At 27.6% G+C, this 61,938-nt stretch overlaps 3 protein-coding genes and 2 long non-coding RNA genes across 9 annotated transcripts in view; 2 read left to right on the top strand and 3 right to left on the bottom strand.

The window, feature by feature from the left end:
• The first annotated feature begins 2,952 nt into the window (after window positions 1-2,952).
• LOC136080960 (uncharacterized) lies at window positions 2,953-5,453 on the top strand. The gene is made up of 4 exons (XM_065798316.1): window positions 2,953-3,112; window positions 4,140-4,437; window positions 4,799-4,887; window positions 5,291-5,453. Exons 2-3 carry the CDS (start codon window positions 4,140-4,142, stop codon window positions 4,801-4,803), a joined length of 303 nt encoding a protein of 100 aa, XP_065654388.1. The 5' UTR covers window positions 2,953-3,112; the 3' UTR covers window positions 4,804-4,887; window positions 5,291-5,453.
• Window positions 5,454-28,897: 23,444 nt separating this feature from the next.
• On the bottom strand, window positions 28,898-31,623 carry LOC136080959 (uncharacterized). The gene is made up of 3 exons (XR_010638762.1): window positions 31,500-31,623; window positions 29,109-29,143; window positions 28,898-28,975 (listed from the first exon to the last, which is right to left on the bottom strand). It is a non-coding gene; the product is annotated as an uncharacterized LOC136080959 (long non-coding RNA).
• A 3,303-nt stretch (window positions 31,624-34,926) lies between these two features.
• LOC136080958 (uncharacterized) lies at window positions 34,927-35,466 on the bottom strand. The gene is made up of 3 exons (XR_010638761.1): window positions 35,398-35,466; window positions 35,239-35,295; window positions 34,927-35,103 (listed from the first exon to the last, which is right to left on the bottom strand). It is a non-coding gene; the product is annotated as an uncharacterized LOC136080958 (long non-coding RNA).
• Window positions 35,467-37,205: 1,739 nt separating this feature from the next.
• LOC136081210 (uncharacterized) lies at window positions 37,206-37,640 on the top strand. The gene has a single exon (XM_065798508.1). It carries the CDS (start codon window positions 37,206-37,208, stop codon window positions 37,638-37,640), a length of 435 nt encoding a protein of 144 aa, XP_065654580.1.
• Window positions 37,641-47,277: 9,637 nt separating this feature from the next.
• The window catches only part of LOC100213274 (rap1 GTPase-activating protein 1), a 22,491-nt gene continuing 7,830 nt past the window's right edge, over window positions 47,278-61,938 (bottom strand). For 3 of the 5 annotated variants that reach the window (XM_065799255.1, XM_065799253.1, XM_065799254.1), the window contains exons 3-17: window positions 60,881-60,978; window positions 56,334-56,366; window positions 55,491-55,541; window positions 53,061-53,129; window positions 52,510-52,701; window positions 50,829-51,023; window positions 50,439-50,579; window positions 50,183-50,355; window positions 49,598-49,970; window positions 49,225-49,509; window positions 48,934-48,986; window positions 48,540-48,774; window positions 47,960-48,005; window positions 47,700-47,785; window positions 47,278-47,627 (exon numbers count right to left, since the gene is read on the bottom strand). In XM_065799255.1, the coding sequence (XP_065655327.1) occupies window positions 47,508-47,627; window positions 47,700-47,785; window positions 47,960-48,005; window positions 48,540-48,774; window positions 48,934-48,986; window positions 49,225-49,509; window positions 49,598-49,970; window positions 50,183-50,355; window positions 50,439-50,579; window positions 50,829-51,023; window positions 52,510-52,701; window positions 53,061-53,129; window positions 55,491-55,541; window positions 56,334-56,366; window positions 60,881-60,978 (2,150 nt within the window). In that variant the 3' untranslated portion in view covers window positions 47,278-47,507. Of the gene's footprint in view, window positions 47,628-47,699; window positions 47,786-47,959; window positions 48,006-48,539; window positions 48,775-48,933; window positions 48,987-49,224; window positions 49,510-49,597; window positions 49,971-50,182; window positions 50,356-50,438; window positions 50,580-50,828; window positions 51,024-52,509; window positions 52,702-53,060; window positions 53,159-55,490; window positions 55,542-55,744; window positions 55,901-56,333; window positions 56,367-60,880; window positions 60,979-61,938 lie in introns of those variants that run through there. The other 2 variants (XM_065799257.1, XM_065799256.1) reach the window with 2 other exon arrangements.

The raw sequence follows: 61,938 nt of genomic DNA, 5'->3' as shown, positions 1-61,938 counted from the left end.
TAATATGATAGTTTCCATCTTGACCCCAAACTCGACAACAATATCTAAGATATGATGGGAACAATGTATGGTAAATATTCTTTAGTGTAACTTTATCGACATAATGACGAATTAACGAAAGCATACCGTTAGCTCGAGATTTATTAATATGAAAGTTCCATAAAAGATTGCAATCAATTAATACATCAAGATATTTAATAACTCTTGAAGGATATAGCCGTTTATTACTAATTTTGATTTTGGTTTCAACATTTTTAAAGAAATAGTTTTTTCTCGGAGATGAAAAAAAAGTTTGTTCATTTTTTTCGGTGTTGAAACATATTAGGTTAGCATTTGACCAGTGAACTTTTGACAAATACAAATTATGAAAAGAAACCGGGGAAGAATTCATTTTACATAAAAACATAAAACATAGTACATTATAAACATTAAGTTGATATATATTTAGTGCATTCATTTTTCTTAACAGAGGTTAATTAGAGGAACTATACTTTTTAGATCCGAATTAACATTTTTACATACAGAATGATACGATTTATTGATGTGCAAGAGATTTTTATCTTTAGCAAACAAATGAACCGAAGAGAAGTGAACAGAGTTGATTAGGTCGTTAACGTAGATTAAAAATAAAAGAAAACCTAGAACAGAACCTTGAGGAACACCACACAAAACTGATTAAAATTTTTTACATAATTAGAATGTTAATGCCTTTCCAAAGTTCGCGATCATTTTTTGTTGAAAAAAATTGCGCACTTAAATAGATTTTATAATTTCTTTTGTAATCCATGGTTTGAATCGACGTTTAAAGTTTTTGATACTCGTTTTTTAAGCGGGGCGTAGCGATCTAAAATCAATGTTGTTTCAGCAATAAACGTTTGGAAACATGTGTTAGTATCATTAGACTTTATAACATCGTCCCAGTCAATTTTTGATTTAAAATTTTCTTTATTAAAGTTTTTAAAACTCCTGCTATATAAATATTGTCTGCGTGGTAAAATAATTTATTGAAATTGAGACAAATACTAAATTGAGGTAAGTGATCAGAAACAGAAGTTGTGAAATTTCCTGAAACAATTTCATTAGCTATTAAACTAGAGAAAATATTATCAATAGTTGTAGCAGAGTGATCAGTAATTCTAGTCGGCAAAGTAATAAAAGGGCAAATATTATAAAAAGAAAAAAAGGTTAAAAAATTAGACGTCGCGATGTCATGATTTAATTGCATCAGATCAATATTATAATCACCAAGTAAAAAAAACAGATTTATTTTTTAGCAGATAATTTTTGAAGTAAGACAGACATGATATTATTTAAAATGTTAATATCCATGCAAAGGTAATATAATGCAACCAACAATAATATTAGACTTTTTAGAAAAATAACTTCAACAAATGTGGATTTAAAAACAATTAGGTGTGCAAATCATTAAATCATCTCTTCGTGTGTAAATTAGGGTTTCTCAAACGGGATCCCGGGATCCCGGGGATAAAAGTAGCAGCGGGATTTTCCGGGATATCACTCTTATATCCCGGAACATAATTTTTTTTAACTTTATGTATGATAACTGTTTGAACTAACTAGACCAAAAATAAGAAAAATATTATAGGATTTAGCTGTGTTTTATGTGTTCATATCTTTTATTAAAACCTAGCACAACAAGAAATGTTATTGAAACTATCTTAAACTATCTAATTCAAGGAATGCATTGCAATTTGTAATGTGATGTTTTCTTTTTTCTTATTATTATTAAATATGAGGGGAAAAAAAAAGATTTCCTGCAACAAAAACAGAAAGTTTGATTTTTAAACTTTTAAATTATTGAAAAGTTAAATGTTTTCTGTATTAAATTATTGAAACATTTAATAATTTTTGTATTTAAAAAACGGCAAAAAAAGACATATAAAGTCATACGTAAGATAACATATATACGTAAGAAATATTTGTAACTTTACCTTTAGTTGTTTCACGATTCAATTTAGTTATACCATGTCAATTGCAAGTGGATCAAAAGCATGGCAGTATTTTTGTAAAAAAAAATCTGGCGAATCTGCAGTTTGCAAAAAGTGCAATATAAAGATAATGTGCAAAGGATTTTGGATAAGTGGGCTCCTTCGTCATTTAAAAAACGCACATAAAGATTTGGATTTAAATATGAAGCGTCTACATGAAGATACTGCTTCGGAAATTAAAATTGTGCAAAAGAAAATCACATTGTTTGTTAAGCAGCAGAATATCGAGGAAATTGTGTCAAAGCTGGCAACGGTGGATGGCTTCTCAATAAATGCCATAACAAAAAGTGAATTCATTAAAAAAGCATTGTCTGAAAACGCATGTTATTACCAAAAAAATCCATCCTTGAGTATGATAAAAAAACAATATGATTTAGCCAAACAAACTATGGTTTTAGAGGTAACAAAAGAAATATCTAGCAAATTTCTTTATCGTTAGATGATTAAGTCTTTAAAAAATTGACATTATTTAAACGTAAATTTACACTTATTAACAAAGTTTTGGAACCTGGGGTTGACTCCAATAGCTCGATCACTTCCTGCAGAAGAAATTGTTGATCTGGTTGAAAAAAAAATGTCAGATTTCAATTTATCAATTAAAAAGTACATCATAGCTAGTGCCACTGACGGAGCATCCATAATGAAAAAATTTGGACGGCTAAGTGGTATTGAACATCAGCAGTGTTATGCCCACGGACTTTATTTGGCAGTATGTGATATTCTATACAAAAAGTCAGACTCTTTAGCAAAATATATTGACCCAGCTAGCACACATACATTGGGCCAACGTCGGCACAACGTCGGAAGCGTTGGTTTATTTTATCACTCAAGTCATAACGTCAAACCAAAGTCGGGCCAACGTCGGAATACGACTGAATTTTTGCTTTTTTGAATACGTTCAGTGTGTTATAGGTTTTAGTGCTGAAAAAAATTTCGGCCGTTCTTGAAAAAATCCCGTTTAATGTTAGCTGTGGTTTATGCAAAGAAGTTTGAATCACGAGAAGAAGTGGTATTAAAAGAATCAAAAAGGATTGAATCACGCGAAGAAGTGGTTGTGAAAAAAAATCCCCTTTGTTAGAATCCAGTTGGCTAAAGAGATACAGGTATTTATTTTCATTTTTGTGTTTATTTAACTTTATACTAGTAGTTTACTAGTTATGTAGCTACATAATTTGTAAATAAACTTGTCTATTTTACATTAAAGATAGTAGAATTTTTAATTTTATATCAAGAACTTGAGTACCCCATTTATTATCATGGCCTGAACGAAGTTTGTGCTGCTTCACCGAATTCTCCTCAGAGCAGCACTGATTGCAGGAGAATCTACAAAATTGTGCTATAACGTTTCTATTAGGCTACCATATCATGCATCAAGACTACATTTTATGCTCTTAGATATTTATTTTATTTAAAAGATATATGTTTCTTAATTAAAATTGAATTGATAAATCAATATTTGGACTAATCAATATTGATAGTAAATTTCTTAATGTTCTTAAAAAACTTTAAGTAATTTACTGTTTTTATATATTTATAATAGGATGTAAAATTGGTAAAAGATGTAAAATGCTAGAATGTTATAATAATAATAATAATGATAATAATAATAAACTTTTTTTTTGCTGTGCACATACAATGTGGTGAATCTAACATACAATGTAGATGTTAAACTTTGACAGCATTTGGAAAAGTGCTTATTTTTTATTTTCATTTTTTCATTATTTTTTTTAATTTTCTTTTGTTTGTTTTTGAAACAATCAAACTTGTTTTTGAAGACATTCACATTATTAGAATTGATTATCTCTCCTGTTTAATTATTCCAATTGTTACCTGTTCTGTTTGTGAAGAAGTTAAATCTTGTGGTAGTGAATTTATGTGTGAATTGCTTTTGCATTTTCTGAGTATGACCTCTTGTTATTGCATATTTAATTATTTTAGGAGGATCATTCCATTTAACTTTATCCATTTTTTTACTTATTTTATAAAATTAAATCAAATCACCTCTTGCTCTTCTAATTTTTAAAGTAGTCAAGTTAAATCTTTTTAAAATCTTGTTTTTTTGTATTAACAATGATTAATAATATTATGCTACTAATATTATACGTTATAATTTAACTGATAATTGTTTAGATGGCTGCTTCATATGCAACAAACAGAAGAAGAGTGAGAGAGCAAGTTGATAAAGATATGGAAGAAATTTATGGTGAAAGTTATTATCAGAAAAGTAATGTGTCTACCTGTAGCATTTCTAATGATTGTGAAAATGTTTATTATGATAACAATGCATATGAGGTTGATATTGACAATGATGAAGATAATTTTCCTTTTCAAATTCCTAATAATCAATATGACGATGATCAGGATAAACGGTATTTCACATCAGACTCAGAAAATGAAAGTGATCTGGATAGCAATCCTGATGAAAAAGGTATTACCACATCTTATAGTATGTTTCTTTCGTATGTTTTGATTTTTCATTGTTTCATTCTTATTTACTAACACGTGTCATTACTTACTGAATGAAACTTTAGTTTAATTTTTTTTTCAATAATGTCTAGTGAAGCATTTGTTTTGTAATTCGTCATTTGTTACTATATCCCTCTTTAACAGCTGTTAAAAAGGGATATGGTAATGTATTTTATATGCATTTGCAGCATTTTAATGGTGATTGGAATTCATATATTATTTGTATAAGAGAATTTTGAAGCATATTACTTCTAGTTTTTGCAGTAAAATACTGATACTATTTTAATAATTTTCAATAATTTTAATATTTCAATAATTTCTAGTTTAGATGTGGTATTAAAAAATGAAAGCGAAATATCAAGGAATGTAGTAATTATTAAAAAAAAAATATTTTGTCGCCATGTTAATGCAGGTAATATATCCAAAAAAAATTTGTTTTTATTTATGGACCATTTTATTTGTATATTGTGCTTATATTTAACATATGTTTGTTATTAACTATTTTATTACTTAAATATAGATTTTATATTCGATGTGTGTGTGTGTGTATGTGTGTGTGTGTGTGTGTTTATATATACATATATATATATATATATATATATATATATATATATATATATATATATATATATATATATATATATATATATATATATATATATATATATATATATATATATATATATATATATACTGCCCCTCCAGATTTCTGAACAGTCTTTATTGTCAAAACTTTGTGTAAAAAAATAGAAACTGATAAGTGTTTGCTAATAATATATATAAACACAAAAATATATGAATACCTATAATTTTAGCAGTAGTTATGGCAATGCCTAAAGCTCATCAAACGAAAGATGCAAATTCAAAGATTTCTACCAAATTGTATAACGAGGAGCATTCCAACGTTGTTGTTAGTCTCAAGTGAAGTAAAGATGCAAGATTCGTAAGGATGCTTATCAGTCGAGAAGAACATTTTGTTTGAACATTTGTACAAATATTATGATATAATTATATTGTTTATTACAACAAACATTGATTTTCTCTAAGTAATTGTTTAATTTAAGTTGGTTCATTAATCAATGTTTTATTTTCGTTCATCAGCGTCAAATTTTATTCAAACTTATTTGGACATTTCATTTTATTAAACATTACAAAGAAATAGTTGTGCTTTATTTAAAGAAATAGTTACCCTTTAGTTGAAAAAAGTTACACTTTAATCAAATAAATAGTTTTAATTTGATTGCAAAAGCTTTTTTTTAATTGAAAAGATGAGCACACCTTTTGAATCAAATTTTTGCAAACAAGTAAAACTAATATTATTTGAATTATACGTTGGACCAACGTCAGAATGCGACGCTCGCCCTACATCGAAATCCGACGTTGGACCAACGGTTGGTTGCGACGTCGCGCCGACTATCAAATCCACGTTGGCTCGATGTCGGTTGCCGACCATCGGCCATAGAATTTTTCGACGTTGATCCAACGTTGGGCCAACGTCTATGTGCTATCTGGGGAATTTGAATCGCAGTTTACGATTAATTTGATGATGTATTAAACTGTCATGATGAGTCATACAGCTCAACAGGCGTTACGTTCATTGATGATTTACAAAGTATTTACTTAAATATAGCCTTAACAATTCAGATGGTTCGAAAAGTAGTACGAATGTTCCGAAAATCACCTCTTAAAAATGACGTTTTACAAACCTACGTAAAATCTATGTTTCATAAAGTACTGAAGCTGATATTAGATGTCAAAGCAAGGTGGAATAGACTTGCAATGCTAGAAAGATTCCTTAAACTAAAAACATGTATACTAAAAGCAATGACCGATTTAAAAAAAGTTCTGAATATCTCCGAAGATGAATATGCAATTAAGAACGCCATAACAGTTTCTCGGCAACCGATAAAAGTTGGAATAGAAAGATTTGGTAGAATTAATGCTACTCTACTTGACGCAGAAGGTGTAATGATATTCATCTAAGACGATTTGGCAGAGAAAAAAAATTTGATAGCTAATAAACAGCTTCAACCTGTACAGCAGAGAATTGAAGAACGCAGAAATGCCAATTTAGTTGGACTAATAAAATTTTTAAACAACCCAATTAGTTATAATCAGGAATCAAATATCAACTTCAAACTACTCTTACCGTCAAACATGCAATAAAAGCAGTAAAAAAAATTTATACTTGGTTGTACATAGAGGATGCTTGGACTAGTTCATCAAATAATGAAATAGTTGAAGTAAGTCGTGATAAAAAAAACATGGTTTCTGACCCGTCAATATCTCAATCTGTTGCTCCAAATTTTTAGGCAAAAATATTTTGACATTTGATCGAAAATTGAATGCGACTAATTGTAATGCCAAACAAGTAGAAAAAGCAGCTCTAGAAGACATTAGCAATTTAAAAAACCTCACAAAAGAAAACAAACTTTTTGAGGCAACTTAAAAGCGTAGCGAAAGTTTAGAAAGAATATACTCCACATTAATGACCATTAAGCCGACATCAATTGAATCAGAAAGAGCTTTTTTTTCCGCGGGTCTATTTATGGGAAAAAATCGTTTACGATTAAGTGACAAATCAAACCGCTCGTTATTATATTAAAAATTATGCCGGGAAATAATAATTTACACACCGGGAATCCCGGGATGCTAAATTTACGGGAAATAAGAAACCCTAGTGTAAATTAGTTTTTTTTATAAATATAATAATGTACCACCACAAGAGGATTTTGTTGGTGTGCGCTCAATGTTATAATTATCAATGAGAGTTAGATGAAATAAGGATGTTGCTTTTTTTAACCTTGTTTTTGTTATACCAATAATGGAAAAATCAAAATTAATTAATGATTGTATTATGTTTAAATCCTCAAAGTGTTTTTTTAACGATGATATGTTTAAATGAAAAAAGTAGAAACCGCTTATTTTATTAAAATAACATTAATAACATAGCTATTTACTTCCTACTTATTGTTTCTAACATTCTCTCTAATATTGTGGTCCACTATGGCTTTAAACTGTCATTTGTGTAAAAAATTAATTAGCTCCCGCTCATCAAATAGTTTATTAAATTAAATCTATCAAAACCTATCCTTAAATCTATCAAAAAATACAATGCATTGACTTCTTAATAGAAAAAGAAAGTCAAAAAATTGCATTATTCGGGTAAAATTTGCCGAAAATCCACCATTTTTAAATATTTTTACTCCCAGAAAGGTTATAAGAGTTCTAAATTTGATCGTTTAGGTTCACTTTTCTTTTATTCATTATATAGAATAAGATAGACTAATAACTGTCATTAATAACATTTTACAGTAGTTAAAAAGCCTAATTTGGGCAAAATTGGCTAAAAATACACCATTTTTAATTATTTTTACCCTTTGAAAATAAATAATAGTATTAAATTTCATCTTTGAGGTTCAATTTTTTAAAATTATAACAAATCAGAAAAAGGTAGACAGATAATAGTCATTAATAACATTGTATAATCTATAAAAGGCCTAATTTAAACAAAATTGGTTGAAAACCCGCCATTTAAAATTTTTTTTGACTGCCCTGATATTATATTTTCAAAAAAAGTAACATTTTTTGTTGACTTACATTTATATTTGATAAATATAAACTTAAATGAGATCAAACTAGTAACTGACAAGTTCATATTTTGAATTTGAATTGTGGTGATGTTTTAGGATTTCCTAAGAAAACCATATGTTTTTGAAATTTATTGTATTAGGTACCTCACTTTGACATCAAATTGTGAAAAAAACTCAAGGGGTATGCAGGTTTTGTATTTTAACAATTCAAGGATACTAGAGACTATTAGGCTTCTGCACTACTTAATCTCCACTTGACCAGTTTTAAGGTCCCTATTTACTAGACTAAATTTTTAATTTCGAAAAAGATCTCTCTGCGCTAGCTACTTTTTAATGGTATGTGAGAAGAATTCTCAATGCAATAGATACATTTGCGTAGGTTTTATAGCATTTTCAGGACCCAAGTTTTCAGTAAAATGAAAAGAAAGAGACGTTAATACAAAGCTTAGTTTCTCGCCAGAAATATCATTTTTCCATTTTCAGATTTTTTCCAATGCAATGCAATGAAATTTTAAATCATCTTCCTTAACTGTTGAGAGCTTTTTAATATTAAATAAAAAGCTAAAAAGGTACAATTTTAGCATTAAAAGCATTAAATCTATCTTCTATTGCAATAGTAGTACATTCAAATATTTTTTTTAAAAACATCTTGTTTATACTTTTCTTTTGGACATTGTTTTTCAAAGTTTTGCTCAGGTTCATCAAAAAATCTCTTTCTTTTTCTTACTTTTAAAGCAGATTTTGCTGCAAAACTTTCGTCTACCTTTAAAGAAGCAAGCTCTTGTGCAATACACACAACAGAGTCAAATTTTTCCTGTTTGTGATTTTCCTTAAAAAAAGTTATTCGTCCTTTCTACTGCTTTTAAAGCCTCTGTAATATTCGTTGAAGCTGATTGAAGTTGTTTGCTAATTAAATTAATTTCGAATAAAACTTTATGCAAATTACAATCGAACACAAAAAATCGAAGCTTGTTATTTTTAAAGCTTTAGACTCTGCTGTGATTTTTCAATTGTTTCATTAGCGGTCTTGGCCGCATGCTTCATAAATTTTTAGCATTTTAAATCGAAGAGTTTTTACAGCATTGATGTGGCTTTTCCACATCAATGGTTTAACTGTTAAAGATGGACATTTTAATTGCAAAATTAACCATCTTTTTGTTGAAGCAGAAAAAAAAATTGTAAACTTGATCAATTATATTGAAAAACATGGCAATTTTAGGTCAACATTTGACTGTAGCATGGAATATAAACCCCTAGGCTGTTTTTTTTAAGAATAAAAGCCTGTACACCATTTCTTACGCCATTCATATTTGGACCATTGTCATAGCTCTAAACTCTTATGTTTTCTACTGGCAAACTATTTTTTAACAGAGAGTCAATAATCTCATTTAATAATTCAAGTCGTGTCGAAACTTCAATTAATTGAAATCCAAGAAAACTTTCATTAATGGACATTTCAGCAAATTTTGAATTTAATGGATTTTCCAATCAAGTCAATGATTTCATTTTGAATATCTTTTGCCAGATAGTGCACAGAATTTGGTTTTCTTTTTTTGCTCTCAACAAATGAAAAGTACACGGGAAAAAATGGCAGTCACATTTAAAAAATTTTTAAAGAATGTATATATTAATCATTTATAAAAGTTTTCATATAAAGCATAGAAGAAAATTTGAAAAAATTATTTCATGATTAATTTATCTGAAGTATACACTTTTAATAAAATATTTATAACTTTTATTAAAATTTTTTTTTTATACAAAGACTTTTATAAATGGTTCATAAATACTTTCTTAAAACTTCTTAAATGCGACTATGCCGTTTTTTTCCCGTGTACTCTTCAAATGTTTTTCCATTACAGGATCAAGTTCAGCCAAAAATTCTGAAATTTTTAGAAACTTTCCATTATTGTCTTGATAGACTTTGTCACATGAGCCTCTGAGTGGCAGGTTTTGCTTCGCCATCATAATAGTTAGGGAAATTATTCTTCTCATTACGTTGTACTAACGTTCTACTTCTTTAATTAAGTTTTTATCCAAAATTTTATCAATTAAATCCCTTTTGTAATCTATTTTTCAGATCCATCCACTTGCTGTAGCAGTCAAAATAATCAAGACTTTTTTCGTGTCTTTTTAAAATTCGTGAAATATGGCGCCAATCATTACCACCATTTTGAGACAACATAATGGGGTTTGAACATAAAAGTTTACAACAAAAACAAAAGCTTTGTTTTGTTTTTTTTGAATAAACTAACCACGCTCAATGATTTTTTCACCATTATCCAGGACGCAGTAGGAATAATGATTTGAAAAACTCAAACTATCAACATTTCTTATATAGTTATTAGAATCTTCTTTGATAACAGCCCTATCATAACAGCGTTTTGTATGAAATCATTTTTTAAATTTTCCAGCCAATCGTTAATACCGTCAAAGCATTCAGAAGTAGCAGACGTTTCAATCAACTTTTAATTGTTTGAATAGTTTCAATTGAATTACTAGATTCAGTTGATTTGCTTTCATTTCCAGAATCAACCAGATCTTGAAATATTAGATTTTCTTCGGCCATTTTATCATGATCGGTTTTTAATAGAAATTTTTCTAAAGATGTTTGATTTGATTTCAATTGTTCCTCTATTCGTAGGCGTTTTTTATTTAAACTCCCAACCTAAAAGTTTTCTTTTCTCCATTATTTCTTTTTAAAGAAATCAATAAATATTATATAATTTTATAGCAATAATTAGATGAATTTATACCAAAATAAAAAAATTATTGAAATTCGCAAATAAGAGCGCTAAAACACTTTGAAAACGAAAAATATTTAACGCTAAAGTAAGCTTTAATTTCTAAATTAATATATAAAGAAGCGCTTTTTTAATTTAAAACGCATTTCTAAAAATTTTTTGTTTAAAACACGAACTCTTCTATGAAGAAATGTTCGCCTTTCTTCAGAAATTAATTTCGACCAGTAATTCTTTTCCTTATTTAAATTGGTTCATTTTTGCGCCGTACTCATTGTAGTTAAGGCAATATGGTATTTTGTTGACTACGACATTTTAAATGATCAGGTCTGTGAATTATGAAAAGACAAAAAAAATTAAAATGAAAAATTTTGCGGTATCATAAAATGTAAATGTTTATAGCGAAAAAACCCAGACTGATGATTCTTTTTTTTTTTTTAAATCTTCTTGAAATCCCAACCGCTTGTCCAAATTTGAATAAAATTTTAAACAAATACTTTTTTAGATAAAATGAACATCATAGTTTAATAATATGATTTGTTCTGATCGTTTATTGGAAATTTTTCTTAATTATAAGCCCTTTCTTGGTCAGAATTCTAGTACTTTTTGTGAAAATTGATAGAAATATTGTATTTTGAAACTGCATATAGTTTATATTGGTCAGAACCAATTCCCGAGGGGAAGGGGGGAAGGGGGAAGGGGCAGGGGCATTTGCCCCCCTCCCAATAAATTTGCAAACAAATAATTTCGAAGTTAGTTTTTAGAAAAAAGCAAACAATTATAAATTAAGAAATAAAAGAAAGAAAAGGATAGAATGGACCAATTGACCTACTTAGTAGCATTGCCTCCTCTCCCCCCCCCCCTCCTAACATAATTTCTGTTGGTACAGGCCTAATTATTTGTATAAGTTTATTTATTTTCAAATTCTCAGGGAAAAAAAATTAATAAAAATTTGGCACCTTTGTCGCCTTGGCGCCTGTGTGAAAATCACCCGTTGTACCTGCCTTCCGCCGGGCTTGCATACGTCTGTTATTTATGCAATAGCGCAGTAATTAATTTATACAATAGCAGTTCAGTGGTAAATAACTCTATTGCATAAATAACATGGTAAGCATGATGCTTTCATTACAAATTGACAAAAATAAATTAAAAGTGAAACAACATTTGTAAATTCTTTTACAATAGCAAAGTTGTTTGTTAAACGAATACCTGAATATTGCTATCAAAATCGTCAGAAGCATGTGATCCGTTTAATAAATTTTATCCATACACTCATTCCAAACCATTTTTTATTGAAATGAAAGTTCTCAATATTTATGAGCTTAATGTTTTTAATGTTTTTTGCTTTATGTATATGTGGAAAAATGACATATGTTTACCCGTTTTCAAAGATCTCTTTTGTTTGAAACCAATAAATAAATATACACTTAGAAACGATAATTTTATATATGAGCCCTTTTGTCGAACCATGTTTAATCAGTTTTGTATTGCATATCGTGCGCCCAATCTTTGAAACAAAATTGTTTTGTCCAACTTCGACATGCATTTTACTTTTCCATTTTTAAATATAAACTGAAAAATTTAATTATATTAATGGATGATTCCATCAGGTTTTTTTAATTGTAATTTTATATTTTCTTTAAAACTTTTATTGTTAACTACGTTTTATTTTATTGATTATGTTTTGATGTAGTTTATATACACACGCTAGTAAATGGTTCTGATGATAAGATCAGTACGATCTTCTTTCAGAAACTTTGTTTGCGCTTATGAAAGTAATTTATTTACTCAACAACAAATGTAAACTAAAAAAAAAAAAAATAAAAAAAAAAAAATCTAAACATTTTTATTATAGATATATTTTAAAACAAACATATATGTTAAAATAAGATAAGGTGCTTATAGAAGTTGTTGGTCTTTGTTACTGTTGTTGTTTTTTTATTATTATTGTGGTTCTTATTTTCTAATGTTTATTACTACAAATATTATTTTTATTATCATAATTACTATTCTTATAATTATTACTAATTATATGTATAAAGATTTATATTTTTGGTGTTTACCTAAGATTAGTAGAATTACTATTTGTAAATATCCATGAAATTATTTTTTAGAACAATAAATTCCAGCTGGGACCCAGTTGCACTGGTTAGCTGGTGACCTCTATTTTGATTTTAAGAGTTATTGTTTCAGACTCAGATGAATAGCCTTTTGCTTGGATGCCATTATCAAAAAAAAAAGTGAAAAAATGAAAAGTGGAAATTCCTTTTATATTATTTGATTACTAAAATATCTTTTTAAGTTTCGATTTATTGCTCCTTTGGTGGATATTTTCAGTTAAATTTAAAGATAATTGAAAGTTTGGTTTAGTATTAACAGCAAAGTAGAGCAGCCGTGGCGCAGTGGTAGCATTAAAAAACAAAGGATCCGTGGTTCAAACTCCACCTAGGAGGCAAGTTTTGCGACATTGGTTTGGAAGGAGGCTTGATTCCGATTAAATGCTCATCCGCGGTGATCTGTGATAAGACCGTAAGGACTTCTTGAGGAACCTAAATAAAATTTAAAAAAAAGTTATAAAAATGGTCAGCACTTAGCTCTAAGCCAGAACTCTAATCTTTGCGTCACGATAACAGCCATTCCGGTTAAAACTTAACTAAAAGTAATTTTTTTTTAACAATTGTTTCTAAGACATCTATAGGTTCTTTATTATGAATAGTTGTGCAAAAGTTCTATTTGATGGCTGCGCTATTACTTTAATTCAAAATTCTTATGATGTCTTTTATAAGACTACGAGTAAAAAAGCTTGGCATCAATAACCACACTATTTGTTTCATCTTTTCATTATATTCTTTCCACTGTTTCTACTCAACAATAACTCTAAAGTTCCTCTATCACACTGCAATGAATCTTTTTTTTGAAACCACACTTTTCATGTTGACACCCACTAAAACAACATGCTGAGCTGCCTGGACACTGGAAACAATGCACTTTTTATTAGAAACCTTTTTCAACGCAGGAATTATATTTTGATGATATGTGCATAAATTAACTTGCATTTTTTTAATAAGGAGAGAATTTAATGGCTTTGAACTTGCGAAATGTACTAATCTTTTATTTAAATTTTCTTACATAAAAAAAGCATGCGTCTCCTTAATGCTCACATACATTGGTTGTTTTGAATTTAATCTTTTCTATAATTATATTTTATAACACCTTTTATTCTAGGAGACATGCGGTTAACATCATTAACTTCATAAAAATGAACAACTTTTTCTTAATTTTTTCATTTAAAGAAGCTGCTCCTCTAAATGCATTAGAAGTTTCTAAAAAGTTATAATCGAGTTCAACCTTTGACCATATAAACTGATAGACACGCCGTTTTCAAAAAAAATAAATCCAAAATATTTTCCGCGCTTGTCAGTTTGTGGCAAAAATGCAAAAAAGACAGGATTTTAGTTTAGATGTTTAGGAAAACTCCTCCTATTAAAAAATGGTTGAGTATATTTTTTGAGGATATTTTTTAATAAAGACTATAAAAACAAACGACTACGTTGTTTCTTTAAAACTATTTTGTAAAGCTAAATGCTTTTTACTGAAATTAATTTAAAAAAAATTGATTTTATTGGACTGTATATATGGACTTCTTAGACTGTTTATTGGATTTTATTGGAGTGTAAAAATAACAAAAAGTTTTATAAACATATATGCGTATATATTTATTGACCACAAAATAAAATGTTTTTAGTTAATTTACCTCGTAATTTTTTTGAATCTCCTAGGTGGTATAACCTTAGGTTACAATAATAAAATCCAATCATTTTTACTAAACTGACCAAATGATTAGATTGAACATCATTGTCAAACATATGATCTCTGTTATTAATAATAATAGAAGTACGAACACTATTTAGAAATTAATAATCAATTTTGTCATTATATTTTTTTGAAACAACCTCATTTCTTCCTGAAAAATTCCTATTTCGCTTTCTGCAAGTTTACATATGTGAATAACATCTTTGGCTGGTTGAACCAAACAGAGTTTAACACTACTGTAATTTTTTTGGTTATTAAAGTTGAAGTTGGGGTCTTTAATTAAATTTAGCTTAAATAAATGTCACAATCTAAAACCTTTTTAACTTTTTTTACAACAAATCCAGCAATATATTCAACAACATCAGACACATATAATGATAATTTTCTTGAATAACTTATGTTATTTAGGACATATGCATGGTCATAATTTGTTTTTATTTCAAAATCTTCAATGAGCTGATGATTAATTGTTTTCATTTTAATATTTTTAAATGTACTCACTGCTAAAATTATCGATGGTACTTGCCCAATGAAATTGGCCTGAGAAGAACCTGAAACACTTGTGTGCATTAATAATTTTTTGTAGACAGCTTGAAATTTTTTTGATGTGAGATTATTGTTATATCCTCCATTGCTCATTATGGCACTAAAAAAACTTCCTAATGGTCTTGGGATAATTTATAAGCAGAAAGATACTTTAAACTACAATCACCAGTTTGAACATAGTCGTTCCATATTCCCATAAAAGACTTTAGGCTTACAATCATCCCAATAAAGCCTGTTTTTCTCTGACTTAAATGTATAGGTCCTCCATTGTTTGCACATTTAAATGTTACTAAATATTCTATTGACTATCTTATTGTTTGAAAATAGTTTCTTTATTATATTGTTGTAAACTTGCTTTAAAATTCTTAGCTAAAAAATTTCTTCTATTTAAAATGTCAAAAATTTTATTAATATTAATGATAAATTTTTCTGTCCCTTGTCTTCAAAATCTTTAGAGTACTGAATTTCTCTTAAATATTCTATTGCTTTTGCAACTTTTCGACTAAATGTTTGTGCAGCCAACTTGACCTTTATTTTTTCTTAATATCAATTTATATGTCGTTTTGTAATTTTTGTTGCTAAATGAAGGCCTTCCTTTTCATGAATAGCTACTAATTTTTCAATATAATCTTATTTCATTGGTTCATTCCCACAATCAAATATTATTTTGTGCATTATAAGCTTTAACATGTGCGGAGGATCCATTATAATATAAACTGGCTTTTTTGTAACTAGATGTGGAAAGTATGTGCAAGTAGAGTTAACTGATAAATCTACTCCAAGATGATCAGCCATACTAATATTAGATGAAACACCATCAAAAGTTAAACTAGCTATAGTAATGTCAGCTTCGCTTAATATTTTTAAACACATTTTTACCAAATTACTTTTTTGAACTCCTGAGATTCCATAATTTAGAAAGTAGCTAACTGGTAACTTTCATGCATCATTTAAACTATTAATCAAAAACACGATTGCTTCTTTTGCTTCAACTTCAGAATCACCTTATAGTTCAACATCAACATAACTAAAATGTTTGTAAAATTTTTTATTTATATAAATAAAAATTTTAAATTTTGTGTAAAACAGTATATCTAAATATATTAAAACAACTTACCCTAAAAACTTTTCACCATCTTTTCATCAATGATTTCAGTTTCAAGACTGTAACTGATATTGATTGAAATCCATGTCCACATGTGATTACCTGATACCATTTCTGAAGGGTTCTTGGATGAGGAAGCATGTTAGTAAATGTTTTTCTGATATATAAATATGCTCTTGGAGAATAAAAATTTAGTGTAAGAGTAAAGTTTTTTAATTCCACTGGATACGCTTTAATGCATTTAGATTTAAGCAACTGTTTTTTTAATTTTTTTATTTTTTTTTAAACATCTTCGCCTTCAACAAGGCTGTTGATAGTTACTAAAAGAGAAAAGACGAAGATTGTAGAGCAAGATAACGATTGATGGACGACTTAAAAAATTGCAAATTATATGAATCAGGAAAGCAAGATGAAGGAAGCGAATTCCAAAGAGCTGATGTTCAAGGAAAAAAACTAGACGAATAAGCATTTTTGGAGCACTTAGGAACAGTCACAGAATAAGGATGAGACTTAATTGAATGACGAGTAACATAAGAATGAATTTTAGTAGATGGCACAATAGACACTAGCTCTTTAGAGCAGTGCCCATTATATTATTTGTAGAAAAGAGAAAGAGAAGCAACATTACGACGATGTGATAATGGTTGGAGGTTGACTGCAAGAGCAGATCCAACTGTGTTTACAATGCGTTTTTGCGCCTTGTCTAAAAAAGAAAAAGCATCATTAGAAGAACCGCCCCAGATATGGCAACAGTATTCCATACAAGGGCGGATTTGGGATTTATAGAGATAAAGAATAGAATCCGAAGTAAGAAAATGACAAGCTCTGTAGAGAGATGCAACCTTAGCAAATGCTAATTTTGCAACTGATTTGATATATGGTTTCCAAGAAAGATTGGAAGTAAGAGTTAATCCTAGAAGATGAAGAGTAGATGACTCATCGAGTACATCACCGTTCATAAATATAGGAAGATCTAAATTATTGCGATAACAATTTGCTGAAAAAAATTGAGTTTTATCTGTATTGAAGTTCACCAGCCACTACGAGCCCCATGCTGTAGCAGAAGTGAGATTCTTTTCAAGCTCAAATGCCCCCTTCAAGCAATCAGAGAGTGTTGGTTTCTTATCACGACAAGTATAAATGGTAGTATCATCAGCAAACAATGCCACCTTAGATGTGAGAATAAAAGTTTTCTCTACACATTGCAGCAATCCATTTATTCCGAATTAATAAATCTTCTGGAAATCTACAACATACAAAATAATTCATAAATAAAAACAACTTTTAACTTATATCAATAATAAAAATTTAGTATATGTTGATTATTAAATATATATGTCATAAAACAATTATAGTAAATATAATGAACATTATTCTAAAAAAATGCTCTATTCTATGTGGTATCTTTATTGGTTTGAGGAAAATAAATTCAATTTGTCATTAATCAAATTAATGTTTATTTATACTTTAGCTATAAATAAACAGCATTTTGAATAATGACAAATCGTATTTTTTTAAATTAAGTATTAACTTATTTTTACTTAACTTTTTATTAACTTAAATTAGAATTTATTTAAAAAAAAAAAATAAGTATAACTGTTGTTTATATATAATTAAAACATTTTAAACAAGCACCAACATATGTAAACAAGCACCAACAATTGAAAAATTAGGAACTATCACTAAATCTTGTTTTTGAATTTTTAATTACTGATTTTGCGATTAAAACAGTTATTAAAATAAATAATTATTACTGTTATGCATAAGAATGTAAGATTCTTGCTAGATATTAAATCATTCTTTATTTAATAAAACTCTTACCCATGAAATGATATATCTGTACCAGTTTTATATCTTTCTGTGCAGTTATATGCACTGCAAGAATGCACCATAGTTAAAATTGATAAAAAATATGAGGTAACTACAAGAGCCAAACTCTTCGTTAAAATATGTTTTTGCCACAAACTAACGTCACTTCGCAGAATTTATTTTGGCTTCACTTTTAGAAGAGTATTTATTTAACTTACGCCGTAGAAGAGTATTTATTTAACTTGCGCCGTACTTTTAGAAGAGTAATTGTTTAGCTTGCGTCGTGTCTATCTATATTAGGGTGACACAAATTAGGGTCAAAAAATGAAATTTTTAGAAAATCGAAAACCGCAGTTGCTTAACCTGTTCTACAACATTCAGTTAGTCTTAATACAAAATTTTATTTATTTTTCTTTGTTGGAAGTGCTATATGTAATTTTTCAAATATTGAGGATTAGATGAACTTTATGTTGTTTTAACGGGTTAAAATGTGTTTATAACTAAATTCTTCTTTGATCTTTGATCTAAGAAGAAAAAAAACACTGTTTGTAGTATCTTACAGTTAACTATTATTTTACATTAATTTTCCAACTCTCAGGGCCGGCCCTGAGAGTTGGAAAAATAATGTAAAATGTGATTTAATAATTTAAGGGGGAGGGGGGAGAAACGCCCCTACCCCCACTTTTAAAATGAAGACTTTTTTTTTAAGAAGATGACAATTTTTATAAGAAATTGAGGTTAAAATATGTTTATAACTATAGTTTTGTTTGATCTAAGAAAAAATAAAACACTGTTTATAGTATGTTTATAGATATTATTTAACATTATTTTTTCAACTCTAGGTTTCAGGTTTACCAGTTCCTTAAGCGACATACCTTTTGTAATTAGTTTTCTATGTTCCCTTACTACCAAAAGAATGTTCTGTCTAAGATCCTCATTGCGGGAAGAGTGAACAAAATTTTCAATTAAGCTAATATTTCTTTCTGCGCAGTCGTTAGTCACACTGAGATTGCGAACTAACTGAGTGAAATGTTTGTGTGAATCTAGCGCTAAGAAATCGCTTGAAGTATGCCACTCTCAAACAGATTTGGTGTGACCTGTGAGTATAAAAAAAAGCCAACTCTCCTTCGTAATTAAGTCCTCTAATCTACTATCACTGGTAACAATAACAACCGATGGAGCTTCTACAGAAATCTCTGGTATCTTAGGAACTGGAAATTTTAAAATCTTCTCAATGAATAAACGCTTAGCATCTGCTTTTATATGAGGATCACCAAGCAATAGTACGACAACTTTTAGGAGACAAATACAATGTGTGGTTACTCATGCTTTTATGAAGTGAGTTTCCAACTTCATAACCCCATTCTGTTTTAATTGTTTCAGCAATTTTAAATGCTTTTTAAATTCATTTAGAACGGCATGCTCTGCTTTGCCTGATTTAAGAAAGGCAGGTTTATAATAAATAGCAACAATAAATGCTACCCTTGTGACCATATGTTTCTTTTTAGGAGTCAGATATTTAACAACTGTGGATGTCATATCAAGCATTAAAAAGTATATTGCATAGGCCATAAACCTTGCATTGTGACAGGCGCCAGGCTGATAGATGTGAAAATTATTTAATTTCTCAGATTTAACGTTCATGTAATACGCCAAATATTCAACGAGATGCTTATAATCATTCCTAAAACATTGTTATTTTTATTTAATATCCTTTAAAAAAAAGCGTATGCATGGAAAAACTGTTACATTTAATATTATTGTTACATACCTGGGGAAAATTTTATGTTCTAGTGCTTTAGTTACAGAGTTTGCAGAGGTCACTGCCAACAATAAGGTCTTGCTCAGGAAATCGTTTGAAATTTTCTACAGTGCTACTGGCTAAAACTCTTGGATAAAACTCTGCTATCCATTTCTGCTGAAAATCTTTTAGCAAATTATTTGCAGGGGCTTTAGAAATTGCATTAAAAGCCTAAGTAATATTTATCTCGGCAAAATGGTATCTACACAATAACCAAAGAAATGGTTTACCAAGAAATCTTGCCATTATAGTTATTGCACCAGATTTCCATCCAGTATTATTTACTGCGGTGTCAGAACAGAATCCTATAATATAGTCACAAACTTCAAAATATTCTAGGAGATTCATAATACTTATAGTCATATCGATTCCCTTACCACTCTCAGTTGGCACAACACCAAGTAAAAGATCATCTTTGGTTTCAAACTATCTGTAGTCTATCTGTAGTAGTGGCCTGTCTAGTGTTCTCCTCAATATGCTTTAACATTTTACCATCAAAATGTAAAACTAACATCTTCTTAGCCATTAAATCAATATACTCATTACGTATCTGGCCTCCTTTCTCTTCTAAAAATCTGTAACGTCGCCTTCTGACAGATTCACTGCATAACTTTAATTGTTTAACATCTCCTCCTAAATAGTTTACTACACTTGCAATAAGAAGGGTTTAATCTCGAACGCTGAGACCGGCTCTTATACTGGTGGAAGTTGTTGCTGCAATGAGACCCTCACTGGTAATCTCCTTTTCTACTCTGAAGTATGCTGGTCTAAACTGATGCCTACTTTTTGAGCTTGCTTTGTGAAAGTTAACATTTTTATTTGGGACAAAAACTTCCGACTCAACACTTACACTTCCAGCATCTAAATTAATACAAAGATTTTTAACTCAGTTATACATTTACTTCAAAAACTGAATGATTTTACTTAAAATGTCCGTGCTTTATTAAAAAAAATTGTTTATATTCTCTCTTTTGATTTAATCAGAATTTGAAATGAATTTTTTTAAGTGTTAAGCAAAGTATACTTTGATATTATCTAATTGTGATTCAGCTCTTGTTTTTTTAGGTTCTGTAGATTCCTCATCTACTAAATTGAAATCTATATCATTGTTAGAAAAAAATTATGGTTCCATTGCCTTTTTTCACCAATTTCTTCTTTGTTATCACTTATTATTGAATCGTTGTTCTTCTGTACTCGATCTTTGTATTCTTCTTTTCTCTTGCATCTATCGATCTTTCTCGGAAACCTTGCTTCAAGCTCGTTGTCAATTTTAGAAGATGTGATCATATTTCTGTTAGTTCTGTGCAAAAAGTTGTTAAAACACTTAGCTTAAGATAAATTTAAATAAAAAAACCAAACTTTTCCAAACAATCATTCTTTATGTTTAGGAAAAAAAAGTAAATATGTTTTTTTTCAATTGATCTCAGTTGGTGAAATCTTTAAAATTTAGAAAAAAAATAATTTTGATCATCTAAGAAGGCCGAATCTTCTTTTATAGCAGAAATATCACGAGGAGTTGATTCGTCGTGTCTCAACTTCTTCTCAAAGTCTTTCGCACTAATGTCAAACAATTCCTCTATCATATTGTAAAATTCATTTATGTGGCTGTCGGAAATTCGCTCTTTGATTTGAAAACTTTTACTGCTGCACAAAATTTTGTATTTGCTATATAGAGATTTAAACTTTTCTACTATGCTTCTCTCAGAAATCAAATAATTTCTGAAACCTGCAGACTAATATTTACCGACCAAATATTTACAACTTGTCGGAGTAAACAGTGTTTTTTGGTATTTGAGTTACAAAGTTCGTCTTTCCCTTTGCATATAACATCCTCTCGTGCTCAAGAACATGAAAAGTTTGTTTTAATAGGTTCGAATCGCTTATCTCTAGCTGAAGTTAGAAACAAGTAATATCGAAAAACACTTCGATTCGATGGAGGTTGGTTTGTAGGTAAATAGATTAAAGGCGAGTTAAGCAGGTAAACAGACCTACTAGCGTTATAGCTAATTTCTTTTGTTTTTCTCTCTTTCATTTTAAACATTTTGTACAAATGTTGAAAATGAAAGAGAGAAAAACAACAAATGTGTTAGAAACATCTTAATTTTTTGACACATGTTTTCAAAACTTTCTGAATGATCTGAAAATAAAAAAATAAAGTGAAGAAATAAAAAATGCTTGGAACGTAAAATTTTCAAATTTATATGTAGCTTTTCCTGCTCATTTAGGAATCTGAAATTTGTTTTGTAGAGTCTCTAAGTTTGATAGAACCGGAAAATGTACTGTTGTTTTTTTGTTTTTTTTTGTGGACATTTTGTGTTACCCTAATCTATATGGTCTAAGAGTTCAACAGCTAATTTTAGAACAACTGCTTTTTGCTTTAAGGGGCTATTAGCATTACATTGCTATTACATTGTTTTTGTTTGGTTTAAGGGGCTATTAGCTAACATTGTTTTTGTTTGCTTTAAGGGGCTATTAGCTAACATTGTTTTTGTTTGCTTTAAGGGGCTATTAGCTAACATTGTTTTTGTTTGCTTTAAGGGGCTATTAGCTAACATTGTTTTTGTTTGCTTTAAGGGGCTATTAGCTAACATTGTTTTTGTTTGCTTTAAGGGGCTATTAGCTAACATTGTTTTTGTTTGGTTTAAGGGGCTATTAGCTAACATTGTTTTTGTTTGCTTTAAGGGGCTATTAGCTAACATTGTTTTTGTTTGGTTTACTTGTTTACAGCCTTTAATATTAGCTAACATTGTTTTTGTTTGGTTTACTTGTTTACAGCCTTTAATATTAGCTAACATTGTTTTTGTTTGGTTTACTTGTTTACAGCCTTTAATATTAGCTAACATTGTTTTTGTTTGGTTTACTTGTTTACAGCCTTTAATAGAGAAAAGTTGTATTATAAGGCTGCTTGTAGAAAATTATTTCATTAGTTTTGTTCAAAGTTGTTTTTTTCCACTTGCATAAATTTTCAAAATTGCTTCATAGTTTTATTCGAAAATGTAGTATACATATAAATAACTTTGATGACAACATTGAGCATTATGTATAAAAAATAGCTTCTGCCCTTAGCAAATTAATCTTTATTATAAATGTTGGAAGAAACAATAAATTACAGATTTAAATGCAATCTTATTGGATATTTCCAGTTTATGATCGCATTGATTGTAAATTTCACTATGTAGATATTTTAGGTTGGTCAGTTCCAGATGATTTTTTATGTAAAGTTAAATTTTTGATCAGAAAATTGTATCACATAAATGAAAGCTTTAACATCATTTACTTTGAATAAACATAAAATAGAGAACAATAATTAAATTTTTCTAAAAGAACCTGTTAAGTGTTCTAAATATTTAAAATTGGTCTTTTTGGCATGGTTTATTAGCAAAGAAATAAATCTGGATTTTGTTTTTCCTAACACTAATGTACGTGAGGTTTCAAGCAGTTCTGAAGTAAGTGATTCTGATTTTATCGCTAACGTATTACTCGTCTTTTATCTTTAAAATGTGTACTTTGCATTATCTCCTTCAACCAAAAACAAAAATTTTGCAACATCTCCTTTAACCAAAAAAAAACATGCAACGCCATATAAAAAATAAACACAAATCAATAAGCGAAGCACAAGAATATATTCACTCAGAAAATTCTTGTGAAAAATTTCTGCAATAAATTCAAATTGTGAATTTATTGCAGACAAGATAATAATTTAAGAAAACATTTGCTGTTCATTTTTATACTTTTTTTTTTAAGAAGGATGATCGGTTCCTAATTTTATAGCTATAATGCTATGCTTTTAAGACAATGCTTTGTTTTTAAATTAAATTATGTTTTATTTACTATTCTTTAAAATACATGTACTAATTATTTGGTTTCCAAATTTTTGTTTACATTTTTTGTTATCTTTTTAATTTGATTGTCATTTCGTTGTAAAAATGACTTTAAGCAATTGTAATAATTTTAAACAAAATTACTCACATTAGTAAAAATATTTATTAAACATAAGTTTTTTAGGCGCTCTTTTAACTCAAGTTTAGTTATTGTTGATATTATAAATTATTATTTTATTTAAAAAGAAATTTAACTATGATAATTGTTTTGACTTTCGATGTTTAATGTCAATTGCTTCATCTTGTAATGATTGTTTGGTTTTTTTTTTAATTTGACATGTGGGAATGAAATATTGAAAGTAATAATGCAACACAGTATGTTGAAACTTCTAGCGAAAAGGTTGAAAAAGATGGAAAGTATCATACTATCAATAAATTAGAAGTGGATATTATAAATGCAAAAAAAAAGAAAAGTTAAAAGTAGTGGTTTCAAGGAAGTAGTGATATTTAGAAAGATTCAAAAATATTTATATTTGCAACTTATTATAAGTTTTTAATACTATTTAGGTTATTACTAAATTTATAACGTCTAACTAAAATTATATACAAAAGTATCTTCATGACGTTATAATGATATGCTAATTATCTAAACTGAAGTTCTATTTGAGTTAACAAGGTTAATAAATTCACAACAGGAGATAATCCGTTGTTATATGGGATGGAAGCCCACTTAGCTATCAATTTTAAGTTCACGGCTGGAGAAATCTCTAATGAAGAGAGTAGACAAAATCATTTAATAAATTTAGATTTTCTTAAACAGGGCTATAGGCCAAAACTGAGTGCCGGTTCACACTCGCAAACAACTTAAGACATTTATAATTGGTGTAGCCAGCTTTCAAACGCTTTTCTTGAACCCGTTGAACAATTGATAAAACTAGAACTCAAAAATTTTCTAATTAAAAGCAAACAAAATTTAAGATACAAAAACTGCTCATGTAAATGGGAAAACCCAGAATTGAAGTTTAAACACACTATAATTAGCAAAAAAGTAGCCGACGAAATCAAATAAGTGTGACAAAAGTTTTAAGTTTAACCTGTTAAAAAGAACCTCCAAGAATCCAAAGCTCCTGTACAGCTACATGAACAATCAACAAGCAGTCAAAGATTCTATAAAAGCAATGAAAGCACTTGAAGTTCAAAATATATTTAAAACTTTTGTTTAAAATATCAGGCCTTAAACAAATATTTTAAATATGAATATGTCCTTTTAAGTTTAAAAAACTTGGGAAAAATTAAATTAAGTGGTGTTGATAATTTACATCCAGCTATTTTAAAAAGTGTGCATCAGCTTTTGCCATTCCACTTACGTATGTTTTCAAAGAGTGATTTGAAACTAGCAAACTGAAAGTGAAATTAAGATCAGCAAATATCACTCCTTTGGATTAAAAAGACAAAAAAACTTTAGCAGGAAACTACCGATATCACTCACCTTAACTGCATGTAAAAGAATGGAAGGGGTCAGGGTAACAACATCAGTTTTTGCCATGTCGAATAACATCTGTTCAACAACATCTGTAAAAATTAAAAATATAATAAGAAATATATATAAAAAAATAAAATAACATCTATGCAGAAATTAAATGAATATTACAGATGTAGTTCTATCTTTTAAATTATCAAAGTGTAATAACATCTGTGCAATTACATCTGTGGATTCTGCAGATGTAGTTACATCTTTTAAGTTATCGAAGTGTTAAAACATCTGTGCAACTACATCTTGTAGGTTTTAAGATGAAGTTATTATTAAGATAAAATAATTAATAATGCATTATTTTAACCAGGTGTAGTTACATATAGAAATTTTTTCACATTTAGCTACATCTAGAGAAAATTCTTCCAGATGTTACATCTTTCTAAAGATATTGTTAGGAGTCATTGAATTTTCAGATGGTATTGGATAGATTTTATTAGCGTAAAAGAAAAATACAGATGATCTAGGACAAAAGTGTACAGATGATCTTGGACTACTCCACAGATGTTGTTAGATAGATGTAGTAATCTTTTACCAATGAAAGGCATTTCAAGTCTGTATAAATGTACATTTGAAACTTTTCTGTATAAGTTCAAACTAATACTTAAATAACAACAGAGTGTTACTCAAGAAAAAAGCTGCATAAAATTATCAGAAAAAGTTAAAATCAAATTATAGTAAAAAACATCCGCAGCTTCATTACACTACTGCACATCTAGTAATGAGCATAGGATCCCTTCTCAACAGGTAAAATGAAATTGTCGAATTTATTTTTCAACAATGCTGTTTTGACCATGTTTGGAGTTACCCCGAGTTCGCCATTACCCCACTCTCCCCTACAGTTTTTTTGAAAATAAATCATGCTAAACAAATTTACTTAAAACAAAGGTTTCATTTTGAACACCTTAGAACTTAAAAATTTGCTGATGTTGTTTGGATTTGACCTATTGATGTTGTTTTTTTGGATTTTAACAGGGTCTTTGACACAGCGCTACATAAAAAGTAGTTGTTAACTAACAACTTGGAATGTGGTCTCACAATTCAATGGATTGATGTCTTTTTTTAAAAAAGATAATAGATTTGACAAAGTGTGAAAAAATGTATCATCTTGAGCAAAAAATGTCTGCAATGTGCCACAGGGGTAGGTAAATGAACCACTCTTGTTTGTGCTATTTATAAACGATTTGTCTAAAACTCTGAAAAACGTAACTAAGTTGCATGAAATGAAATGACATCAAAATATTAAATGAATTATTTTTCTGTGCATGACCAATTTCTTTGCAATCTCGATTTAGTTTATAATTTGACTCAAGACTGGCTTGTGCAATTGAGCATTTTTAAATGTATGGCCATGCACGTTGACCGAAATAACCCCTTTATATCAATAAGCAAAAGTTAAACGTAACAGAATCTGAAAATGATTTTGTAGTAATCTTCTCAAGTAATTTGAAATGAAAAAATCAAGTTATAAAAAGGCAATGTTGGTTTGGATTAGCTTCGCTTTTATAAATATTAAACTCCTGGGATTACTTTATTTAAAACCAAAACCAGAAGTGATCGCTTTTATTTGTCAAAGAAATCATCAAGCAGGTGTCGTAAAAGTTTTTACTTTAACAGCCCGGTGGGAAATCGGCTAGCAAATAGTTAGCTATAATCTTAATGATAAAGACAGCGATTTTGCTACGAGGATCGTTAGCTTTTTTAAGCAAGCAAAAAGCTATCGATATTTGTAAAGATAAAGACAGCAATTTGGCTATTAGGACAGCTTGCTTAACAAGCTAAAGAGCCACTGGCTAGGGTAGGGTGGGGTAATGTGGGGTCTAATTCATATTTATCTGTTATATTGATAATGGCTTTAGGTATAAAGTTGACATTTTTACCACATTGTTATAGCATATTAGGCTAATTAATTTTAAAATATAACCTAGCTATGCTGTTAGAAACGGCACTTTTTTAGCTAAAATGCTAGATACATTTTTAAACTCCGTTTTTAAACTTCAGAGAAAATATATTCAAATAAGGCATAAACGTATGAAAAATGGTTATTTTGAAAGTAAAGTTACTATATTTTAAGGAAAGTATACCTGTAAGACACTAACGCACATGGTTTGTTTAAAATTTGAAATATAGTCAGGTGGGGTAAAGTGGGTCTATGTATGTAAAATATTATGATATGTAATTATATTATCGAAGTTGTTGTTAGTAACATTATAAAACTATTAGTTTCATCAGACCTAACTATTTTTGTGTTAATAATTCTTTAGAACTATTAAACACTTATGTTTGAAGTTTATGTCTTTGAAGTTTATATTAGGAACATGTGTATTTATTTGTATGAAACAATACCTAGGTCAAATAAAATATTATATAAGACCTATATTAGCCATTCCAGACGATTTTTTTATACTCTAAAAAAACATATATAATTTAAATCAGCGTATAGAGCTTGACCTGACTTAAAAAATGAGGGGTCATTTGACCTTTGAAGTTAAGCGGATCCAAAGTTATTGAATTTTTTGTTGTGCAAAAATTGATGATTTTTTGACGAAAGGTATAGGGCTTAAGTATGGAAAATTTACAGTGTTATGGCACCGAAAAAGAGAGTATTTTTGGATCATATTGACTTTTGAATAACTTTTGAACCGTTATTACATTTGACTTGAAATTTTCCATAATGATTCAACATAAAATACAAAAAAAAAATTTTTAAATTCTGTCGGGATTGCCCAGAACTGTCTATTTTACAGACTGAGGGTTTTTACTTATTTACTTAGTTTTGGTGTCATATTAACTCTTGAATAACTCTTGAACCGTTATTACATTTGACTTGAAATTTTCCATACTGATTCACCAACTATGAGAAAATAAAATACCCCAACATTTTTTTATTTAATTCAGTCGGGATTGTCCAAATTTGTCTATTTTACAGACTGTGGGTTTTAACTTATTTACTTAGTTTTGGTGTCATATTAACTTTAGAATAACTTTTAAACCATTATTACATTTGACTTTAAATTTTCAATAGTGATCCAACAACTATAAGAAAATAAAATACCCCAAAATTTTTTTGTTCAACTGACGAGATTTACCAGAATCATCTATTTTACAGACTGAGGGTTTTCACTTATTAACTTAGTTTTAAAAAATAAAATTTGGGGTTATATTATAATAACACTATACAAATGTGCATAAAGGAACCATGGAATCCAAATAGTACATCATTTTGAAATTATTGTATAATTTACAGACCGGTCAGTAAATTACTGCAAAAGGGCTACACAAACCAACTGGGCATACCGACTTTGAATATATTTGATATTTTTCAACCGTTATTTAATTTGATTCGAAATTTTTCATAATTATCCCAATTTTATTCATCTGACGAGATTAACCAGAATCATCTATTTTACAGACTGATGGTTTTCACTTATTTACTTAGTTTTGGAAAATAAAATTTGGGGTTTTATTATAATTACACCATACAAATATGCATAAAGGAATCATGGAATCCAAATCATACATCATTTTGAAATTATTGTATAATTTACAGACCGGTCAGTAAATTACTACAAAAGGGCATTAAAATCTGTCGAAATTATTCAGAATAACCTATTTAACAAACAGAAGTTTCTTCAATAAAGTTAAAATTTAATTTTTAATAAAAATAACTTACAGCAAACGAACTTTCTGAAATTTGGAGTACTTACAACTGCAATAGGCAGGTATAACAGCAGAAATTATATCTAAAAATGTAAAAATATTATTATTAGAAACACAGATACACAATAACGTGTTAAAAATATTTTGTTAATTCATTTTAAAAATATATAAATTAAAAACATTTAAAACTAAATAAGTATAAAATAAGAAAGTTACTCTTTAAGATTGCTTATGTGAACCTATGAAAACGCCTAAGATAAAAAAAAATTAAAATAACATAGAAAAATGTTTTTATTCTAAAACTCATTTCTTGGCTTTTAGTGAATGATTGGAAGTAGCAAGTTTCAATAACGAAACAAACTAATAATCATTTTTTAACAATAGACATCATCGAGAAGGTAAGCCAAGTTGTCTATCAACACAAAACATCACAACAATAACATCACAATCACAAAACACAGACCCTGTGGCACTAAACGCTCCTAAGTCACACTTGTGTCACTAAGTAATGGGTTAACTTTTAACCAAAACTAGTGATCATCCTGAAAAGCCTAAAGGTGGCTTTATTTGCAGATGACATAAGAAACAAATGGATTTCAATCATCTTGTTTAAGAACTGACTTGCTAACTGTTGTTACAGAATGGTACTACATAGCATTACATAGAGGTGGTTAGGCAAATTCTACTGCTCTGGATATCAAAGGCTTTCGATAAAGTCTGGCATGATGGATTTACCCATCTTTTTGCAATTTTTTAAGTTGTCTGTTAATTGTTATCTAGCTATATATGCAGTAGTGGTGTTGTGGTAAAACGCTCGCTTCATAAGCGAGAGGTTCCGAGTTCGATCCCTACCACGTCCCTGGTAGTACCGCACTCAACTAGTTTCTCCGAGCAGCGGCCTTGTTCGTCGAGGTTCGTGTTTCGGAGTTATAGAGTTGAGAGAGGGTTATAACCACTATTAAGTAGCCTCCTAATCTGTAGTGGCCTTCTTGGCCTTGAGGAGGTGAATAACAAAAAAAAAAAAAAAAAAAAATATATATATAAACTTCATCTAGGCTCTTCCAGTAACTTCCAACTTTAAAAGTAATTACCTTCTGATGCTTGCTCTACCCCTACTTCTATCCACAATAGTAAAATTGTTCCCAATCAAATTACTGTTTTTGTACCTTCTGATTTAGTTTTGAAAATTGCTAATGATGACTTTTCATGCTGTTACCCCAACTTCTATTGCATACATCCCTTTAGGAAATGGTTCTAAAAACTTTCTTATTAAAACGCAATTTAATCAAGAGAATCTTCCAGTTTCTAATTTGGATACTACCTATATTACCTGGTGATTTCACCTATCAAATAAAGACATTTTAACTTGTAACATGTAATTGACGTTCTTGAAGAAGGTAGATATATCTAATGGTCTAATTATAAGCAAGGGTTTTGAGTCTTTAATTAACAAACACTTATGCTCTCCTCTTGAATCTAATAATTTACTTTCTGATCATCACTATGGATTTCAATCGCCTCATTTTACAGCTGATACTACCATTTATTCCTGCCTTGATAAGAACGCAACACTCTCTGATTGCTTGAAGGGGGCATTTGAGCTTAAAAAGGATCTCACTTCTGCTACAGCATTAGGCTCACAGTGGCTGGTGAACTTTAACTCAAAGAAAACTTAATTTTTTTCAGCTAATCGTTATCGCCATAATCTAGATCTTCCTATATTTATTAACAGTAATGTACTCCATGAGTCATCTACCCTTCGTCTTCTAGGATTAACTCCTATTTCCTATCTTTCTTGGAAACTGTATATCAAATCCATTGCAAAATTAGCATCTGCTAAGATTGCATCTCTTTATCGAGCTCAACACTTTCTTACTCTGGACTTTATTCTTTATCTCTATAAATCTCAAATCTTTCCTAGTATGAAATACTGTTGCCCCATCTGGGGCGGATCTTCCAATAATGCCCTTTCTCTTTTAGTCAAGGTTCAAAAATGCATTGTAAACATAGTTCACATTGTCGTAATGTTGCTTCTCTTTCTCTTTTCTACAAATACTATAATGGGCACTGCTCTAAAGAGCTAGCGTCTCTTGTGCCATCTACTGAAATTCATTCTCGTGTTACTCGTCATTCAATTAAGTCTTATCCTTTTATTGTGACTGAAATTGTAATAAAGTTGCAAAGACAAATAAATTTCGAAAAAAAAAAAAAAAATCAAAAAGAAAAGAGAAATGTTGTTAACAAAACCTCAGATTAGAGGGTGACACAAGTTTATTAACAAAAATTAAAAATAAAAATAATTATAGAATAACAAGACCTGCCGCTGTAGCCAACCATTGTCCCACTGTCATAGTGTTGCTTCTCTTACTCTTTTCTACAAATACTATAAAGGGTGATGTTTTAAGGAGCTAGTGAAAGTCCAACAGAACACAAACATACACAAAATGACTGACGGGTACATAAACACAAACATACATATAGTGACTTACGGGTGCGTCAACACCGCTCCAGAGATCCAACAGAACACAAACATACACAAAATGACTGACGGGTACATAAACACAAACATACATATATTGACTTACGGGTGCGTAAACACAAACATACAAATAATTACTAATCAGTAGATCAACACCGCTGTAGAGGTGAACAGAAGACAGGTATTCATATTATGACTTGTAGATGCACCTACAAAAATATACATATAATGACTCACAAATACCTAAACACAAGGATAGATATATTAATGGTATATCAGTGCAAAAATAGAAAGCATAACTTACCAGTATGTTGTCATGGATGCAGAGGTCCAACAGAAATCAAATATACATATAAAGAATTGTGGGTGCGCAAACACTGCTCCAGATGACCAAACAGATTACAAACATAAAGACATTAAATTGAATAATAATAATAGCAAATATAAATGCAATAAATTGAAGTTGAATTGACATTGCGTCAAAAACAATATTAACAACATTTTTGTTTTTTTCTAATTTCGCCCTCCACATAGCCATCAGCCTTTCCCTCTATCACAACACATTTCATCCTCCACTCTTTGACTAACTCAATATCGTATTTATCCTCAAATCCGTCACATAATATCTCAAACTCGCATTCATAATCAAGTTCATTGTCATCTAAAACACTTACTACGAGCCCTGAATACCATACATCCTTTCCACCTTCATCTACCATTTTATGTTTAATTCTTTTTCCTAAAAACTTTGGAACCCCTCCCTTTGATGTGCCTGCTCTTATTATTTTTCTAGTTTCCAATAATAATTTAGTGTCACCCTCTAATCTGACCTTTTTTTTTAATGTTAACAACATTTCTTGTCTTTCATTATTCTGTCTGATGACTGAACATTTTATTGTATTTGCTCGTTGTTCTGGAGCATCTTTTAAAAACTTAAAAATTGATAGCAGGTTTGTTTTTAACGCCTCTATACCAAATTTTTTGTAATTTTCACCTTTTACCTTTTCTCCTAACTGTAGCCACTTTTCTGGAAATTTTTGCTGTAGTACTTTTTTTCGAAATTTAATTTGTCTTTGCAACTTCATTACAATTTCATTTTCAGTACCTAAGATTTGCTCCAAATTCTCTTTACACAAAATTAAACCACCATCCTTCCCAATTTCTGTTGTCGAAAACTCTTTTTCTTCGCTTGCCTTTTGCTCCTTTACTTCCTTTTCTAAGTTGCGCTTGTCCATCTCATCGATTTTGTACTGCAATATATTTGCTTTTTTTTCTCTGTACTTTCTGATATATCCTTTTCTATTTCGCCTTGCTAGTAAAACTAGCCTTGCCAATTTTTCCTGGGATTTCCCATATATCCAATCAGCTGTTTTGTTATTGTTAAACATGATGACACCAGCTGCAGCTACTGTTGTCATGTTAGGTTTCATTTTTAACCTGCGGTCATAAGAAGCAAAGTCACGTTCAGACACAATGTTAGTACGCGGACAGTTTTGAGTTTCCTCAAGGACACCAACATCTGGATTGTGATATTTCCCTCCAGGCAATTGGTCTCTTAACTGACTCTTGATCATAACTGAACACGAACAACATATAACTTCAAGACATTCTTGTGTTAAGGCATCCAAAAGTGGGTCATTACAGTTAAAAAACAAACAATCAAACAATTCATTCTTAGTGAGATATTTGACATCAAAAAATGTAGAACCACTTAACATTATTAATGCATCAGAAGAACAACAAACAAAATAATTAAACATTTGCAACCAAACGGTATTTAAAGAAAAAATATGACCTTCCTCTTCAATAATACGAAAAAGAGGTCCTGATATCAGTTTATTAAAAATTCCCAGAGCTCTGGTTGAAGAATGAAAAATTATGTTGTCAATACCATGCCTAATTGATTCATGAAGGAAATTTGAACCATCAAGATTAAAAACAAATTCTTTAAGATGATCTTTATGAAAATACGTTGCTCCACCAAGTAAAAATATAATGTTAAACCGATGATGCAGAAATAAAACCATAAAATTTTTTGAAAACTTTTTATGCAAAAATGCCCTCCATTCATCAGCTTTCCCGTTCCGTTGATCGCCATGTCTATAGCTTGTAAGTTTTGAAAGTTCATACAAAATATCAAATCATGATGCATTTGAGAAATTTTTAATTTTTCATTTAAAGGAAGTAGATCATAGTTTTCAACAACAAAAGGCAAAATTGCTTCTCTTCAATGTTTAAATTGGCTAAAAAAACTTGAATTAACTATGGTGCCATCTGTCATCAAAGATTTGAACGAAAAAATAAGCTTCCGAAGATCATCCTCATAGTTTTCCTTTTCAGGAGAAAATATCTGAGACATATCAGTGAGTAAATTTTTTAGCTCTCCAAAATAAGATTGCGCCTCGCCTGAAAACATATCTTCTATCCCAAACGTGTAGCTTCCAGATGACGTTGTGACTTGAAAACTACCAATCTCTCTAAAGTTATACTTTGTGCCATCTGTATGAAGAACATTGTGTGTACTATCCAATATAGCCTCTCTAACCTGTGCTTTTGATAAAAGGTTCATTTCACTAAAAAATTCAGCAGCCAAAGAGTTTTTTTGGAAGTGTGCCACATGAAATTCCAGCCATTTTTTGTAGTACAGTTCTGATAACTGATTCAACATTGTTAACAGAAACATTTTTACTTAAAAGGTCATAATATACAGAGCGAATTTCATCATTATATCTACCTTCTTCAAAAACATTAATTACATTTTTTTCAAAAAAGTTAACTCTTTCCTTCAGCTCTTCTGAAAGATTTTCAAAGTAATTTAAACTCTCCTTTAAGATTGAATCATTCGTTTCATCAGATGTTTTCAAAACAGTGTTTTCAATTTTTTTCTTAAAATACCATGCCTTTTGTCTATCTGATTGTGAACGTTTTCTAGCCAAATCAATTTCTTTTTCTAATCTAAAATTTTTTTGCAACAATTGGTTAATCCTACAATCCTTTCTAACTTCTATTTTGTTGACATTTCTGACATTGTATTTTGACAAGATTGCTTGATATTTTCTTTTATATTCATTACATCTTTTATTAATTTGTCTATTTTGTAATTTAAGATAATTAATTCTCTATTCTGTTTGTATTTTTTTATTTGATAGGCCAAATCTCCTGATAATGTAGGTAGTTTTTTATCTGAATTGGAAACTGGCAGATTCACTTCATTAACTTGTGCTTCAAGAAGAAAATTTTCAGAATCATTTCCTAAAGGGGTGTATACAATATAGCTTGGGGTAACAGAACACAAAAAATCATCATTAGCAATTTGCAAGTTCAAATCAGAAGATACAGAAACAGTAATTTGATTTGGAACAATTTCACTATTGTGGATAGAAGTTGGGGTAGAACAAGCATCAGAAGGTGACAAACCAACAACATCCGGAAAAGCACCAATAAAAGATAAAGCAGAGCTTAAAAAATACTTTGTTAAATCAAAATTTTTGGCACAATTTACTTTTGCAATAAAATCTTTTGACTTTTGAAGGCACTTGATCAGTATAACTCTAGATATAGGGTATTTAAACAAGGATGTAAAAAATACTGAAAGATTTGGCCATGTCAAGTTAAATTTATCTTTTTCTTTACAAATTTGTAAAAAATGGCGATTGGTTAAAACAAAATCTGGATTTTTGAGGGATACAATGCCTCCATTAATATTAAGATAATCCATAACAGTGTCAGATACTAAAATTAAAATTAAACTTAATTTAAGTGACATAAAGAAAAATAAGGGGTGGATTATTTTGGTTTCAATAAATTGAATTAATAAAATAAAAAAAATTTGTGCTACAGTATTCCTAATTTATAATTTTGACTTACTTTCTTGACTTATAGATGGAGCAACCATTTTGGTGAGACTATTGTTAATGTCAACACCTAAAAAAAAGGAATTAAAATAATTATTACAAGAGTTCATAGTATTTAATCAACAAACAAATAGAGGCAAATAAATATAAAAAGATATAAAGAATTTCTTACACAACTCCATTTTCATAAGCTTTTGTTGAATACTATTTTTAGGTTTCTGTTTTGAAAAAAACAGTTTAAATAAGAGCAATCTGTAGTTAAAATAGTAAAAATCAAGATTTTAACTTTCTTGAAGAATGCAGACCTTTTACCTGGGAAAAAGTAAAAGATGTATTTTCATTTGATTAAAATTTTAAGAATTATACTTTCACTTTCAATTTAATTTTCATAATCTAACCAAAACAAACGCAAAAATCAAAACAGATAACGTCATTAAATACGCGAACAAAAGCATATATATATACACATAATTTATATATGCAAATCCTAAGTACCAATTCTTTAGGTAAACTTAAGTAAATACTTGTTTTAAATAGAGGAAAGGCTAAACTTGCAATTTCCACCTGGACGTTTTTCAAAAACACTTTTTTTTTATATAAATCAACCTTGAAGTTTTTAAACGCTGAGAACTAAAATTTTTTGTATAAATGTTAAAAAACGTCCAGATTCCATTAGATTCCTCGTCCTTTTCTTAATAAATATGGAAAGTTTCATAAAAATTAGATGTGTTTAAGATCTTAGGAATCCTTACCTTCAAAAGCTTCGTTTAAAAAAAACGGTCTCAAGATATGGGTAATATATAAATGAAGCCATACAAAGCTTAGTACTTTCTATATATGGTTGGAAAGTGAGTATATTTTGAAATTGAGTAAACTAACTGATGCAAAAAACCTCAAGGCGCTGGCTTAACCATACAAAAAGATATAACAGAGCAAAGTTTATGAAAATTACGTGTTTTTTGTCAAACGTCAAATGTTTTTTGTTAAGCCGTGGAATTGCTACCTATATGGTGTTAAAATATTTTTTTGGTGATATTTTATGATTTATGCTAATTTATTTCACTAAAAGTTTAACAGATTTTTCATAAATATTACTTTAGAAAGTATTTAAAAAATGCTAAGATGTTATAATAAAAAAATAAAACCCAAGTACAATGCTGATAGTTTGGAAAGAGCAATTGTGTTAGTATGTGAGAAAAAAAAATACTATTTATCATGCTGCTAAAGAATGTTCTGTTCCTAAAGAAACATTGAGACAAAGAATAAAACAACAAGAATTTAATGCAAACAAACGTGAAGGTTGAAAAAATGTGCTGAGTGATAATGATGAAACTGTGATTGTAGCTGCAGCGCAGTATTGTCAAAGATATGGTCTTCCATTAGATTCTCTTGACATTTGTAATTTAGTAGGTCAATTTTGCACAACAATGAGGATAAAAACTACTTTTAAAAATGGAATTCTTGGAAAAGATTGAATAATTTCATTTAAGAAGCGTCATGTTGATAAACTTCGATTACGCAAACCTGAAATACTTACATTTTCAAGAGCTAAAAGTTTAACACATGAAGTTGTAGATAAATTTTTTACTATTTTCCACAAATCACTTAACGAAGAGAGTATTTGTAGATCCAAAAAGCAAAGATGCCTATGAACTGGCTGGTTCTTCTGGTAAAGCTATGTACTCTGTGCTGTTCTGTGTGTCTGCAGATGGAAGATATCTTCCGCCATTTGTTGTTTTTAAGGGATAAGGCTATCTGTATTCTAAATGAGTAGAAAATGGACCACCAGGATGTGCCTTTGGGGCAACAGCAAGTGGATGGATGCAAGACTTTCTGTTTGAAAACTGGTATTTTACTTGAATTTTATAATTTTCACTTTTTTATTTTAACTTTTTTTTCTTTCCTTTATTTTATTAATGTATTTACACTGAATAGCCTTTGTTGTTCTTGAAGGCGGTACAAATAATTCAATAGAAGTAAATGCATTCTTTGTTTAGGTTTGTCGAACACTTCATACCATTTGTTGACCAAGATCAAAAACCAATACTCCTGCTTTATGACGGTCATGGAAGTCATTTAACATATGGTACTATAAAAGCGGCCATGGACAACCATATCCAAATTATTTATCTTCCACCAAATTACTCACACGCATTACAACCGTTAGATGTAGCTGTCTTTGGACCATTAAAGAATGAGTGGAGAAAAATTTTAAAGCAGTTTGCAAGAGAAATACAACAAAAAAATATTGATAAGACAGCTTTTACAGGATTATTGAAACAATTGTGTCAAAGACTCTCTCCAGCAAATGCTATAGCAGGATTTCGTGGTACAGGTATCTCACCATTAAGTAAAGAAAAGATGGAAACAAGAATAACAGGTATTGACTTTCTCAATCAATCACCTGAACGTTAAAGCCCTAAATCTCCAAGAATACAAACGCCAAGATCAGCTATGCGAGAAGCTTTAAGGTCAATCATATGTCCTAATGTATCTGCAGAAACTGCAGCAATAATTGAACACCAAAAACAAAAAAGGAAGCAAAATGTGGAGAACTCCTTACAAATGAGAAAGTCAAACGACGGTTACTTGAGTAACAAAAAGTCAGAGAGGAAAAAAACAAAGTTAAAAAAAAATGTACAAAAAAAACTATTACCTTTACTGAAGTATCAAAGAAATACCAAAAAAGATCTAAGAAGTGCCCAAAATAGTAGGAAGGTTACCATAAAAGTGCAATCATCAAAAAAGTAGTTATTTTTTATAAAACTTTATTAAAACATGATTTCTGTTTTAAACCACCATTTTTCTACTTTTATTTGACCGAGTTTTTCATTTTTATTGTTGTGCTGTGTATGTATGCACTTTCTTTTTCAATAAAAATAACTTAAAACTTCTTTTTAAAATAAAACCTTGTATGTATACTATAAAAAAGGTGCGTACATATAGAATGTATGTCAGATTTTTCATAAGCAGCAGTATTTTAAACCAGAACTACCAATATTTTATGTAGACCCACATTACCCCACGTAGTAGGGTAATGTGGGCCTATATAGGCATCTTTGAATAAAGGCTCCTCAGACTTATTGATAGTATTTTAAGTAATAGTTTTTTGTTAAATTTATTTAGTAGGATGTCCAATCATGATTTTAAGACATCTTTTGTCAGAAAGCCGATACCTTAACATTGTTTTTTTTTAACTCAAAGTCAGAAATAGGTAAAAATAGGCTCAGATTACCCCACCTTACCCTATTGTAGCTAGCGTCATATTGTAATCAAATCGCTGTTTAAAAAATTTTGATATGTAGCAATCAAGCAGTTATAGATTTGTAGATATTTTGTCGCTAGTTACAACGCTACAATATGTAGCTAGCGATTTCTACAAGATTGCAATGTTTAAAGTTCAATTAATCTCATAATTATAATAGATTCAGAACTAAAAATTGAATTTTTATAGATGCTATAGACATTACAAAAAAAAAAATCGCTTGGAAATTGCTATATAACTAGTCGCTACCTCATTTCCCACCGGGAGATGTGCTTATTTATGGAATAGCTTGCGTAGCAAATTGGTTAGTGCACAATCTGTTAACAGTTTTAAACCAGGTTTTGATTGCTGAATGAGCAGCAATCAAATTTAATGACAATTGTTTGCTGTTTACTTTGAAAAATATTGGGTAATTAATACAAAAATTTGGGCATTATGTCATTGTGTGGATCAAGTCATAAATTCAAATATTTATATGGAGTTTTTCCAAAAAGTTTTTAAGTACAGTTACCTGCAAGGATAACAAAAAATGTATAATTTCTTTGTCTTTAGAGACAAATAAAAAGATAATAAAATTAACAAAATAATAGATCAGCTATAAACTGATATAGTGCATTCTAGGCACATTATCATACATAAATTGTACATAGTTGTAGGCAAGCCTACAACTATATAGGCCATGTATATAGTTTTACCATGGACGATGAAGTAGCGGGGCTAGTACATTCAGAAATCAATACAGGCTTTTAAAACACCAAAAATCGGGTGAATCAAATAAAGTTTTTACTAGTTTAATTTTTTCGTTTGCCGGATGTGGAATATCCGTTTGTCGGATTTCCACATCCGGATATTCCATAAGTTTTAATACAATCAAATTAAGGAGCTATTTTTGTATTTTGCCGATCGCATTATTTGAAAAGATCAATTAACTACATTTTGAATAGATCAATTAACTTGTGTGATTAACGCATACGAAGTCCAAAAAAAATATATATATATTCACAAAGGCATTTAAAAGCAAGCACCGTCATCAACTTTTTTTTTGCTGCGAGAGTACTATTATTTAAACCTGATTTGATGTAGTTCTTATTTTATGCAGCTTATCTGATTAAAGTATTTTTCTTCGTTAAGTAAATGAGTAATAAATATTTTTGAGTCCGTAAGTCTAGAAAAACTTAACATTAAAAGAAACCGGAACTAACATGCAAGTTAATAAAATAACAAAATAAAATTTTTATTCAAAATCAATTTAACCTATAATACAAAAAAAAGTCATTCAATCGGAAATAAATTTCCGACAAGAAAGTGGTAAAGTTGTTTTTAATTGAGTTTATGCTCTTGAGTTGTTGCAGGTGTAAATAATAATAGAAAATATTTTTCTCGTTTATGCGTTTCTAAAACTAAATTGACTTAAAAAAATTAAATCATTAAGAAATAATGATTTAAAATTGAAAATGAAATGTAAAATACTTTAAAACATTTTATAAGAAAGCTCTCTTTTTTTTTCTGCTTGTTTACATTTGTCGTCGTTTTTCAAAAACAAACAAACGAAGCTTCTGAAAGAGGATCATAATGATCTTATCATCAGAACCTTTTACAAGTTTAAAACCTTTTTTACATCAAAACATAAACAAGAATAACAGATTACAATAAATCGGGTTATAAATTAAAAACATAAATCTAAAGAAGAACCTAATGCTATATACAGGGTCAGACTGGCATTTAGGGGTCCAGGGGGAGACATAGATAGGGCTCTTATGTAGCAAAAAATTTAGCAAAAATAAGTTAAACCCTTAAATACATAGCTTTTTGTTGAAAGAGTATTGGAAATTTCTAATAACGTGCATGCATATTTCTATATCTTTGACCATGCACTCCGTCTATCAATTTAATCAACACGTTTAAAAAAAAAATCCATGTGCAAGATTTTAAAAACCTAGTAATCCTAAAATGCCGCGTCGCACCACTTTATTTTCTGCACATTATCGTCATGCTATAATAGATTTATTGTTCTTGTAACCAAATACGATATTTTATTTTATTGTTTAAAGAACATATAGCCATTAACACAAAATTATTTTAGTTTTATAATATGTTAAATATTTTATTTATTATAATATAAAATTTTTTAAATTAAATATATAAAAATATTCTAAGAAATTTTTTTTATAGGAAAATGAGGAACTTTTTAGATTAACCCATTTTACCGTATTTAAAGCTGAACTCCAATTGTATTTCACTATATATTTTTTATAAATACAAAAAAGTGAAACATAATGTTTACTAAGAAATAATAATATTTTAGATAATTAAATCTCCAGCCCCATTAAATATTTCTGGTTGGGAAGCACTTGCTTCCTATGGTTGGGAAGCCTGGCTTCTTATGGTTGGGAAGCACTGGCTTCTTATGGTTGGGAAGCACTGGCTTCTTATGGTTGGGAAGTACTGGCTTCTTATAAGTCAGTGCTCATTGTTATAATTGTTATTACGTTCTGAATGTCATAATAAAATAACCATCAAAAGGAGGGGGCCCAAAAATAATTTGGCACCAGTGCATTACTATCCTCTCTATGGCCCTGGGCTTATATAAAACAAATATGCATGACTCGATAAAAACACGAAATTTAATGTTTTTCTGTATTAAATTAATTTTTCAATTTCTTACTCAAGATAATTTACTCTACCACTAATAAATGATAATATAAGGCTGTTTTACAATATCTTTGTATATTTTATTAAGTATTTCATATTTTAATTGTAAAAATAACCATATTTAATGTATTGCCTTTGCAAGCCTGATGCATATTAACAATAATAAATTATTATTAATTTGTATTTTTATGTATTTTATTTGTGTATCTTGATTTATAGTGAGGCCCAGGACTTTGAGACATAGCAGAGACCCGGGGGAATACCCAACTTCCCTCGCCCGTCCAACCCTGGTTATATACAATAAAAAAGTTGGATTTTTTCGTCAGAACCTATATAAATATATAAATACAATATATAAATATTTATATATATATATATATATATTTATATATTGTATTTATATAGTTATTATAAAGAGATACATAACGTATTTACTTTGTATATATATATATATATATATATATATATATATATATATATATATATATATATATATATATATATATATATATATATATATATATATATATATATATATATATATATATATATATATATATATATATATATATATATGTATATATATATTTATATATTGTATTTATATAGTTATTATAAAGAGATACATAACGTATTTACTTTGTATATATATATATATATATATATATATATATATATATATATATATATATATATATATATATATATATATATATATATAAAGTACTTAAATATATTATCAATAGTAGGGTGATTCTAAAAACAACTTTTTTTAAAAATGTCTGCTGATATCCCTTAAATGTTTTCTATATAACAATATAATACTGGGTTTAAAAAGTTTTTGAATAAAGAAATATTTTTAGGAGTTGCTACGGTCCCTCGAACATTAAATCTGTCCCTAATACTATCAAAGAAAGAGTTTTTCAAATGCCATGTTGGGTCTCAAATAAAGGAAAGTTATATAAAAATTTCAAAAATATGAATCCTTTTATAATTAAGTTATTATTTTAGATTTTAGTGAACAGAAAATGACGTTTTTTAACTAAAAATGAAAAATAGAGAATTTAACAAGATTTTTTGATTATAATTTTTATTATTGATGTTTTTTTATAAAAAAGTTTATTTTAAGTTTATTTTTAAAGTCGTAAAAGTATTGGATATATCAAAATTAGGTATAATCATTTGATTCCAAAGATATGGTTCTTGTAATGCAAAGTATGTTTATTTTGATTTTCGATATTGAGATTTTGTGTATATGTGTTGTAATAGCTGATTAGGGAATACCTTTTCCTTTTAAATGAACTTTTGTTGTTGTTATTTTTTCATAACCTCATTATTTATTGTTTTAAACTTAAAGATGTTTATAAATGCTTTCTTTGTCACTTGACAAATGCAATGTTGATTTTTCGATTAATTTAAAAAATTTTGTCAGAAAATATGTCAAATATTATTTTTGTTCTTTTAAGAATGACTAAACCTAAAAAAATAACTATTAGGACAAAATGGAAAGCAGAAGGTTTAAAAAAGGCACTATATTTTGTTAGAACTGGAAATTCAGTAGCGGCAGCATCGCGAGATTATAAAATTTCTTAAAGAACTCTCAGAGACTATTTAACGAGAAAGGATAGATCACCAAAACGTAAACTAGGTCGAAAGTGCATTATTCCCGAAACAGTAGAATTTGAGTCGAAGCAAAGAGTATTTTTGTCTCCAAGAAATAGAATTTGATATAACAAGAATATAACTTATGCAAATGAAATATGTACTCAAAAAAATCAGCCACATTGTTTCAAGAATGAAATTGCTAGTACTTATTTTAATAGTTTTTATTTTTTATTTTTTATTCGAATTTAAAAATTAATCAAAATCAGTTTTGCCCATATATATAAATGAAATAGTAAAATTAAAATAACTATAGTTAAATAAAAATAGTTTTATGCAAAGATTGACTTCCAGTATTTCTCAGGCGCCATCCTGATGTTGGTCCTAGGAAATGTGAAAGTTTGAGTTATGGCAGGCTAATGCGATTTAATGCTGAAACTTTTTAAAACTTTTACAATCTTGTTGATAAAGTCAACGAAAAACTAAATTTGGCACACCATCCTGAATTGATTTACAACGTTGATTGCAATTAGCAATGACTGGCACTAATGTAGTAATGGTAAAAAAAGGAGTAAAGCCTGTACACATAGTTACTCATGCAGATAGAAAAGAAACTGTTACTGTAGTTGCATGTACTGATTCGACTTATGATTTTGTATAAAAGAAAAAATTCGAAGCATGAGTACGGGGATAATTTGCCACCTGGAGGCATTTTTCGCATGACTTCAAAAGGATATATTACTAAGGAAGAATTCTGTACTTTTTTGCTAGAATGCGTTGGAAGACAAAGCAAATGGATGTTTTTAAACATCCATTTGCTTTGCCTTCCAACGCGTTCTAGTCACTAACTTCAACCTCTAGACAAAAGCGTTTTCAAACCATTAAAAACTTACTGGAATGTTTCCATTAATAATTTCCGAAGAAACTTTCCTGGATGATCACTGTCAAAGCTGCAATTTTCACTATTATTTACTGAAGCATGATTGCGTACCGCTACACCAGCAAATGCCATATCAGGATTCAGATCAACAGGAATCTATCCTTTCAACCCTAATATTATCCTCCAAGTAGCTTTTGCACCCAGTGAAATTTCTAATTGCATAAACGTCAAAAATCCTGATGTTGACAAGTTTAGTACTTTGGAACCTGGATTTTCAGACCCTGCATCTAGTATCCGTTCAACAATTCCATCACCTAAAATAATTAGAAAAGTAAAAACTAGAAGATCATTAAATTGTTGTTGTTGTTGTTGTTGTTGTTGTTGTTGTTGTTGTTGTTGTTGTTGTTGTTGTTGTTGTTGTTGTTGATTGAAATTTTAGTTGCGGATAAAGTTACTGAAACGCCCAGGCCAAGTCAAACAAAAATGGCCATGAAACATAATTTGAAAATAACTCAAAAATCATCGAAAAAAGAAGTAAGAATGACGAAGATACGTTTTGTGGTGATTGCGGACTCTTTTACAACGACAAAAGAAAAAAGATGACTGGATTCAATGCGTTGGATGCAAAACTTGGTTCCATGAGCACTGTGACACAGAAAGCATCATAAAAAAAAGATTATGCACTTTGTGCAAAGTAGGGTGTACAGCAAGTAGCGAAAGTGACTAAACGATTAGATTTGTAACAAAAAGTTAAATAAATAACATGATTTTATGAATAATGATTGATTTTTTATTCGTTTCTTTAACGTAATCTGCGTTATTAATAACGAAATATATAAAAAAATGTGGGTGGAGATATTGGGCGCATATGAGACTTATATCACCATTAGTACCGTTTTAAGAAAAATGATATTTCCTTGAAATTATTTTAGGTGTGAGCAACAAATCTATAATATTTCTAGAGCTAAATAATCTTACTACCTAATCAAAAATAGATTTTTTCAAAATGTAGAATTTGCATAAAAATAATCAACTAAATATAAAAGGGTCGTGTTATTAGACTACTTTACCCTATGTGTTAATAAATGAGTAATAAAGTTGCGCAATCCGTTACTTTCAGATATTTTTGAGCAAATATAGTCAATATGTGGTTTTCATGTAATATTCTCGTTGAGAATCACTCCTAAAAATTTTGTAACAAAATCTCTTATTTCAATCTTTATTTCATCTTTATTTCAACTTCATCAATAAATGTTTTGGGCCATGTTGGGATAAATTTGTGATGTTTTTAAGAGAGAGCGAATGGAAAAAAATCTATTTGGTTTTATTAATATTAAGAGTTAATTTATTACATCTGAACCAAGTAGATATGTTTTAAGTTATCATTCATTGTAGAAAAGAGTTTGAATATATTTAGTCAGGAATAAGTTGGTGTCGTCGGCAAACATGCTTTATTTAACCATTTTTATAGATAAAGAACAAAACTAATTTTTTTTCTACTATTTTTTTTCCTAATAAATTTATTCATTGTAATTTTATTTTGCCATTTTGATCAGTGATCAATAAAATAGAAAATTCGGCGGTTTTACCCAATATTTTATAATAAAAGTGGTTTATATATTTGTAAAGCCCTAACACAGTGCTAGGTGGGATTAATTCCATAGTATGCGATTTTGATTTTAACCTTGTAAATGATTAAATATGTGATCATTCTAGGTAGTTGCAGTGACTTAACTAACTACTTGACTACTTTTCTGATATTAATTCTTAATTGATATCAATTCTTAATTGATATCAATTCTTAATTGATATCAATTCTTAATTGATATCAATTCTTAATTGATATCAATTCTTAATTGATATCAATTCTTAATTGATATCAATTCTTAATTGATATCAATTCTTAATTGATATCAATTCTTAATTGATATCAATTCTTAATTGATATCAATTCTTAATTGATATCAATTCTTAATTGATATCAATTCTTAATTGATATCAATTCTTAATTGATATCAATTCTTAATTGATATCAATTCTTAATTGATATCAATTCTTAATTGATATCAATTCTTAATTGATATCAATTCTTAATTGATATCAATTCTTAATTGATATCAATTCTTAATTGATATCAATTCTTAATTGATATCAATTCTTAATTGATATCAATTCTTAATTGATATCAATTCTTAATTGATATCAATTCTTAATTGATATCAATTCTTAATTGATATCAATTCTTAATTGATATCAATTCTTAATTGATATCAATTCTTAATTGATATCAATTCTTAATTGATATCAATTCTTAATTGATATCAATTCTTAATTGATATCAATTCTTAATTGATATCAATTCTTAATTGATATCAATTCTTAATTGATATCAGAGAAGTAGTCACTGCAACTAGCTACTCTAGTAATGCAAGAAAATCCAAAAAAAAATGTTTTTATGCCTAAAAAATTATTTCTTTATGTTTAAAAATAATTTAGATTTATTTTTATACAACCACTCTAACCACTGCGTCGTGGCTTCTTAACGTTTAAAGTTCTATAGAATGTATTTAAACTAAAGCAAATTTCATATTTTTTGTTGTATCTTGTTGAATAATGTATGGTTAGAAGGGTATTGCGATATATATGTTTGGTTGGAATCGTCTTAAGCTACTCTTTAATATTTTACAAAGAAAAAAAAAGAGAAAAAAACTTAACCAAACTAAGCACCGGCATATAAACGAATAGCGAATAGTAATTTGCTAAACTTCGGTATAAAAGTTAAACGAATATTCACTATTCGACTTTGTTTAACTTTAATTGGCAAAGATAAAGAAACTTTGCCAGTGCTTAAACAAAACCCTTTAATGCTTGAAAAATTTACATTTTCTTTTTTATCTTAATAGTTTAAGGAATAAATAATCCCAAGATCAAGTTTTAACTTGATCTTGGTATTATTTATTATAGGTACCAAGATCAAGATTTAACTTGGTGATTTTATTTCTGATTTGAATAATTCTTTATAGTCCATTTCTTTTACATTGAAAAACTATTAATTCTGAAAACTCAAGCATAAACATTAAATTCCTTTGCAAGTTGCAGCTAACTTTTTCATCTTTGAAAATATACTCCATTCCAGGTTATTTAGTAAAGTTAGGCCGAGACCTTTTATATATTATAATGACCAATACAATGGTATTGTATAATTGTATTATTATTTTCATAACTTTTGTTCACAGAATATGAAAATTTTTAAGCTACTTTCTTCAAGTTAACACCCAAAGTTCAAAAACCACCTGATTTTTGATGTAATCGTAAATTCATACGTTTGGCATAATTAAATTGATAAAAAATAAATGCTTTTAAACTTTCTTTTCTGTCTTTCTCACACAAACACACCAAAAGTTAATACATTTTCTGGTAGCCACTGCATATTAAAGTGCAGCCTTAAAATTAACATACTATATTAAGGTTTATCAAACACAAATGACCAAAATTAAAATTAAAATTATAAAATTCTCATAAAATTTTTGAGACAGATATACTTTGGCCACGCATACAAAAAGTAAAAATTCTGCTCATTTTTACATTAAGTAATCAATGTAATTATGCACCATAAAACTGATGATCACCGAATTAAATCTCAATTATACAAGTTTAAAAAACTATAATTTATTTTATTTATAAACAAAATACACACACTTTATATTCAATACTTTTTTTATATGGATTTATTAGTTTGAGTAAGACACAAAACTCTTTCCCGTTATTTTAAACCTGTTCCATGTTTTATTTTGCTAGAAAGAGAATTTTAAGTTTTGCGAAATTCGTAATTCGAGGGTTAATGTTATGAAACATAAACATTCAAGTATGTTAAAAATTCAAGCTAAACATATTCAGGAATTGTCGGACTTTTAAGAGAAAACTTTTTAGGATAAATTTGTGAAGATATTAACTCGCCATTTGCCGTGCATTTTTGTTGGTATAACTTTTTTGTTTCTTCCGCCTAAAGCAAATACAAACCCTATAAGTAAAAAAAAAAGAAAAGCAAAAAAATACGAAAAAATGCAAGACTCACATAGTTCTGTCTTAACAATTCAAGTTTTTCAGCTTTCAGCGTTTTAATTTCGTCCTTTAACATCTCAATTTCAGTCAAATTATGAGCTAAATAAAACAAAAGATACATTTATTAAACTAAATGTAAAAATATATAAAAAGTAAATAAGTAATATATAGTATATAACTAATATATAGTAAATAAATATATACAAATTATATCAAATAATAAGATAGAAACAAGGATTAAAAAAACCTGCCAGAAATATATAATACTCTTACAACTGTTATTGTTACTTTCAGCTTTAATATCCGCAGCAGATAAACCCTGAAAACAAAAACTTTTTTTTGGAGATAACATGAAAATACATGAAGTTAAGATTTTAAATTAACTGTTAGGATTTCTGAAACCTTATTTAAGGTCCTGTAAAAATTAGAGAACCTTTTATTTTGAATATCTCTCAAAGAATTCTTAGGTAAAAAATGACTTTCTTTTAGGTAACTTTTAAAGATTTCAAGTTACTTTAGGTAACAAAATGATTTTCTTTTAGGTAACTTAAAGGGTTTAAAGTTTTTTTGTCTACAGTTTAATGTTTTCGACTACCAATTACGAAAAAAAAAATGAAAAAATAACAATTTATGGAAAAAATTTTATTTACAATTTGTAAATTGCAACTAAATGTATTTACGAGGACAAACGCATTTACAGAAGCATTAAAATATTCCTGTGTTAAAAAAGATTTATTGACTAAAAATAGATACAACTGCATACACACATATATATGTATATATGTATTTATACACACATACATATATATGTATATGTGTATTACAGTATGTTGGGTTTAATGTTAATACATACCATTGGATTATAATGATCACTTGATATATGTTGCGGTAGTGAATTTGGAACATTTAAAGAATTATTTAAATCAATAACATCAAATAACTCATTTTTAAAAAAACGAGAAATTGACTTGCTTTGTTGATCTTTCGTGTGGTCTTCTTTGGTTTGCAATAGAGGAGTGAAGCTGTAACTTTTTTCCGTAGAGTCTTGATTTATAATTTGCTTATGTGCAGAAGGCTGACAATGGTTACTAAAAAGCATTAGATATTTGGTTCATTAAAAACATTCTCATGTGTATCATGTCTTAGCAACTGCAATTTTGGCAGAAAATAACAATATAACTTAGCAACAACAGATGTTTAACCATCTATAACTTATGAAATGTTTATACAACAAAAACATTTATTACTTTTTCTCTTTTTTCACTTTTTTTCTATCTTCCTTTGTTTGCAATTTTTTTATCTAAAAATTTATTTTATCTAAAAATTATTAATTGTACTAAGTCAAAATATTATACTTTAGCAAAATATTTAAAATTCATTTATATAAAATTGATTTAAATACTTATGTAAAATACCTTATATGAAGAATAGTTTTTAGACAAGTTATTGAAGAATATAAAAGTTTTATACAAATAACAAAAATAACAAAAAAATTATTAAGTAATTAAGAAAATCTTTGTAAGAACTCCAAATCTTACCAAGCCATCTTTCTTGTCACAAGAATTAATAAAACTGATGTCATTTAAAGACAAAGATACTCCTGATAACTTTGATGATGATAGTGAACCAGAAGAAGACGAAGAAATACTTCTTGCACGAGAACTATTTCGAATTGCTGAGCGAAAAGAAGATAGTAAACCTGAATTTTTCAAAGGAGCAAAACTAACAGAAGGTGATGAAGCAAATTCATCTGACAATAGCTTTTCATTTTTTGAAATCATATCACTGACAAGTTTTTGAAAAAGTGTAGTCCTAGTACGCCTCTAATATACAAAACATTTTGATTGGTCACTGATTTTTATACAATAACTCGAAGAAAAAAATTAATTATAAAGACTTATTTACACTTACTGAAAGCTTTAAGAAATTTTCACTTTTAATAGCAGCTGCTTCTGCGTTTAAAATTTTTGTGAGCAGAAATTCTCGAAATTCTGGTCCTTTTTTAAATATAGAAGGATAAGGTAATACAGGAGAAAACTTTGGAACTCCTCCTTTTGCTACAACTGATACCTTATAATAGGTAGAAGCAGTATTTGCCTCCTCAACTTGCACAACAATGAAAACATGAAGAAAATGTGATCTTATGGATGATGGGTTAAATGGAGTATTTTGATCTTGAAATATAATGGAAACAACATCATTGCCAATGTGACGCTTACGACCAATATTTTGTGTGTCTCTTGAACAAAATGGTAGCAGCGTTGAAACATGAAACATAATTTCTCTAAAAGTAATACAATTAAAAAAAATAACTTAGCAGGAAAAAAAAATAGCAGTTGGCCTCATTATCTAAAATAAAGCGAAAGGCCACATCTTTTAAAACAATTTTTACTTTTTTAAAATCATCTAAGTTACTTTTATGCTGTTTTAAAACAAAATAAAAGTAACTTGAATAATTTTAAAATTAAAAAAATGCACTTTTACAAAGTTACTTACTTGTCTTGATATTCGGTATAGTAAGAATGGTTACCACTGAAGCCAGCTTTTGTGTCTAAACCGCCGCGATATTTAGGAAAATCCTTAAGTTCTATACAGGTTCCCATCATGTCTAGAAACTCTCGAAAAGCTGTGCTGTCATCTTGATTTTGCAGAAACTCATTCTCATTGACCTTAACAAATAATTTAAAAATAATTTAAATAAAAAATTCATCTTTGACCAAATAAAAAATTTTTTCAAGTTAAAATTTCTTACCTGACCAAACTTCTGATAAATGACACCAATTTTATAGCAGTTGGTTACTGAATGTTCATCAAACTTCATAGTTTCTTCACTAGCTCGAGGATATGCAATTGGATGGAACCGTTCAACATCAACATCATCATTCAATAAAATCTAAACACCAAAATTCTATATATTATCCTGTTTGTAAATTTATAGAATATTTACAGCACAACTATAGCATAACTTATTTATAACTAATAAATTATTAAGTTTAACAAATTTCTTTGATAATTCAAAAGTTTTTGTGAATAACATAGATACAATAATTATCATAATGAAACATAAAATAAATGATTTACACAAATTTATAAAATAACCATATTCAAAATATTTGAAATTAATTTAAAGATTATTATTTACCTTTAAAAAATCTCTTGGTCCTGGCATATCACTATCAAATTGACTAGCTTTAACAACTTCACAAATGCTTTTATCTTTCAACCGTAAAATGACATTGTAATGATCTTCATCTTCATTTTTTACAGCTTTATTGAAGGCAACTGACAACAACACTTCTCCATGTTTTCCATCAATTGCAGCAAAATTTATATGTTCCTAACAAATTTCATCAGTTTCATTTTAAAAAAAATTATTTATTCAAAAAAATCCCATTAAATCAATAAACAAATCAGGGTTTTGGTAAGGAGTATAAATTATCTACATAATTATGGATGCTAAACAAGCAAATTGATCATCATTAAAACACACCAAATTGCAGATATTAGAGTTGTCAATAAAATACTGAACTTGTGCAAATAAATATTTCACTAAAATAAATAATTTATAAACATGCATACACACACTACAAGCATTACATGCATCATCTGCACGGTATTCTGTCAATTTTATATAGCCATTAGAACCTTCTAAATGTTTTTTTACAAGTATATTATGCATACAAACTAATATAATTAATATAATAATATTAGTATTCATATAATTAATATTATAAATTTAAACCAAAAATACAATCTAATTATTCATTTTTACTATATCATTCTTAAGTTAACAGACAAAAAAAATATAATAATAATAATAAACTTAGTTAAAAATGTTAAAATATCTTCGAGAAAAAGAAGGCTGAAAATTTTTATTCGATTATCTGATTTTAAAACTTGTAAATAAAATAACAAAAAAACATGACAAAAAAACAACAACAATACAATTAATAATCAAATTAAAGATTTAAAACAAACTTCTATAACACCTTCATTATCTAAAACTTCTAGAAAAAAAAATTTTTTTAACTACTTTTTATCAATTATAATTAAATGAAAAATATATCTAAATTTTTCAAAACTAAATCAGGGACCTAGTCATCACCATGTAACATCACCTGTAAAAAGTTAACTTTTTTTTAATGTAATTGAGGTAATTACTGAATAACTAAGATTTTTATATAATATATCTTTATAAACACATGGATAACTATAAAGATATAATAGTATAAGAATTTTTTACTTTTTAAGTAAACTGTAAATGCAATATTTACAACTGATTTACATAACATGATTAAAATAAATAATAACTTGTTACTTGTTTCACCTTTGCAACATAAATGTTACTTGTTTCACCTTTGCAACATGTCATAAAATTAATACTCATAACTCAAATAAATATCTTGTTACCAAACACATAAAAACTTGTCAACAGTATATCATATAAAAAAATACATATCTAAAATATATATTATGCAATAGGCTCTAGCATCTATGTTTTATAGCATGTATATCTATTAGCAACTATTAAAGATATATAATCTTGCATATCATATCCATAAGCATTAATAATCTTGCATATCTATTAGTACAGCTAATTATATATGCCATATATATCACCATTTATATATATATATATATATATATATATATATATATATATATATATATATATATATATATATATATATATATATATATATATATATATATATATATATATATATATATATATATATATATATATATATATATATATATGTATATATATATATGTATATATATAACTATATCAAACATATAAAATATAAATTTTACTTCACCTTTCCAAAAAAACATTTTCTGTAGTTATAGACAGAATCATTTTCAGTTAGGTTACATTTAGTCATATCTATCGTTGGAAATATAGGATATTTATCTGCATTTCTGAGTGAAACATGGCTATTACCCTCCATCCAATATTCTCCATTTGCTGGAAGCAAAACCATTGGATATGGTGGTCCTCTTTCAAGAGCCTAACAAAATAATTTTAAAATAAAGCAAATACAATGCAACAAAAAAACGAAATTGATAACTTAAATTAAATGTTATTTTAAAAAGAAAATTAAATATTAAAGCAAAAATTTTTAACTAACAAAATTACAAATAGCCTTTTATACATGAGCATATTAATAAATATTATAAAAATTTAGAAATATTAATACTTCATATTTTAACTGAAAATTAAAAATTTTTTAACTTTATTAGAATTAAAGTAACTGTGTTCAAGTCAATAATAGTGCTATTGTATAACAAATAGTAAAAAAAAAATTTTAACATTTTAAACAATCTACAATTACTTCTATTTATATTACTATTTAAAAATACTTAAAACCTGCTTAACAAAATTATCTTCATCACAACTGACAGTTGGTGATTTAATTTCCATGTTTAATTGCTGATGCTGTAATAAATTATACAAGAAAACATTTTCTAAATAAATTTATATATGTATATATATATATATATATATATATATATATATATATATATATATATATATATATATATATATATATATATATAATACATATAAACATACATAAAAAAAAATAAATAAGTAAAAGTGGATAAAAAAACTTAAATGGAAAAAGTAAGTATTGTAGACAAATAATATATACAAAACCGAAAAATCACAAAAATCCACCATTAAAAAAACATCAAGTAAATGCTACTTAACAAAATCACAATAGCATTAGAGATTATCATGGTATTGTACAACTGGATTGCTTAATTCCTTTTTGTATTAAAATATCTACGACAATTGGAAAATTAGTATTCATAATTGACATAAAAATAAAAACTGATTTCAAAAAAATGCCTTTGGTTTTTTTAAAACAAAAGCATAAATATTTTTTACTTATGAACTTACAAATTGTTTAATATTTATAACTTTATTTATTATAAACAAAATGTTTTTAATATAAATGCAACATAAATGCCTTATGGCATTTGTTAATAACCATTAAGTGTCTTTATAACTATTTATGGTAATAACTACATTAACATTTCAAACTATTTAAATTTTAATCTATGATTTTATTGCAAACATAAAAATAATTATTTTTAATACTTTTAAGGTTTAAAAAGAAACATAATGAACACTGACATATTAATATAATAATAACTGACATAACAACTAAATATATTGAAAATAATGATTAAATAAAAATAATGATTGGATAAAAATAGAAAAAAAGTGAAAAAAGTGATTAAATAAAAATAGTATTTGAATAAACTACAAATACATAAGATAAATTAATACAGAATAATTCAAATTATAACTTGTTCCATTAGATTTTCAGGTTTTTATAACTAGAAATTTCAACCAAATTGAGTGAATTAATATTTGACTCCAATAGTTTTTAGAAATTAGATATAAAAATGTCCTTTAATATTTATTTTAATTTGATTTCAAAAAGTTTTTAGTCAAATTACTTTAAATTTCTTACAATAATTAAAAAATCAAATACCAAGTATAAAAGTCAACCACTTAGTCTAACGACGAACTTTTGTCATCATCAGAAAAATATTTTCAATTCAATCATAAGGTAAAAATATTTTCAATTCAAAATCATAAAAGTACCAGCATAATAATATTGAGTTATACTAAACTTGATTATACAAGTAAATATTTAAACCTACATTAAAATGGCAAATCATTCAAGTCAACTACTAGATAAAAACTATGATATGATATCAACAATATTTGTTTTGTTTTATTCATATAATATTACTGTAGAAATTTAACAAAATAAAATAGTTTTAAAAGATGATAAAAATACTTCAGGAACTAAACTCAATATGTTATATAATTTAATTAATGTATTATAAGTCCAGATTCAATATAGTTTATCAGTATATTATATTAATCAACTAATTAAAAATTAAAAAGTAAAAATAAACTGATAAATTTATATATTAAGATTTTGTATTTATTTATCAACATCAAATACAATTTATTAAACTTACAATAAACATGGAAATTTCATTTATTCTTGTTATTCAATGCTTAGAAAATGGATTTTAGAACAATAACTTTTTCTTTATTTTTAATAAATTTACAAATATAAAAATATAGCTAATTGTAACAGAATTCTAAAAATATATATATAAAATATTATATATATATATATATATATATATATATATATATATATATATATATATATATATATATATATATATATATATATATATATATATATACATATACATAACACACAATAATCTTATGCTTATTTAAAAAATTTTAAATATTTACTATTATATTTATTTGCATTAAGTTAAAATAATTTAGAAAATAAAATTAAACATTTTGTTAGTAGAGGAAAACACAGTGAGAAACTCAAATAAGGTTTTAAAACTAAAATAAAGTTTTTATTTCATCATTTAAACAATGTGCAACATAGACTACTGGCAAGATGCAAAACCAAATCTGCAATAAATATAAAATTAAAAGTATTTTTATTAAAAAATCTTCACTATAAATCTGGTTCAACTTGATTATTTTTAAATTAACAATAAATATATAAAATAGATTTAAAGATCTAAAAATCTGTTGCTTTTTATTGCGTTTTTTTTTTTTTTTTTGGTTTTAAAAAGACAATTATGATAACTATATTCAAATTAAAATAATTTATACTACCATATGAACAATTGGTAGGTATCTTATAAAATAAAGCAAATATTAGTTTATAACAGACATAAAATACAACACCTAGTGCACAGTCTTTATGCACAAAATGAAGTAACTTTGACTTACTTTCAAAAGTAATGGTGGCATAGAAGTTCTTTGTTCATCGAGTCTGCCACCCTACAGAATAAAAGAATTTTTTAGAAGAAGCTTACTTCTTTTTATATTTTTGATAAAATTACTGATCAAATTGTTTCATAAAATGATGAGGTGTTAAAAACAGGTGTTTGAAAAAGTGTAAAAAAAAAATAAAAAAAATAAAGTATGAACAAAATGTTGGGAAAAGAAAGAGGTGTTTAACAGAAAAATTAAACATTTCTTACATCATTTTTTTGTAAGTGAAAATTTTGTTTTCCCATTATATATTTTTACTTTTTAGAGTTAATGGAACATTGGTTTCTACTTAAAAAAATAACAATATCAAAATAAATAATGGGATATTACATGATATCACCTCTTTTCTTATTGAATATATTTATAAATTGTAAATAAAAATATCTTATTTTATATTCTAGGTAACACTTAGATAACATGTATACACAACAATAACTGATAAAATGATAAATAGCGCCTGAACAGAAACAAAACTCTATGTTTATTTATTTATGTTTATTTAATGTATTTACTTAAAAACATTAATCACATGTAGTATACCAGTTTCTATACATAGAAAATAAATTAAAACAAACAAAAATATTTTAAATTATTACTGAAATCCATTAGAAGATATAAAAATCAAGAGACCACAAAGATTACTACTGAAATTGACTGATAAAAAAAAAGTTGTATATATATATATATAATTTTTTCCCAACAAAACAAATTACATTTGATAATATAACAACTAATGTTGACAAAACATCATTCAAATAAAAAATATTTCATGACGTCCGATAAAAAAGTAATGCTGACCTGAAATTGGAGAACTTGATCTAAAAATTTATCCTAGAAAAAGTTAGAAAAAAAATTTTTTATTTTGTGTATATAACTTTTAAACATTGTTAAAAATAATAGTACAACTTTTTAATAAACTTTTTTCAGAATAACATTGCAGTGTTTACTTTAACAGATGTCAATTGTTTGACAGGAAATATTGTAATAAAATAAAACTAAACAAAAGTAAAACTAAATAAAACAATAGATAAACAGCACCTTAGTTATAAAAATAGAACAAAAAATTCAGATTAAAAAAAAATTATACTAAAAAGAAGTATATAGTACAACACTTAAATAAAAAAAACTTTCTTATGTAAATAAATATTTTTCTCAGTAATCTTTTATATCTATAAAAAATGTGAATAAAAAAAATTAAAATATTTTTTAGATTTTTATAATTTTAAAATCAAGTTTAAAATGAATTAAAAATATATTGGAAGTATAAGAAAAATGTCTATTATAATATATAAAATAGTCCATTCAAAAGAAGAATTTATAACATATAATTTCCTAATTTAACTTTTATTATTTATTTCCTAATTTAACTTTTATTATTATTTCCTAATTTAACTTTTATTATGTTCAAATCAAAAATTCAAAAAGCTTATTAAATGATGATAAAGAAATTTTAGTTACAAAATTTAATGAATTTCTTATGTTCCAGACAAGGATGAAACAAATTTAATAAATTTCTTATGCTCCAGACAAAGATGAAAAAAATTTAATGAATTTTTTATGTTCCAGACAAGGATGAAATTTTCTTTGACTTGTGCTTCAGTGGTTGATTTTTTCCTCACATAAAAAGTTTTTAGCCTAGATATGCTCTAACTAAAAATCAAACTGAGAAAATCTCAAAATGAATAACATCCGAATGAATAAGCTATTTTATGAAAAGTACTGAAATAGCTATTTGTGGGGTGTGGAAGGAGGAAGGAGCTTCAGTACATCTAGCAAACTTTGAGGGCTTCAGTACATACAAAAACTGAAGGTTTGGGCAGGTACTATACAGATATAACTTGTATTATTGCAAAAGAAAAAATAACAATAAAAAAAATTTTTCTGGAAAAAAAACTCTGTGTGTATTTATTTGAAACAAAATAAAAAAATGGGCTACTCCGGGAGAATGAGGAAAATAAAAAAAGAGCAAAAAAGTAATAAAAACATATACTAAACTCCATATTTTTTTAACTATTTAAAAATACTTTTGAACAAAAAAAGTTATTAAAAAAAATCATTTTATAATTCATTAGCATGTTTTTAAATTGTAAGGGTTATATAAACATGTTTTGACATTTTTTTGGGTTAATGTGTTAAAAATCATATCATAAAGCTATAATTGAGTACTTTAATAATGTTATAGTGCATTTTTTTAACATAATTTACACGTTTTTAATATTCATTTATACTTTTTATCTTACATCATTGATTGCTTTATTTGGGGTTTTTCAGTATTTGATTTTTTGTCATGATCATTAAGGTTATGACCATCACGATATAAAAAAAACATAGAAATGCTTGTGAAACTTCAACTCTGACAAAGTTGTTTTGTTCAGAAGAGGTAAAAAGTAAACATCATCATGCTATGTAGAGTAAATTTTCGAAAAAAAATTTAAGACTTGCCGTTACTTCTGTATACTAAATTATATGATAGTATTACACACTTCTGGAAAGTTTCAAGTCATTTCCATATTCATATATATATATATATATATATATATATATATATATATATATATATATATATATATATATATATATATATATATATATATATATATATATATAAATATATATGTTTAGAAGATAACGACTTAACACAGCTAATAATGTTTTTAGTTAATCATCATTTAAGTTACATCGAGCCATCACCAACACTTAACTTGGTTATTAGAGATGATCCAAATAGGTTCATAAAATTCTTAGAAGATCATCTGCTATACTTCGCAAAAACATGTAAATTGTGTTATTACTGATATATTGGCTTTCTCTCTAAAAGAAATAGCACCAATACTTCCACATCCCCATTTTATCTGGAGGAACCTTTTTGAGAACAACTTGTTTATTTCTATTTGAAAAAAATACAATTGATTTCATCATATAGAATGAAGTACCCAGTAGACATTATTGTAGTGGACCAATATAGACATTTTTAGTGGTCCACTGTAGTTTTGCTCATCGGATACTTAATGGGCCATTAGTGGCAGCCGCCAAAAGTGATTTGGAAAGTTATAAGTGGCCAAAAAAGCCTCAAACAACATGGCTAAATTTGTTTGAAGGTCAGGTAGCTAACAATAATTTACAATATCTAAAAAATCCATTACAGGAAAAACATCATCAACAATAGTTTCACTTAAAAAAACAGAGCCATGGGTTACACAGAAGGTCAAAGCAGCAGCAAAAGTAAAAAATAAGCTATGGCTCAATACATTGCTCCAGACCGTCATACTCATCCAATTTTATATTTTTAACTAGTTTAAAAATGATAAAAAGCTATACTATCATATGAAGAAGTACTTATGCATCTAAGAATAACCCAAAGCGTCAACACTTACATGTTTGCAGCAAACTACAAGCACATAAAAAAATAGGAAGCCAAGAAACAACAAATGGCTTAAAAACTACAAAAAAGATGAAATATGCATAATAATAAAAAATTATTTAATGACAATGTTTGAAATTGAACAAGAAGAATGTCTTTTTTTTATCTATGCACACAAACCATATGTCAGCTTTATCAATGCACACAAACATTATGTCAGCTTGATCTGTGCACACAAACCATATATCAGCTTTGATCTATGCACACAAACTATATGTCGCTTGATCTATGTACACCAACCATGTCAGCTTGATCTATGCACTCAAACCATATGCCAGCTTGATAAAAATAACATTAGTATGATGGAAAGTGTACAACATCTTTTTCAATCCTTTAATCTAAAATTAATCTATATCTACAGGTAGCATTCTAGATTTGTAAAAAATCTGATGTTATACCAATTTTTTGAAAAGGAGTTAACTTCAACCATCAAATTACAGACATCAACAAAACTAAGGTCTAAAGTCTGCAAAGTAATGGAGACTTTTATACATGATCATAAAACAAAATTTGATACAAAACAAAATCTAATATCCAAAGCTCAATGGTTTTGCTCATAAAGATGTGTCAAAATCTACTTTAAGGTTGTGACTTACTAATATAAGACAACCAACTTGGGTTCCCCACCAATGATTATTTACAAAAAATAAATAATTATACAAAATTTTCTACTAAGCATAAATTGAGTGCTTATGGCATTAATGACATAAGCCATTGTTGCTATAAGCTCTCTGCTAAAATGATTAACTTGTACACAGAGAGTAATATTAAACAGAATAACATTTAAGTGAGTCCCAGTGACTGGCAGTAGGATGCAGGATTTTGCCAGAGAAAACCATACTAAACTTTATGTTCATGATGGTAAAAATATCATTAAACTTATTAAATTGCTGCATAATGCAACCCTCCTTCAAGTTGACATAGATGGGACTGCTGACTGGGCACTCAAAGCAGCTGATATCTTTTAACATCAATAAATGCATCTTGGATGTATTTACAAGTTAACACACTCATACATAATGACACAGTCAGATTGAACTCATTATACATTAGAACAATCAACAGTAGAACGAGACCTTAAAATTATTACATTTAACATATAAAAAGAGATTGCAAAGGCTGACTTAAATCATTAAAATTCACTTCAACACACATTCACACACACACACACACACACACACACACACACACACACACACACACACACACACACACACACACATATATATACATATATGGTAGTATATGTATGTAGTATGCAATAGTGGTGTAGTGGTAGAACGGTCCCTTCATAAATGAGAGGTTGCGAGTTTGATTTCCACCACGTCCCTGGTAGTACCACGCTCAACTTGTTTCTCCGCACAGCAGCTTTGTTCGTTAAGGTTTGTGTTTCGGAGTAATAGAATTGAGAGAGGGTTATAATCACAAGTAGCCTCCTCACCAGTAGTGGCCTTCTTGGCCTTGGGGAGGTGACTAAATATATATATACATATATATATATATATACATATATATATATATATATATATATATATATATATATATATATGCATATATATGTATATACATATATATGAATGTATATATATATGTACATATACACTTATATGTATATATATATATGCATATATATGTATATACATTTATATGTATATACACATATATGAATATATATATATATATATCTATATATATATATATATATATATATATATATATATATATATATATATATATATATATATATATATATATATATATATATATATATATATGTACATATATACTTAAATGTATATATGTATATATGTATATATATATATATATATATATATATATATATATATATATAAAAACAAAAACACATTATACATTACTTTAAAAATAAAAAATATAAATAAAACTTGAAAATAAAAAAAACAACCTGTTCAAGATCAAAAATAGGTAGCTTTTTTATTTTATCAAACTTTTTAACAGTACAATCTTTAGGACTTAAACTATCTGATGCTGATGTAGAACGGGCTAAAAATAATTAAATATATATATATATCTATATATGTAATAAAATAATAAAACAATTATTAAAACATATGTATAAGTCTATTTAGAAATTTCTAATGCATTTATACTAATAATAGTATAAATATATATATATATATATATATATATATACATACAAACACACACACATATATATGTATATATATATGTGTGGTATGCTACATACAGGTATGCTAGGGCTATTCTAGAACGTTTTCTACAGCGCCAACCATATTTGGGCGCCACCCAATATATATATATATATATATATATATATATATATATATATATATATATATATATATATATATATATATATATATATATATATATATATATATATATATATATATATATATATATATATATTTATATAGTGTTTTTACACTTACTTATTTGATAAAAAATTTGACAAAGAGCTATAAAAGTTTTTACTGCTCATAAAAAATGTTTTATATTTTCTTATTGTAATAGAATGCCAAAATTTTAAGAACTATTACAACAGTTAAAAATTCCACAATAAAAGTGTTTATATTTTATTTTTTAGTAGAACATTTAATTGTCATTATATTTGTTTATTTTGCTTGAATTGAGACAAATTTATATTATTCATTTTAATCAATATATAATTCATTACATAAAATAAAAATTATTATGCAATAATTCAGAGTGTAATAATTTCATATTTTATCAGTTTAATAGTTTTATATTTTATTATAATAATTTAGAGACTTTAACTTTATTATATTTTAATAATATCAGTCAGCCCAATCCAATTAAAAACATATTTCAATTTGCGCTTTGTTGTTGTTTTTGTTGCAATAACCATGCCTTTAAAACAGTTTTATATTTTTTTTACTATTTTTATAATAACTTTGTATTATAATAAAGTAATATTTAGATTCATATTTATATAAATATAATACTAAAAGGGTACTCAGT

The sequence above is a fragment of the Hydra vulgaris genome, chromosome 06 (assembly GCF_038396675.1).
Source record: "Hydra vulgaris chromosome 06, alternate assembly HydraT2T_AEP".
In the NCBI taxonomy this organism is placed as follows: domain Eukaryota; kingdom Metazoa; phylum Cnidaria; class Hydrozoa; order Anthoathecata; family Hydridae; genus Hydra; species Hydra vulgaris.
This window is presented reverse-complemented; position numbering and strand designations above follow the sequence as displayed.

Bases quoted from the DNA above. Each gene is read 5' to 3' on its own strand.
- LOC136080960 (XM_065798316.1), top strand. From the start codon at position 4,140: ATGGCTGCTTCATATGCAACAAACAGAAGAAGAGTGAGAGAGCAAGTT.
- LOC136081210 (XM_065798508.1), top strand. From the start codon at position 37,206: ATGCATTCTTTGTTTAGGTTTGTCGAACACTTCATACCATTTGTTGAC.